Source organism: Aedes albopictus, unplaced genomic scaffold, assembly GCF_035046485.1.
Source record: "Aedes albopictus strain Foshan unplaced genomic scaffold, AalbF5 HiC_scaffold_107, whole genome shotgun sequence".
NCBI lineage: Eukaryota > Metazoa > Arthropoda > Insecta > Diptera > Culicidae > Aedes > Aedes albopictus.
In genome coordinates, this window is record NW_026916449.1 from 1,975 (window position 1) to 72,948 (window position 70,974).

General features: G+C 37.9%; 7 protein-coding genes and 1 long non-coding RNA gene across 8 annotated transcripts in view; 5 read left to right on the forward strand and 3 right to left on the reverse strand.

The window, feature by feature from the left end:
- Positions 1–3,227: 3,227 nt before the first annotated feature.
- LOC109413231 (tubulin alpha-2 chain) lies at positions 3,228–5,300 on the forward strand (the record flags this gene model as incomplete). The annotated part of the gene is given in 4 exon segments (XM_062843204.1): positions 3,228–3,450; positions 3,516–3,817; positions 4,168–4,845; positions 4,905–5,300. Coding segments are annotated over 4 exon segments (1,347 nt in total), but the record flags the coding sequence as incomplete, so codon positions are not given.
- Positions 5,301–11,564: 6,264 nt separating this feature from the next.
- Positions 11,565–28,065, forward strand: LOC109413232 (uncharacterized). Its single transcript, XM_062843206.1, has 3 exons — positions 11,565–13,358; positions 25,679–26,585; positions 26,651–28,065. The coding sequence occupies exons 1-3, from the start codon at positions 11,807–11,809 to the stop codon at positions 28,014–28,016; spliced, it is 3,825 nt and encodes a 1,274-aa protein (XP_062699190.1). The 5' UTR covers positions 11,565–11,806; the 3' UTR covers positions 28,017–28,065.
- Positions 17,363–28,655, reverse strand: LOC109402165 (aminopeptidase N). The gene is made up of 8 exons (XM_062843207.1): positions 28,072–28,655; positions 22,902–22,989; positions 21,445–22,379; positions 19,441–19,519; positions 18,622–19,385; positions 18,172–18,555; positions 17,795–18,109; positions 17,363–17,727 (listed from the first exon to the last, which is right to left on the reverse strand). The coding sequence occupies exons 2-8, from the start codon at positions 22,971–22,973 to the stop codon at positions 17,463–17,465; spliced, it is 2,814 nt and encodes a 937-aa protein (XP_062699191.1). The 5' UTR covers positions 22,974–22,989; positions 28,072–28,655; the 3' UTR covers positions 17,363–17,462.
- Positions 28,656–33,083: 4,428 nt separating this feature from the next.
- Positions 33,084–37,885, forward strand: LOC115267159 (aminopeptidase N-like). Its single transcript, XM_029873999.2, has 10 exons — positions 33,084–33,678; positions 33,746–33,974; positions 34,043–34,695; positions 34,757–34,831; positions 34,886–34,966; positions 35,027–35,335; positions 35,400–35,580; positions 35,634–36,225; positions 36,281–36,558; positions 36,613–37,885. Exons 1-10 carry the CDS (start codon positions 33,659–33,661, stop codon positions 37,315–37,317), a joined length of 3,123 nt encoding a protein of 1,040 aa, XP_029729859.2. The 5' UTR covers positions 33,084–33,658; the 3' UTR covers positions 37,318–37,885.
- A 1,975-nt stretch (positions 37,886–39,860) lies between these two features.
- LOC115267168 (uncharacterized) lies at positions 39,861–41,232 on the reverse strand. The gene is made up of 2 exons (XR_003897644.2): positions 40,668–41,232; positions 39,861–40,610 (listed from the first exon to the last, which is right to left on the reverse strand). It is a non-coding gene; the product is annotated as an uncharacterized LOC115267168 (long non-coding RNA).
- Positions 41,233–41,541: 309 nt separating this feature from the next.
- On the forward strand, positions 41,542–46,037 carry LOC109413236 (tetratricopeptide repeat protein 21B-like). The gene is made up of 4 exons (XM_019686962.3): positions 41,542–44,244; positions 44,309–44,506; positions 44,571–44,811; positions 44,871–46,037. Exons 1-4 carry the CDS (start codon positions 41,768–41,770, stop codon positions 45,927–45,929), a joined length of 3,975 nt encoding a protein of 1,324 aa, XP_019542507.3. The 5' UTR covers positions 41,542–41,767; the 3' UTR covers positions 45,930–46,037.
- Positions 45,961–54,732, reverse strand: LOC109413237 (proton-associated sugar transporter A). Its single transcript, XM_062843208.1, has 4 exons — positions 54,051–54,732; positions 46,765–47,962; positions 46,379–46,684; positions 45,961–46,315 (listed from the first exon to the last, which is right to left on the reverse strand). Exons 1-4 carry the CDS (start codon positions 54,260–54,262, stop codon positions 46,085–46,087), a joined length of 1,947 nt encoding a protein of 648 aa, XP_062699192.1. The 5' UTR covers positions 54,263–54,732; the 3' UTR covers positions 45,961–46,084.
- A 9,538-nt stretch (positions 54,733–64,270) lies between these two features.
- LOC109402176 (synaptic vesicle glycoprotein 2C) overlaps positions 64,271–70,974 on the forward strand; it is a gene marked incomplete at its 3' end in the record, with an annotated part of 8,756 nt that continues 2,052 nt past the window's right edge. Inside the window, 3 exon segments of the mRNA XM_062843205.1 lie at positions 64,271–65,026; positions 65,321–65,414; positions 65,493–65,711. Coding sequence (XP_062699189.1) covers positions 65,411–65,414; positions 65,493–65,711 — 223 coding nt within the window.

Consider the following 70,974-nt stretch of genomic DNA (forward strand, 5'->3'; position numbering starts at 1 on the left):
GGACAGCGCATGCTGAAAGTTGAAAACTTAAAATAGTTTTTATGTGTAATGTTGGGAAATATCAACATTTATACAGCGGGTTGTACTAGGCTTTCCAAAGATCAAATTAAGAACTAATTCTGAAATCATATCACGATGAGATATTGAGCAGATATTTGGCAACTTTTTGAATATCTCATCAATATCATATTAAGATATGACATCAAAATTTGATTGTTTTAAGATATGATTATGATATTCACGTCTACCCGGGTTCCTGGCCAGCCAATCAATTCTCGCCGTTTTTAGTAGTAAAATAACCTCATTCAAAAGCTGTCGCTGTAAATCTTTGTCGTAAATGCCACAAATAAACTGGTTTCGAATTGCAGAATCGCGAAACTCTCCAAAATCACACCATTCGACATCGAAACTCATATCGCAACACTACTTCCAATTCAACCCTGTCGAAGTGCCCTGTCGTTATATCCACGTAGCTCAAGGTTTTTCAAATCGGTTGCAGGACAGAGTCATTTCAATTCGTTAGAACCATCATACCGCACAAACTCATGAAGAAATCCTTCTTCTTATTCTCTGCCAAAGTGTAAAATTAGCATTTAAGTTAAAATACACGTTAATAAAAACTAAAAAAAAAATTCTCTGCCAAGTTGTTAGCCGAAAAAAAGTACTCGAAATGCTCCAAATAATTTGAGGAGTAATGTGTATTTTTTTTGTCGATACTTCTTTTATTCGTAATTCTTCATGGGTTTTAAGGAGTGTGTTCTAAATAAATTTTTCTTAAAATTATATTTTCCTTCTTACTGAAAAAAAAAACACTCCGAGTAGAACGGAGCCTGCATCTTAACAAAGAAATCCCAAAAAAATCCCCTGAGGAATCACGGGAGGATACACATAAGATGCGACGCGAGACAGGACACAACACTTATAGTTCTTACAACAAATTAAAAGGATTTAAATTTACCTTTTAAGTCGACCGGTTTCGGGCTCGACGTTGCCCATCGACAGGACGATGTCCGACTGATTACATGGAGCACTAACCTTTTAATTTGTTGTAAGAACTATAAGTGTTGTGTCCTGTCTCGCGTCGCATCTTATGTGTATTGTCGAGGTTCTTACGTTAGCACAAACCTCAAGAGATCACGGGAGGAATCGCGGGAGGAATCATGGGAGGATCTTTTTAAAGAAATTCCTGGATAGAACTTAAATTTCCTGCCGAAACTATTGTAGAAAAACTTATGCAATTACAGCTGAGATCCCTACAAAAAATCCTGCTGTGATTTCTCCACATAGGTATTGGAATTTATCCAAGAATTCTTCTGGGATTACCTCTAGAAATTATTGCTGGGATTCGTCCAATCATTTTTGATGGGATTTATCCAGCAATCCCTGTTGTACCTTCTCCGTAGATTCCTCCAGAAATACACCCAGAGTTTTTTTTTGTAGTGAGAGTCCTCCAAGAAGTCTTACTGGGATTCCTCAAGCAATTCCTGCTGGAAATATTCCAGGATTCTTGGACAACTCCTAAGAGCAATAACTGCAGGAATAGGGTATGAGAATCCTTTTTATAAGCCTATGCCCCTATGTTCATCCTATTTAAAAAAATAGATGATTTCATCACCGATTGTTTCCATTCTTTTTGTTATCATGCATGCCTACTCATAACAAAAATAAATAAAAATAAACAAATAGCCATCTGTAAGTGCTTGAGAAATCCCTACAATAATGCTTGGAGAAATCCTGGTGGAAGATGTTGGCATTCCTAGAGACGATTTCTCAAAAGATTTCTCCAGTAGCTCCTGTTACGATTCCTCTAGGGATTTGCTCCTAGAATTCCTTCGTAGATTTCTGCACTGATTTATCCAAGAATTCGCCTTCCAATACATTTAGAAGTCCATTAATATATTGAAGCAGGAAATGCTGGAGGTATCCCGGCAAGAATCTCTAGTGGTGATGTCAATGGATTCTTGGACGAATCCTAGCAGAAATTCCTAGAGGAATCCTGGAAATTCCTGGTGGAATCCTAAAAAATCAAGGTCGCCACGAGAAAAAAAAACTTTTAAAATAATCGATGGAGAAATCCCTTGAGGTGTCTCAAAAAGAATTCCTGGAGGAATCACAATAGGCATTGCTGCAGAATTTCTGAAAATATCCTTGGATCTGCAGGTATGCTTGGAGAAATCATTAGACGAATTTTGTGTTGTAAAGTGTCGTTTTCGGAAAAATCCCTCTAGGAATTCATGAACAAATTCTTAGGGAAATCCCTGCAAGAATCACATTAGGAATTCATCAAGGATATTGAAGATTCCCTGTAGGAATTCCAGGAGAAATTCCTGGAGAAATTCTTGCAGGTATTTCAACTGCAATCTCAGCAGGAATTTCTAGGGAATCCCATCAGGCATTTCTGAAGAATCCTTTGGAGAAACTCTCTTTGAATTTTTTTCAAACACCTGATATGATTCCTCTAAAAAATCTTGTTGGGGTTGCTTCAGAGGTCTTCTCTTTCATCCCGCTCTTTCTTTTAGCGGGTGCAATTGCATTAGTTATTCCTTTCAAAACGTTGGAACCCTATAGGTTCCATCCAGGAGTTTCTCCAACATTCCTGTGGTTCCATCAGGTATTTCTCATCCCTGGATTTTTATTGGGGTTTGAAGAAAAGACAAACATAGATTTTATACAAGAATGTGGTGGATTTGACTTTGATTTTGTTGTGCCATCACCAAACCAACCAGACGGCTATCCGTGAAGACCTTTGTGTAATAATGTAACTTGAAAGAGAAATGTTTCTTTTAAAAAGTCAGTCGAATGCTCGTACACCGTTGGACCTAACTTTAATTTGACCAGACTTAGCCATATAACAATTAGAAAATAACCTTTTCGGTTTTCTATCAAGCCATATATACGCTAACGCAATAATCTTTGTCATCCATAATATATCTTTATAGGTCAGTTCTGTTAAGTAATGAAATTATAATGTATATTATGATCCTCCACATGTGCCATTCGAAACTCTTCTTTCCGCGATTTCAGTAGGTACTTGGCAGTTGCTGTGGCACGAAATAATTATTGATAGGAACGATTATCTTAATAACACCATATCCAGAAAAGGCAATCACCCACTTTCCATTGTTTTGTCGGACCGATTGAGAAGAACAGTATTTTTTATTTTCCCATATAAATGCTTGAACACACACCCACGCTCAATCAAACGTTTCGGTTTCGTTGTCTTACAGAGAGAGTGCATTTCGGTTCACATCGGACAGGCCGGCGTCCAGATCGGAAATGCGTGCTGGGAGCTGTACTGCTTGGAGCACGGCATTCAACCCGATGGCCAGATGCCGTCGGATAAAACTATTGGAGGTGGCGATGATTCCTTCAACACCTTCTTCAGCGAAACTGGGTCTGGAAAGCATGTGCCTCGCGCGGTGTTTGTAGATTTGGAACCGACTGTTGTGGGTATGTGGTTCAATGAGTTGGATATTGATTACTAAGTGTTAATTATTTTTACTCAAATTGTTTAGATGAGGTTCGCACGGGTACCTATCGGCAGCTATTTCATCCAGAACAATTAATCACGGGCAAGGAAGACGCAGCAAATAATTATGCCCGAGGACACTACACCATTGGTAAGGAGATCGTCGATATAGTTCTGGATCGCATACGAAAGCTTGCCGACCAATGCACCGGCCTGCAAGGGTTCCTTGTTTTCCACTCTTTTGGTGGAGGTACCGGAAGTGGTTTCACTTCATTGCTTATGGAAAGGCTGTCGGTTGATTATGGAAAGAAGTCCAAGCTTGAATTTTCTATATACCCGGCACCTCAGGTGAGTAATACCCACTTTTGTGATATGGTATAATGGTCGCGCTTTATGTACGTTTTACATATGCTAATGCGAGGTGAAAGGACATTACCTTGTGCTACTTTTTCATACAAGTGTTGCATTTAAGAATCGTTATATACCTTTAAGATAATTACCCTCTGTAGTAGTCCGGCGATTTCGTAACCAAGTTCTTTGGAAATGTGATTCGTATGACGAAAGACTACGGAAAAGTTTTCTCCTTCTATGGAAAAGTGGCACAGTCATGAAAGAATATAAACATCAATCTTTGATAAAAATCAGATTCACGAAGTTGGTTTACATTGCGGCGGTCTATTGATTTTCCTTTTTTCTAGGTCTCAACGGCAGTGGTGGAGCCATATAATTCTATCCTAACCACCCACACCACTCTGGAGCACTCTGACTGTGCGTTCATGGTCGATAACGAGGCCATCTACGATATTTGCCGCCGAAACTTGGATATTGAGCGACCTACTTATACAAATCTTAACCGCCTGATCGGCCAAATAGTTTCTTCAATAACTGCATCGCTTCGCTTCGATGGTGCCTTAAATGTCGATTTGACCGAATTCCAAACTAATTTGGTACCGTACCCTCGAATTCACTTCCCCCTTGCCACGTACGCTCCGGTAATTTCAGCTGAGAAAGCCTACCATGAACAGCTCACTGTCGCTGAAATTACAAATGCTTGCTTTGAGCCGGCCAATCAGATGGTCAAATGTGATCCTCGTCATGGTAAATACATGGCATGTTGTATGCTGTACCGTGGAGACGTTGTTCCAAAGGATGTCAATGCTGCAATCGCAACCATTAAAACCAAGCGTTCGATTCAATTTGTTGACTGGTGCCCCACAGGATTCAAGGTCGGAATCAACTATCAACCTCCAACGGTCGTTCCTGGTGGTGACTTGGCCAAAGTACAGAGAGCGGTGTGCATGCTGTCGAACACCACTGCCATTGCTGAGGCCTGGGCCCGTCTGGATCATAAATTTGACTTGATGTATGCAAAACGAGTAAGTAGTTCGGTGGTTTTGTTTCTGTGCTATATTCACTACTGTTGAATGTGTTTCAGGCTTTTGTACATTGGTATGTTGGAGAAGGAATGGAGGAAGGAGAATTTTCCGAGGCTCGTGAGGATTTGGCTGCGTTGGAAAAGGATTACGAGGAAGTTGGAGTTGATTCAACGGAAGAGGTTGGAGAAGGCGACGAATATTAATTCAATCGATGACAGCGGATCAGGATTCGACTTTTTTGGGTTCTGAATATTAGTGTCAAATCAAAACGATTTAACACGTAAATGTTCATTAATTCATTAATCAGACAAACCAAAAATAATCATCATGTGAACCTTAACACTGCCCACACAACCATATCTACTGATCACTTATGCTGGAAAAAAGATTATCTTTATTAACAGGTTTTAATACATGTACTAATTTATTTATCGAAGCACAAATTTTTCTCGAGACTTCGGTGTGTTTGTTTGATTTATTGTTCGAAAGTTCTTCTTAATTTTCATAAGTTCTTTTCCATAAACTTCGTTGGTGTCTGACCAAAGTCTACTGCCCATAAAAATTTTGTATAAAAAAGAGGTTTGAGATGACCCATAATGAGTCTACGTTGTTAAGGAGCTGCGCCTTATCAACTTTTTAGTTTTACCAGAAACGAAACACTAGGCGTCGTTATTGACTGGATAAGGTTTGGAGGTCAGAAAACTATTCCAAAACTCCATTCAATGGTTCCATTCCTTGAGCAGTTTTGATAATTCTAGTCAATCACATAGTAGAAATTCATGCTCATAATTTTGCAAACAATTTATCAAGAGCTTGAATAGGAAATTTTGTCAATCATATAAAATTCTTCATGCGCTCTTCAAGATGCACAAGAAATTCCTCTATGAAAGCAAATTTGAACTGTAGTTTTTCCTGTTTTTCGGAACTGCACAGCACACACCTTTAAGTTTTTTTCCAAGTATGCAAGTATTTCAAAGAATTGCTTTACATTATCTATTTAAAAATTACAAGTAACTTTATCGGCAACATCTAAAAGAACTTTAATTGATGTTGGTCCAGAAATTCCCTAAGCAATATTTGAAGATTTCTCAAAGAATTTTCCTATGATTATTTTCTATTTTCCAATTTTTGTCACAACAACATCATGGGAATTCTTAAATAATGTTGCTTCCACTTCTATACATCATCAAAAAAAAAATAAATAAAATAAAAAAAGAAACATCGATCTAACATATGTTTTACATAATTTCTTTAGAATTCATGGGTGCTTCAAATTTCTGAAGAAGTTCTTAATTGGATACCTGAAAGGTTTTCCAGCAGAAGTAGCGTCACGATAAGGCGAAGTCCTTTCAGAAATATGGTGTTACTCGTGGAGGCATTTCTTGTGTCATCTGCATTCAAATGTCTTGTTAACGTATGTATAGAGAAAATTTCTGGAAATTTGCTCGTCAGTGTTGACCGCAACATGTTTAAGGATCGGCTCTCATGGTCAGAGTCTATACTGTAGTGACATCTTCAAATCAATTTCCAATTGGCAGGTAATACTCGTGTTTAGCGAAGGTTCCAACCAGCTTAAAGCTTCCGATAGGCTAGATAGGACAACGTCAGGCTCCACCACCCTTAAGGCGAAACTGGAAGCATTTTCTCATTTTTTCTGTTTTTGATTTTTTATTAAATAACGAAGCAATATTTTCAAAATCGGTTTTCGTGCACATGTAGTGTATGGATCAAGATATCTTCTGATTTTTTTTGAGGTTTAAAGTGTTTTCCATTTTTGCAGAAACCATTTTTTCGTGAAATTTTGTTCAAAAATGATTTCTGCAAAAATGAAAAACATTTTTCACTACATAAAAAAATCAGAAGATACCTAGATCCATACTCTACATGTGCACGAAAACCGATTTTGAAAATATTGCTTTGTTATTTAATAAAAAATCAAAAACCAAAAAGTGAGGAAATGCTTCCAGTTTCGCCTTAAGAGCAACTATCATACTACACCCTGTAGTTGAAAACCCCATCACCAGAGGGACTGGTTACCACCCATTGAGCGGCCATGAGGGGTGGCGTAACGGGGCCATTGAGAAATGGGATGGCTGGAGAGGGCAATGACCGAGGAGTATCATTTGGCCGAATGCTGTTTGCCCGACCGCCGTTTTTTTTTATTCTTCAATCACTTAACCTAATTTACAGCTCTATTGTCCACTAGGCAGTGCGAGCGATTCCAATTGGAAGCTGTACATAGACTTTGTACAGCGCCTACATTTGTATTCTATTCTAATTGTACTGCATCGAACTGGTAGCCGTTGCGCTGCTTTCACTTTCTACACTATCATGGTAGAATGATGAGCACGAGGATGTTGATGTGTGGCTGTTGGATGTTCCTGTTTCCAGCCCGATTGGGGGTCCATTATAGGTTGCCGTTCGCCGATGTCTAAGTATCCGGGTTCATTTGAGCCATGGGCTCAGAAGAGGATCAGTGTCAGCTGCTCTCAGGGGGAAAGAGCAACTGACGAAAGTGCCGGGGCTGGGATCGAACCCATGACCATCTGCTTATGAAGCAAACGTGTAGCCACTACGCCACGGGCCCCGGTAACCGAACGCCGTTTGGCCGAAAATTAATTATGAACTAATTATAATGCCACATGCCCACATTGCAATAACTCAAAAGAACAGCATACCTATGTTTCAAAGAAGGATTAATAGGGTAAGAAATCAAACTTTGAACTAGTCAAATTGTAATCTTAATTTGAACCATTTCAAAATTCATTAAAACGACGTACTTTTCAGGCAAATATTGTCCCGAAAAGGATGGTCAACAGCTTTCCGTAATATAACCTGATAACATGGACTTTAAAAGCATTGAAAAATGCGTTTTTGTCATGGAAAACAGGCAATTGAAAAATCACTGAGATTCCACCCATTTCCCCCCAGAGAAAGCACATTTTCGGTGCACTCGTACAGCTCATGCATTGTATCACACGCAATAAGTGAACACGTCAAATGAAAGCTTATTTATCGTAGAATCGACCAACCGAATAATATTCCGCATTATTTGTCATAAAATTATCAAATTTAAGTAATTCTTACTTGGAGAATCTTATCTTGAATTGAACCATTTGAAATCTAGATTTGAACTAGTGAATGGGGGCGAGCTTCCAGTGTTGGCCTGCAGACTGCGCTAGTGGTTGCTTTGTTTACTCTTGAGCGATGGAAAATTCCAAATTTAATTTTCGAATTCCTGAAGGATTCCGAACATTCTGAGCTGAAATTCCATTGGCTAATGAAAAAGAGTTATGAGAATTAGCAGATCCATGTGATTTTTAGTTGTTTAGCATGAAATTGGCTGTTGCGGGAATTGCTCGAGCTGCTGCCGCCACTAGTTCAAATCTAGATTAAGGTGAAACATCAAGAAATCCCATTGCAATTTTGCATACAAACTTTAGAGGCACAAATCTGACGAACGAAGCATCGAATCATGCCGCACTTGATTATCCTGGCTTTGCTCACTTGTAAAAGGAGGCAGCTTTTCCAAATCGAGCGCATTTGTTTACGATTTTTTAAGATTTGTGCTCTTGAAAACGTGAGTAGGGGTCCAAGTCGGCCATTGTGGCAGCCATATTGGTATTCGTTAAAGTTTCTCCTTAAAATTGGTTCAAATTATGATTACGATGGTTCAAATTAAGATTAAAATCACTATTGACAAATAATTGAATTTCTCAATGAAATTTGGTGCAAATGTTAACTTTTTGTCACTTTACGGAAAGCTTATACCCGTGGCTTTCATATACGTGAGACCTTACCGTAGTAAATTATTTCCATGTGGACGAAAAAATCGATCAAAAGTGCCGCTGCTTCAGAAAGCCGCAATTTGGTTCAATTCATGATTACCTACCCTATCTGATAAAATAATGTCAGCTTCAATGCCAGCTAATCTCTGAATGATAGAGTAATGTGGGGCAAAAGTTCACACGGGGCTACAGTTCGCAGTGGGTATTTCTCTGAGTACGAGTTAAGAACTCAAGCAAACCTGTATGAGTTCGACTCATTACACAGCGAAACAAAAATTAGCTTTTGGTCTGTCTCAAGAGCAAACTTATGTGTCTCTGACAGATTTTGGGCCGCTGAATTCGAATCCGGGCTCAGATTTGCTCCAACACTTTACAATTTTGAGCTATACCTCAATTTATAGGGCAAAATATGCGATTTTGGGCTTTTTTGACTGTAAGTTATTAAGCATGGAAATATTTTTTTAAGCAACCAAAAGGTTAAATGGTCAATTAACCAAAAGTTGCATGCATTTTTTCATACTAACATAAAATGCTTAAATCTATCAAATTTGATTAGGTAAAACGAAATATTTTGCATGAGTCGTTAATTTAGATGTTAATTGACCAATTAACCTTTTGATTGCTTAAAAAAATATTTACATACTTAATGGCTTGCAGTCAAAAAAGCTCAAAACCGCATATGTTGCCATATAAAATGAGGTATAGCTCAAAATTGTGACGTGTTGGAGCAAATCTGAGCCCGGATTCGGATTCAGCGGCCCAAAATCCTTCGGAGACACATAGGTTTGCTCTTGAGACAAAAAAATGTTGCGCTGTGTTATCAGGCCAGATACTCGTCAATAAAAATTGTAAAGATTCCGTTATGCAGTAGTAGAGTTATGCGAAAAAATGTGTTTCTAACTGCTTCGATGTAATTTTTGGACCTTTTGAAATAATAATTTGTAATTGCTGAAAGAAGAAGAGTCACATAACCTCCTGATGTCGGAGAATCGTCATTCCAGAGTAGTTGCACTCGAATAAACAAAAAACTTCTAGTGCTTCTTGTAGAAAGGAACAGTGGGGCAAAAGTTCGCACTACATTTTTGAATCTAGAGCATCAATATAGTTACAGAATATTTGAAACAATGATGATTTCGTATGGAAACTACTATATTATGTATAATATGTGTAGTACGCATCCTCAAATCATTCCGACAGAGGGTTTGAACTTATTATTGGAAGAAGATCGATTCTAAGGCAATTAGGCTAGAACAAATCTCATTTTCTTCTTTTGTCACTTTGCTCGTTGACTCGTCAAGGGGGTAGATAATAAATAATAAATGAATTTGTTGAAAAATTACCCAAACAATTAGGCAAAATTGTAAAACTAATCGGATTTGTTAAGAATTTTTTTCGACAACTCTAATTTCAGTGCAATATTTTTAATTTTTTGTATAATTTATTTGTGTCCCCCCCTCAAAATGTCGAATTCCGACCAAAATTTTCCGAGGGGGGGGTGACATTAGAGAAATTCGAAATTTGTGTCAGCCTTATTGTGTTCGCCTATTTAAAATAAAAAAATAAATCGTGACGAGAGTTTCGACTGGAAATTAGTTGAATATTTTAACTGGCTTTCTCAGTCTGGGGAAATTCAAAACGACTAGTTTTGTATTGCCCGACGTTTCGGAACATTTTTTGGCCATTCTCGTGTCATCCTTTGAAAGTTTTTGGGGGTATTATGTTGTTCAATCTTTTGGGGGTCTTTCATAGCATAGTTTGTAAAATCAAACTTATAATTCATCACCATACTGACGGAGGTTAGATAAAAATTACGGTGAATGGTAGTTTTGTAGCATATTTGTTTTTATTTCCAAGTATTTTGTGTAACACTTGCCACCATAATTATCCTACAATGTGTTTTGACAAGTTCAGTAACGCTGGAAAGTAAAGCTCTTAGTTAACAGTTGTGGAAGTGTTCATAAAATACACTATATACGGAAGCTGAGAACCAGACCGTGTTCCAGTTGGTATGTAATGCCATGAATAGAAAAAAACAAATCTCGTGACTAAAGTGAAAGGGTGAACATGAACTAACATAAAATAAATGAACTTCACACCAATAAACTATTCTTCACAACTTTTGCTCCGCACAATGCGAAGTTTTGCCTCCAGTATGGGGCAAAAGTTCGCATTTGAGTACTTGTATTAAAAATTGTGTTACTAGAGCTACAAATGGAACGTGAAAAAATCTAGTACTACGTTTCAAAGGTAACATGACAGGGACTCGATTGACGAGAGAAAAAACGATATTATTTTCTTTTTGTTTAATAGTTATTGTTCGGTGCGAACTTTTGCCCCGCATTACTCTAAAACTAAAAATGTCTGCAATCGCGCATTGTGAGCTTTCCATTCTTTTTCTCACAAATTATTGCTGAAAAAAAATATGTGATATAGAGCTGTAGCTGTTTTACATTTTCGTTTTGTCTCATAACAGAATTGTCTATGTAATTTTGAAAAAAATGTTTTAGACCACATTACCATATAAAGTTCATCAGAATTGATTGAAAAAGTCAATAGTTTAGTTTGATTCATTGAAATTTTGGATCAATTACTAGGGCACATCGTAATCATTTTATTGAATAACTTCAGGAAGATGTCCTAAGAGAACAGCTGAGGAAACTGGGATATATATGTAATTTCAAAAATATGTGAGGAGATCTTATTTGAAATTATTTGAGAAATTCATGAATAGATCTTCCTGCAAACTGAATTCATACGTTTCGGTAGCTTTCCAGTCAATATATTATGTGTCTGGTGTTAATTGAATGATTAGTGTTAGTCCAATGAATCCTAAGTAACATTATCATTGGGTTTGCATCCGGCCTGCGCTAGTGTAAACAATACCCTATGAAAATTAATCTCCTTAATATGGATCCAATGGATACAGGTGATTGTGACGGATTTTCTGTTACATGCACTGTGGGCAAATAAGTAGCGTTAGTCACTCGGGACGGGATGTACAATCAGACAACGGAGTTTTTGTTGATAACCGCTTCGTGTTTTTTCTATATATTACACAGCTCGGTAGGAACGTGAGAGAGCCTTACCTTTGCACAGTATTGCTAAATGTCCGTTGTTTCATTCTCATATAAGAGTTTCAGCAAGAAGGTTTAGTTTTCGCGAGTCTCCGTACTATGAGACAAGTAGTGTGCGCAGCAGTTGTACTTTTTCTTACACTTGAATGCATTAGCTTGGCTACAAGTGATAATGCTTTTATCACTAATGGGGAGTGTCAACAAACGGAGATATTCATATGGCAGAGGAATGTATCTATTTCGGTGGACTGTGATTGTCCTCCCAATTTTGTTGCCCTGATCAGTGATCATAAAAAGCCAACTTTTTGCATAATGCTGACTCAACCGCAGAAGTGGAGTAACATATGCATTTCAACGGGAACAACGGATGATTATTATGAAGTTACTGTCAGAGAAAGAGCTGCAATAAATTCATTCCTGAGAAAAGCAAACGTTACTGAGTTCTGGATATCAGTGCAAAGAGACGGTGAATATGATCCTCCTCTTAAAAGGTTGCCAGGAAGAAAGTGGGGTTTGCCGCTGGATTTTGAAGAAGACTACGACCTAGAAATATCAACAGATTCATCGGGAAATTGTCTTAGGGCCAACATTGATCATAACTACTCCGCCGCCAGCTTCGTAAACTGCAGTGATATCTATCCTCATTTGTGTGTGTACAAGAGATCCACAATGCTTAGGTTGCATTGTCCGCATGGTGCATATACTACTCGATATTCAAAATTCCAGGAACATTGTTTTAGCATTGTAGAGGCACAAAATAACATTTGGAAAGCGGACGGTTTGTTCGATGTCGATAGCCACAGAAAATATCAACTGTATCAAAATCTTGCCCGTGAAGCTGACGTGAAGTGCGAGAGCACAAAAATTCAATCGAATTTGACTTATAAGATTCAGCAAGCCTTTTTGATTAAAAACGAAGGAAATGAGAATATGCTAAAACATGCTGTCATGCGCTCAGATGGAACAATGGCTATAGCAGAAGAATTCGATTGTATTGCATACGAGAACAAGACGGAAGCCAACTATTATAATGCTCCTGAACTTAAACTAAACTTCGATCGCATTCATAAAAAGCTATTGCTGATAATTCATAATGGACGATATCTGTGGCGTGAAAATGGCAAAGATGTTGGCGTTGTGTGCTATACTGATGGTGACACGGAATTGCTGAAAGTAGTTGGTGTAAAACGTAAGGTTTGGCCCCCACAACGCAGCATAGATAATGAAGAAGATGAAGGACAAGAAATCTACGAAATGAAGCTATATGGTGATTTTCCAGGATATTACTGGTGTGAGGGTCATTCCGTCATGAATTTCACTCTCATAAAGTCTGAGCGAGTGATTGCCCAAAAGAAGGAATCTGATGTACACATCTACTCCGTCTCTTTGGAAGTGTATGATTTGGAACACGAAAACTTATGGCAGAAAAATAATCTCAAACGAATGATGAAGGAGTATTCGCAGTATCTCAAAGCATATGATAACGATCGAATAAATCGTCTAGCTGGTATGATCAAGGGAATGCAAGTTATGAAAATTGAGAGCATCAGACAATCATTGCAAAGAACTGGACTTATTGTTCACGTTGCTGCCAGGTACAATGCTGACACGGTTAACATGTATTCGGATGTACAAGAAGCATTATGTGCAGGTAAGTTTATTTTTTCTCAAAACATAAAATGCACAATTTTTTTCCACACTTATTTGCAAAATTTAGCGAATAGTTTTCAATATGTTTCCCGTTATAATTTCGTATCTTTTTGAATGCTATTTTTTTCGTCTACGTGAGTAATCCGATTCGGTCTATGCAATGGTTGATGGGAAAGTTATGAGACTGACTGAGGCTTACCGATTGCTCAACAGACCCAACGGCTGAACCAAGACTCCCGGATCAACTAGCTCAGTATGAGACCCCTCGAACTGTGTCTCAGGGCCGGCATGCTACTGGGTAATTCGGAGTGGTACGCGGATCAAGGTGTGCGGAAACTATGGTCTTTCTTTGGCTATGGAAGAGTGTATGTGTTTGGGTAGAAAAAAGGCAAATTTATTAAAAAGCTACTGTGTGGTCTATGATGTTTATTGGGCTATGGCGGTTTGTGGTAGATCAGGATCGTTGGGTACGTACCGGTGATGTGCTGGCGAGCGCTCGCTGATGGCTGCTAACGGCAATAATGGCGGCTGGCGTTGTCGGTCCCTATTGTCTCGTGCCGACTGGAATGGCGGGTCTGGCGGTCTGGTTGGCAAGTGGGATGGCGTTCCACTGCCGTAGGGCCACTTTAGTGACCTGGGCTTGGCTACGGCGTCTTCCTTCGTTGGCAAGATCGACGGACCACGGACGAGACCGTATTGGCCACGCCGAGAAGGGTCCTCCTTGACGTTTAGGACTAACAGTCCGAGGAACTCTCACAAGGCCGGTTGCGGTGACCAGAGAGTCAGGTCTTTTACGTTTAGGCGTAGACCGGTAAACCGATCTAGGCCGAATCGTGTGGATAGTGAGGTGGCGGTACCAAAAGGTACGTCAAAAAGGTCCTGATAGGTAAGGTAACCAGGAATTAGGAACTAGTGTTACCAAGGCCAGTAATTAGGGCATACCTGAATGAACGTAGGCTGCTTTTTTCAATTATGCAGATTCACAGAACGAAAAACTATTCAAAGCCACTTTTAAAAGAAACTCACTTCTATCACACACGAACGCCGTTTTCAAAGTGATCATGGCGATCGCCTCAAGCCTTAAAATGCCCTCCATTCCATCCTTTCCATATGTTCCTTCGTCCTTACTCCATGTTGCCTATCCTTGGTAGCAAACAACCACCCATTATGCTACCAGGTTGCCTACATTTGTACTCACAGCTCAAGTTTTCGCCCGCCGCCCATTTTGACCACAGTTGATTTAAAATACAATTAACATTCAGATTTCAACATTCGAACAAACTAATACAAAATTATATTTTTTTCATTTAACTAACAAAACCTATTATTAAAACCAAACACTAATCAAACAAACACTACAGTTTCCTTGACAAAATGCACAAAATTAAAATAAATCTGGGGATCTTGTAACTGAACGGTAACAGTTACTTGAACTCAAATTTCGCATGTGATAATGGGTGAAGATCAGCGACACAGTGGTATGAAAATCAGTGTTATGATCCATTTGATGATGCATTTCTGCTGCATCAAATTGAAATATGGGAATCTTGTTCGTCGAACAAGGTGGCATTTGTGTCGGATGCTACATCTTTTTCGGGGAAAATTTGCCATGAATAGGCTGCATAAAGTTTTTGGACAGTACTCATATGTGATATAGTCATGAGGATGGCGTTTCAATAACAATGAAGAATTTAGTTTTTCGATGATTTGGCGAGGTTGTTTGAGGCTTGGGGACTGTTCATAATAATACATCTATCCTCATCCCTATTTCCCAAGATTTGGTATTAAAATTAGTAAAAAAATCAATCTCTTTTGTTAATTGAATCACCGAAACAACAATGGTACATACAAAAGCACAATAGAATTGTTGTGCTCTTTATATTTTGCTATAAAAATTCAATATTTTAATTGCTACCTGTGTGGCTGACACATATAGTTTGCCAGCACTGTTGGGCTGCGTACTTTAATCCCACTCTACACACACCCGCACGGCTACGTCTCGCTCTACACAGTGCGGCGTTATGGGAGACGTCAGTCAGCCCGCGCAACGGCCAGCAGGCAGCAGCAGCACAAAGTCATTCACAGATTGGGGATCTGCGCGCTGTGGTCGGTTCCTCGGCATGCAAGACGGCACAATATGCAGAAACTTTTAAAATATTTCATTGGGGAAATTTTGATTTTTTCATCTTTTTAGCTGTTTTTATACAAATTTGCATGAAATTCTCATTTTCGATCAATTTCTCTCCCATACAAAATGTATGGAAAAATTTACACCGATAGAATATTTTGAAGCCTTCTGCAAATGAAAATATAGCTTGAATACTGATGTTTGGTAGAAAGAAACCCGATGTACATTCAATTTTTATAATCTGCTGGTTCAGACATGGCGTGGCATCTCCGACCCACTACACCGTTTTTATTGCCTCCAAATGCTATACCTCTCACCTAGGAAGCATATTGCTTCCGAGAAGGCCTTGCTACAGCGAGCAATGAGCAATTCGGCCTAATGACTATTGCCACTTCAACAACACACCCAAGTAACCAGAAGTTCGGATAAGAGAGTACGTTATAAGCTAAGCAGCTTGTTGGAGGATGCTCTTTAGCCTTCTAAGCAGCTTTATTTTTAAGTAATTTCGAACTTGAGAGTTCACACAAGGAAGCTTGTTAGCCTCCTAAGCAGCTTCTGATGAAACTTTCTCAAAATGGATCTAGAAACTAAATTGTACTTTCCACATTCACCACAGGCAGTGTTAATTGCTTATATTGCGTGAATAATGACCAACCTTAATGTAACTCCTGGAGAAGATTCGATTCGAACCGGATCTTTCGGCGTGAAAACCTGCTGCCGTACCGCTGCGCTGTTGTAGATACTTGTTATGATCAGGTTAACTATGCTACTGCAGAAGTTTACAAATCTAAGTGTCGACAAAGCATTGGTTCAAGTCAGATTTCACCCGCCTTGTGCTTCATCGTAATTGTGGTGTTGGGGTAGAGTGTAGGGCTCTCACGCACCGGCGTCCGGTTCGAATCCAGGCTAACAATGAGCCTTGTCCGAACTTGTGTGCGAAGTACCATTACTTAGCTTACCGATCAGGCTAAAGCCGGGGTGGCCTCTGCTGTACATAGTAACCGTCTGTCTCCATTCCACTCGGTCCATGGCTGTTTGTCTCCAGTTTCGCACTCTGCGTAGGGTCCGCAGATCGTTCTCCACTTGGTCGACCCACCCAGCTCGCTGCGCACCACGTCTTCTTGTACCGGTCGGATGACTCCCGAGAACCATTTTTGTCGGGTTGCTATCTGACATCCTGATGACGTGACCCGCCCACCGTAACCTCCCGATTTTCGCGGTATGGACGATGGTTGGTTCTCCCAGCAGCTGATGCAGCTCGTGGTTCATTCGCCTTCTCCAAGTCCCGTCATCCATCTGCACTCCGGTGTAGATGGTACGCAACACCTTCCGTTCGAAAACTCCAAGAGCGCGTTGGTCCTCTGCACGTAGGGTCCATATTTCGTGCCCATAGAGGACGACCGGTCTAATCAGCGTTTCGTAGATAGTAAACTTCGTGTTACGGCAAACTATATGTGTCAGCCACACACTACCCAACTCAGTTGACATTCTCAAGCAATTTTCAAACAAGCTGAACAGTTGGCTTGACCACATGAAGGCTTTTCTCTTCACGCGTGCAGAAGAACAAGTTTGTGTTGAAATTCACGAAAATAAAAGGGGCATGTGATGACAAGTCGATTCCATCACGAGAAGGAGATTAGATCAAACCGGAATAGGGAACGCCATAAATTACGTCACGCTCTAAGGGAAGTGTGCTACCCCCATTCGCACAACAGTCCCATGTGAATAGGAAATCCAGCAAACTTCCAGCAAAATCGGAGGTCTCATACAAAAACTCCCCTAGACAAAAATACGAGTCGTCTATGAAACGGTTAAACCACGTGCCTATTACATTTTAGACCAAATAATCACATGAACACGAAAAAAACTGTTTCAAATTATTATAGAAATAAATATGTACATAACATTTTTATTTAATGTTTTCTTTTTGTGGAATACTATCTGAATCTAGAAACTATATTGGGACACATAAATTTTTCATCTTATGAATCGGTCATCACTACTCTTATGCTGGCTCAGGAAGTTATCCAACCACTTCTCAATGATCGGAAGATTCTCTTGGCTCCATTTCGTTTCCTCTTTGATGTTCTTCAACGATTTTTCGATAATATGCTGAGCGGTACCAAATTCACCCTGGCGCTGTACATATAGTTTAGAAACCATATCGTAACCCTCTTGGGTGGTGAAAAGACCAGTTGCAGAGTTTATCAAATTGTTCCACAACAATTCTCGATCCTTGAATCTAGATGGGGAATAAAATAATGGTGTGCAATCATTTGGACTAATTTAAAGAAGAATCGAAGTATTACCGCAGTTTGATGGCATCCCAGTTCTTTTGTAGAAAGTCAAATAGAGCCATGTATCCGCTGGATCCTCCAGATAACATTTTGAAGATCAGGTTTATATCGTTATCTGTGAAATTACCGTTATCTTCCAGAACAGTGATATTCAACAGCCGATTAATTTTGGAAGCTTGTACGGGACATCCAGCAAGGGTTTTCAGCAAATAAGTGCGTTCACTCTTTACTCGTGATTCCGGGAAATTGATTACTCGCTGCAATCCGAAATCCCATTCCTCTTGCGTGCCAGATTTGAAGACAGGGCAAATGTATTGATTTGCTACACTGTAATGATAAAGAAACAAGTTCAAATTGTGTCTTCAATTCATGGAATCATTTTAACAAACGGATTTCCGAGATCAGGATCGGGACTGTCCATCCATTTTTTGAACACTTTTTGGGCCTCTTCGATGCACGGTTTGTACCCTGCACGACATAAAAATGTTTTCGCCAAGGATCGTAGGTTAGTTCTCCACTTCTCTTCACCATCGTGCTGATTTTGAGCGAGTTCTTCATACAACGGAGTTAGAAGGGTTCGCACATAGATCTCAAACTTTTTGTGCACGGCTGACATGTCGATATGCCTGCCAATATGGTCGATTAGTGTGAATACCGGATTCCAAACCAGATGATTTCGCTCATATTGCATGAAGAGGGTCATGTTGAAGGCTGTAGCGAAACTGAGATGTCCTGCGTATGCCAAGTTCCAAGCATCGTGTAACAGTTTAGCTCTAGGAAAATTAATATGCAAAGATTAAAATAGAGTAACATCATAACTATACGAAATGTACACCTACCTTGTATAAACAGGAATTTTTGCTCGACCAGCTTCGTTCAATAAATAGCTGGCCAGTAGATTCCAGTTCCGTTCATCGTAGTTTACCGGAAAAGGGCCTATCTCTTCAGGATTAACGATAATGAATTCGTCTGAGTTCGTCAGATTGTCCAACGTTACTTGCTTAACTTTTTTCATCCATTTTGTAGCACTGGTGTTGGTAAAATTGAGATTATTTTGTTGGACAACCACTAACGGAACCCACCAAAGCATCTTGTCTTGTTCGGGAACATCATGGGGTCTTTCACGGAGATACACTCTTTGCGTTATGGTTGCTGTCCTCTTCTGGTAATCTCTACTAACCGTAACCATAGGAATGCGATCTTTTGTTACCCATGAATCTGCTATCTCGTTGATGGTAGCCGTTTCACAGAGCTTTCCATCTAAATGGGCCTGTTTGGTGAGTGCTTCCCAAATATCATTGCTGACAAAGGTCTTGTATTCACGGTGTTCGATGAACTTTTGCAAACCCTTTTGGAATGTTTCAGCCCCTAGAGTAAGGTTGAGCATGCGAAGTACCAGCTCAGTTTTGCTGCATGTGGTTTCTTGTTTGATAGCCGTTATTCGTGAATGAGGATAACGTTTGCTGAACTCATAGTAAATAGAGTAGAGTATCGTCATTGGCCATTTACCCTCGAATTCAACGCCGTTGTCGATATCGATGGTCGTTGCTGCCGCCAGGAATCCTGCAACAGCTTTGTTAACATGAGCATCACTCCACCAATGCTAGTAACAAAAGATAATAAGTAATGATTATTTAGTAAGTACTTTATGAACATACCGGACTAATCCATGTTCCCAACCATTGGTACACTAGTTCTTGTGCAATGCTGTAGTATCCGTTTTGCAAATCACTCTCCCTGGAATCAAGTTAAATAAGAGATAACATAATAATATTTAAGTTTATGATACGATGTATTCACTAAGGCTGGTTTCGGAAAAAAATAGCAAAATGGATTCAGTCAGGGACACTTTTTAAGGGAAGTTTAACCCCCTGATAAGTAAAACTTTTATCATAATCAGTGAATCACTGTTTTAGAAATAGTAACTTCCCGAGCAGAGTCTAACAACAAAATGATAGCAAATCGAGTATTCAGCAGCCAATTGATATCACATTTTTATATCAGTCTTCCTTGACTAAATGTGATTTCAAATTTAGATTTTGTTTTTCTGTCACTTCAAACTATTAAAAAATTAGTATTTAAATTATTTCAAAACTTCTAGTTAACCTTGTATAATACCTCTAAGAGTAAATCATTAGTGTAATTATCTTATGGCATTCAGGATCTCATATCAATCGAAAAATCCCTGTATTTAACTATTTCCCCATTTTTTCGTACTGATAGCCAAATAGCTATTAATTTGCTATCACTGATACCAGGAATTGTTTTCAACTTGCTGTTACGGGAACATTTTTCTGCTTTCATTTTTGATGTTTTAACCGTTAAAACGACCAAAACAACAACAACCTGAGTTATCATAGTTTGCAATATCACAACATCAAAATTTGTTTTCAATTTGCTGTCAGACTTTGCTCGGGTAGTGTTTCACTAGATGGCAAAAAAGTACTAAATTGTGACTTTAAACACTAACAAAACTAATTGGCAATGTTGATATTCGTATTCCTACATGTAATGCCAGCAGTTTTTGCTAATATTACAAAAAAATCTCAAAACTATTGCAGGAAATGCAACCCTAAATGCTAAGCTAAAAACGCAATACATAGTGCGCTACCCGAGCAAAGTCTAACAACAAAATGATAGCAAATCGAACACTCAATTTGTATTCAGCAGCAAATAGGAGGCAATCAGTGAAGTACTAGATTGAAAGTAGTGAGCTGGATTTTTGTATGGTGAGATGATCAATTCTCCATTTCTGCAATGAAATGGAGCAAATAGCGTGGGTTATATGATTTCTTGAATAATTTGATGCTATTTGAGCAAAAGTTTGGGTAACTGTGATGTTGTATTATTTATTTCTTGCAAATTCAACAACACAGTTACCTGAACTTTTGCTCAAACAGCATAAAATAGGACATGAAATCATATAACCCACGCTGTTTGCACTATTTCATTGCAGAAATGGAGAATTGATCATCTCACCATACAAAAATCCAGCTCACTACTTTCAATCTAGTACTTCACTGATTGCCTCCTATTGATATCACATTTTGATATCAGTTTGTCTTGACTAAGTTTGATTTCAAATTTTGATTTCGTTTTGCTGTCACTTCAAACTATTATAGATATTAAGTTTTTATGTTTTTTTCGAAACTTCTAAGCAACCCTGTTTAATAACTCTAAGAATATACCATTATTGCAATTATCTTATTGCATTGAGGTTTTTATATCAATCGAAAAACCACAATATTCAACAATTCTTTCATTTTTCGTACTGATAGCAAAATCAGTTATCAATTTGATATCACTGATAGTTTTCAACTTGCTGTTACGGGAACATTTTGCTGCTCTCATTTTTGATGTTTTAACTGTTAAAACGACCAAAACGACAACAACCCGAGTTATCGTATTTTGCAATATCACAACATCAAAATTTGTTTTCAATTTGCTGTCAGACTTTGCTCGGGTGAAGACTGCAACGACATAGTGCACTGAAAACCAACTCGATCGCTCACTTTTATACAATCGCGCAATCCAGTGGCGAACGAAATGATTAATAATGGACGTTCTAATAAATACTGGATTATTACTAAGATAGCAACCTCGCTGGTCGCACACTAAACCAAAGATGCTTTATTTTACCAAAAAGCGTGGTAAGTTCTTACCTGAATACAACTAACCCCCAATTATCAGCTGGTTTCACAGAGGAAAAATTCGGCAACGCGACAATGTCTAGCTTATCCAACGGGAAGCTGGCGTTCCAGACCTTGACGAGACGGTCCAGCACTGTTTGAATTTTAAGCTTGACATCCTTAATTTGCTCGTGGAAGTCCTTTCGCGCCCAAATTTTTATGACAGGATTACCACTTTCAACCGTTCCTTCGTGATCACTTACGATTTCCACCAAATCGGACATCACAAATCCTAAAGCAAATGTTGAAATGGGGCCCGTTGTTTGGAAGTGATCGGCCACTTTATCCTGGGGCAAGTTTTCGCTGGACATCACATCAGTGTTGAATAGCGTTTTCAAATGTTTGGGTCGCACAATCGTCACTTGGAATGGCACTTTGAACGAGGGCTCATCGAAACAAGGAAAGACGCGACGAGCGTGGTTCGGTCGAAAGTACGATGCAAAATAGGAGTGATCCTGCTGCTGCTGATCTCCATCTTGAGATTTATATTTGCCTTGGAATAGTCCTTCAGTGTTCTCCCAAATCATGCCTTTGAAACTGATGCGTGCCTCGTACGTAGCTCCAACAGTGAGGTCGTCATGGAAATATATAACCAGAAGTGGCTTTTTCGGCACTCTATCGACACGACGAATTTTCAACGTGTTCACTTTTCCGTTATCAGCCTCGGTATATTCTAAAATCTCGATATTCTCTTCGTCAACGTGCAGGTCATGGTGAGCATGTAGATTTATTTGATTCGTTCGCTTTGTGCATGCCATTGTTATATTAACGTTGCCGTGAAACGCTAACTGGTCAGCATCAATCTCCAACTGTAACGCGTATTTGACCGGAACTAGATCCGTTGGTAGTTTATTGTCTGGTATCAGCGGGTTGGTAGCGGAGAGATCAATGCTTCGGCGTATACGATGCTGTGACGGAGAATAAATAAAATGTATGTATTGAATTTCAGAGTCTATATAGTAATGAAAACCTTGAGTTATGAAGGTTGAAAAGCTTTTCTCACTGAAAACTTACTTATAATAACCGTATGTTGAAAAGGAATTAGAATGACTCTTATGAAACGGTTGATTATTTATGTTGAAAAAATCAGAAGTACCCAAGTAACCACGGTACTGAAACCTTATTGCAAGCAGATATACGGTGTATTTAGAGCAATCATTACTTTGCATGAACACTTAAGGTTGATTTAAAGTGGAAGTGGCAATTATGCGACTGTTTTAAGATTATACCAGTATCGTAATCGTTATTTGATTCTATAATTGCCCATTTCCACTTTAAATCAACCTTAAGTTTGCATGTAGAGTAATGATTGCTCTAAATACACCCTATATCAGCATGAAATAAGGCTTCAACACCGTGGTTACTTCGGTAGTCTTAATTTCGACCACACTGTATGATAAAAGTATTTTTTAGAATAAAATTTTCCTTACCTGTCGCCACGAGAGAGCTGGTGCTACAGCGAACAGCATCACTGCCATGAATGGGATGCCATACCACCCCATTTTGATGGAAATTGTTCTGCAAATATGTCGAATGGATTTTTTCAGCTATGGTTGGCATTGATGTAGGGTAGTATATCTAATTGCAATTGGTATGTAAGTTTTAGCCGAGCAAAGAATGTTGACCATGTTGACTTATTTTTTGCTTATTAGTTTTTTTTAATAAAGAGCATTTCGAGCTCAACGCACGAATCGTGTAACCGCGACCTAGTTCAAATCAAATGAACCTTTGCCCAAAAACTGTTTTTAGGGAATTTTAAAAACTTCATTCTGTAAAAAACCAAGGTGTGTTTTTTTCGTTCAGGAGTATTTTGTGGAAATGGTCCAGATGTGGCATGTGAACCGATTTCTTTCAATATTTACAATATTGTTTAGAGGAAGGATGAAAGTATCTTCTGATATTTTCCCTAGTGAAAAACGTTTATCAGTTTTATAGAAACCATTTATAAACGAAGTTTTGAAAAAATGGCTTCTGGAAAACTGATAAATGTTTTCCTCCAGCAAAAAAAAAACAGAACCAAAAAATAGGAAATGCTCGGATCACTTTGCGGTCTTCGACATAGTTGTTTGGCATACAGTTAACTACAAATATACTGAAAAATGGTAATAATTGAACGCTTATTGCGCCACCTAGCATCGACACTTTTCGTTTCTCTATTCAGTTGTCCAAGTTTTCCAATACAAACTTCAAGATGGATGAGCGTCCCATTATACTTAATCAATTTCGCTCAAATTTGGACCAGAGCTTCAAAACAAACTGATTCAGGGAGAGCATTTTTAGAGTTTTACGTTTATCATATATGTAAGTGTTGGGCACCCAAATGCATGTATGTTAAATTTAAGTAAGATTATTCCCAAGTAACCAAAAGTTTCGCTTCCCTTGACAAAATGCACTTTCAAGTTCCGCGAAGTTCAGATAAAGTTCCAAATGGAACTTTCTAGCTGCTTAAGAGGCTAACGATGAGCCTTGCTGGAACTTCGGACGCAAGTTCCGGCAAGGCTCATTGTTAGCCTCTTAAGCAGCCAGAAAGTTCCGATCGGAACTTTATCTGAACTTCGCGGAACTTTAAAGCTGCTTAAGTTGCTACTCGGGACTTTGTCGGAACATTCAAGTTCATAGAAGTTCAGATTAGTAGCATTGTGTTTCAATGTAAATTACATTTATTTCTTTTACAGAAAACAACTGTTAAACAGCATAAACGAAAAAACAAATATGAGTTTATCAAATCAATGAATACTAGGCTTGAGCAAAAAAAAAAAATGCTGCCCACCGGATTCGAACTGATAGTCGCTGCGTGAGAACCCTACGCTCTACCACAGTACTACAGTTGAGATTGAGTGAGCAGCAGGTAAAGTCTAACTTGAATCGATTTCCTGTCGGCAGCTAGTTTTGCACATTTGTACAGTAGTGAAGTTAGCTTGACTTTGTCAAGTGTCTTCAGCAGCGCAGTGGTAAGTCTGCAGGCTATCACGCAGGAGGATCCAGTTCCAATCTACATAGCAGCGACATGTGTGAAAATATAATCATCAGAAGCAAATTCCAGATATGAATCACAAACCATCAACAGGGGGTGGGGTTGTGAATCTGAAAAACATATATTTTTGATTCTACTTGAATTTTGTCAAAGTTCTGTCAGAAGCTGCTTAGAAGGCTATCCAGTGTGCTTATGTGAACTTTCAAGTTCCAAAATTACTTAAAAATGAAGCTGCTTAGAAAGCTAATGAGCAACCTCGAACATGCTGCTTAGCTTAAAGTACCCTTTTATCTGAACTTTTGGTTACTTGGGTTGGCTCATTTCTTGCAAGATCCCTAACAGATATATTCTCAGATTTTTGGAGAAATTACAACGAAGTTCCTAAAAGTACAGCGTAGTTTGTGACATCTTTAATAGATTCCTGAGCAGTGGTTTTACATTCTCGAAGATATCCTAGTCGAATTCTTCACTACACACAACGCAAATCAAAGAGTGAGCGCCTTTTTAGTTTTATCGTTTATTCCATACCACTTCACACCACACTCCATCTATGTACCATGGAAATGAGCAATCCTTCAAATATTTGGTTATAGGTTGGCATCGTTTAAATTTTTAAAGACTTTCCTAGCGCAGTGTATGCCACCATTTCGTGATATTTAGGGACAATGGAATTTCGCGATTTCGCGGAAGCCGCGAAATCCGCGAAATCGGACAATGGACGCGAAATTTAAGAAATCCCGCGAAATGGCGCGAAAACTGAGAAAATTTGGAAAATAAGCTCAAGATTCTGGCAATATTAAATATTTTAACATAAATTTGCTGAGAACTTTTAACAGTGTGATGTAATTTACGGTTCAGAATCTGGCAAAATAAAAGTTTTACATCTACTTCATTTTTTTTATTTTTCATGAAATTTGTTACTTTTTCTGTAAATTTATGATTACGCCTCACAAAGTTCAAGTGAATTATTCATTTAGCATTCAAAATTGGGAGTTTCTTTAACGATAAGGTCAAATATATGGTGCCGCGAAATCACCGCGAAATTCGCAATGTGGGCCCGCGAAATTTGAGAAATTTTGCCGCGAATTTCCATTGTCCCTAGTGATATTCATTTTAATATTTCACGATAGCTCCAGACTGGAGTGAAGAATTATTTTATGTTGAAATTCACACTTTTCGTCCATTCTTGGTCAATTCTTGATAGATGATTTTTTCTACATCCATGTTTTATAGGCTGTGATGATTCGGTGGAAGAGCATTACCGTCTGAAGCATGCTCTGAAATTTTTATTTGAAGCAACAGAAAGCGAAAAATACCATTTTAAGGGTATAAACAGCACGGAATTGTGTTTGCCACAAGACGCACATGATGATCGCAAATGGCCACCAGCTAGAATTGGACAAACAACGGCTCCGCTGGAACTGTGTCTCATTGAAACTAGTGGACTTCCACTGACGAGGAAATGTACCGGTGACCGAACTTATGGAGGCGTTTGGCAAAAGTTGCCGGAATTCTATGCATGCAGCCAAACTGTGCAGAAACACACCTTGCAGCTATTCAACTATACCGAAATATCAGTGAACGTCGCAGAAATGGGCCAAGTCATGGGTGAAATAGAGCATGTGATGGACTCGACAAACGATTTGATTCCCGCTGATTTATTTTACATTTCTAAGACAATGGACAACATGAGATCTGCGTTATTGAATAATGGAAGTAACAATGTGGCCCTAATTGATAAAAATCACGAAAGATATTACTGCGACATAGCCGGCATCCTGAATCGTGTAATGTACATGAATAAGTCTGTTGTGCTCCGATCGCAAATAGCTCTCAACACAACCAACATACTGCTAGATTCTACTGACGACATCATAAATCGGATATCAGTCGCGAATAGCACCGTGGATTTCCTTCGTGGTAACAGTCTAAATTGTTTTAACGAGGAAGGACAACAATTGAACACGAACAACATATTGGAGAACCAACCTGGAACCATTTTGTTCAAAACACCAAGGCTGATTTTGCTGGTGGTTGATCCTTTTGTTAGTGGCATATCGGGGCTGGCTATTATTAAAGCAAACGGAACTTATGAAGAGACAAATTCTACAGATCATAGCTTCGATTTATACGAAACAAGGTTAGTATGCTTAGAATGGTATTCTTCTGAAATGGAAACTATAATTTGCGTTTTTTTTTTTGCAGATTGATAGCGGTTGATGAACCTGAATCTAAGATAATGATGGAAGACAATTTGGAAATAGCTGCTTATGTCCCTATACAGTTGTTGGAAAGGATTAGTTTGCTCAACGAACATATTGGAGAAGAAAATGATACAAGTCAGCATATTTTACGAATAGTAATTTCAGTCTACTTCAACGATAATATTTTCAAAGAAACGACGAACGGTACGATTTTGCGAGCTAACGGTAAAATTATAAGTGTAACAATTCCAAGCCATAGCTCAGATTTGCCCGGAGAAATTCCAATATTTATAAGAGATCAGGATAGGGATCAAACCAGCAGCTGCGGATACTGGAATTTCGAACCAGACGATAATGAGGCAATGCCGAAGTGGTCATTTGGGGGTTGCAAGCTTGCTGATCAGTACGATGGAATAACGCTGTGCAAATGTTCCCATTTGACTCCGTTTTCACGCCTTTGTATGGATATTCAGCACATTGAAAGTGATCATGTATTGCAGAAATTTATTGGTCAATCGAATATTTTCACTTTAGATGTTATAACATCTATTGGAAGTGCACTGTCTTTGTTGGGAGTGTTAGGGATTTTTGTCACAGCTTTCTTGTTTCCCACTTGGAGGCAAACTGCACATTCTAAAATATTGTTACAGTTGTCGTTAGCAATCACATTTGAAATGATCATAATATTCTTGGATGGTCCTGATATAAACTATAATGAACAGAGCGGTAAAATTCAGTGCACTTTACTAGGAGGATCTTTTCATTACATTATCCTGGTAACATTTATGTGGATGTTGGTGATTGCATATCTGCAATTTTTGCGATATGTCAAAGTTTTGGGTCGTCTGCGTCCATCACGATTCATACTGAAAGCATCACTATTGAGCTGGGGGTTGCCGCTGGTACCGGTAATTATATTTGCCGCAGTCGATTACACGTTGTATCACAAACAAGATAACATTTCTGATATTTGCTATCCTCATGGTGTTGCCTTGTACTATGGATTGCTTTTACCCATTGCTGTCATTATTTTAGTAAACATGGCAAGTTTTCTTTTGATAATTTACTATGTATTCAGAGTTCCAAGTAATTTGACACGTTCGTCTGAAAATGATCTCACTTTGTCACAAATTAGGCTTTCTGTGTTTTTGTTCTTCCTTCTCGGTTTACCATGGATATTCGGAATGATGATCACCGTCGGAGCGGGAAAAATCTTTTCTTACTTGTTCTGTATTACTGCCCCACTGCAAGGTTTCATTTTATTTGTGTATTTCATAATAATGAACCCAATTGCTAGAAAATTTTGGTGTTCGAAATGCAGTAAAAGTGAATCTGACAAAAACACCATAGACATTCCACTCAAATAAAACTTTGTAGAACATCCGAGGAAAGTAAAAGAAAATCACTATTTGAAAAACTCACTTTTCTAAAACAAGTATTGATTTGGATTCACTTCTTGCACAAATTTCAACGCCTGGTTGACTCCGAATCTCGCGACAAACTAACCGCGAGGAAAGATTCGTCTTAGCCTAGAGGATCTCTAAATTCAAGTACGCTGAAATATGATAAAGTGACACATTATTCAATTAAGAAAAAGGTGATGTTGCAAAGCGAAGTGGTCTCCCTTTTCTCGCCAGAGTAGCTGCGAGAATCAAGAACTGATGTTTTGTAGTCCAATTTGCGTATATCCTCAATTGAATACAACCGTTTTAAATGAATGATTGCATTCGCTGATGGATTACGTACTACGATGTTCCTATGTATTAAGCTTTTCATGTAAAAAAAATGTACTAACTGTATTACTTTCTTACTCTTCATTGATGTGCTTGCCAAAAACTAAGAAAAAACAGCAATATTTTAAACTGTTCCGGTTATACAGCTTGTCTGAGTCCCAAAAGAACTAAACTCAACTGAGTTTTCTTGTAAATCCATGTTTTACTCTCATGATGAATCGTTCTTTATACATAAACGAAAAAAACTAGGAATAACCCGTAAAACCTGTGTAATCAATGGTATATATTGTACAACGAAGTTAAATCATTTTGTAATCGTCTGGAATAGCTTCAACCTTATCCATAGATATTTATTTAAATAATTTTAGGTTTAATACTTTCGTGTATTTAGGGTTTTATTATTTTATGGAGAAATCACTAAATAGTTTTACAAGGATAAGATAGGATAGCAACATTTGAAATATAAATTTCATCTGATCATTAATGATCATTGGGTATCTGATGTGGAAAGGTTTGGTCAAAAAATGCAAATCCATCTATTTTGAACCAAACTACAAATGTCATTATAAAACATATACATTACCCTTCATAAATATTGAATCGCATATTGCAAGTTGCAACACTCATACTGAATAGTGCAGCGCCCGGAAAGTTTAGTTTAGACGGGTAGTGTATATAAGCAAATCAAAACCTTGACTCAAAATGGGTGGCGTCTTAGTTTTATAATTTGTGAGCGTCCATCAATGACGTAGCTTCCAGGGGGAGGGGGAGAATCTGGAGTTGTGTGAGTGTGACGAGCCATGTATTAGGGATGGGAAGATATGCTACGAGGAGGAGGGGGAGTAAAAAAATCGGCCAAATAATGCTACATCATATATAGAAGCTCCCTTTGGATATATGCATAAAAATAAAAAAAAAATACTAAAATGGTAAATAGTATAGGATCAGACACAACTCCACTATGCTTTGACATCGAACGCATTTTCTGGGACTATATTTCAGGTAAAAGCGGAAATAATCGGAGTTCATGACTGATGCGAATCAAATGTCCAAAACTAAACAAATCTAAATTGGTCAATGATGATTTTTACAACACGAGTCGTACATTTGTCAATTGAGGCTTGTCGAGTTGAATAAATATGACGAGTGCTCCTAAAAATCGAGTTTTACAACGAGTGTCATACTAGTTATTTCATGCTATTCATGTTGCTAGTGATTAGATCTAGTACTCTATTGAATAAAACTGGTCACAATTATGCACATTTGATAGATATTAGCTTGTGTATGCTGACATTGTCAATAGTGGTTACGTCGACTATGCGATCATGGGCAGATCAGTAGCATCATGTTTCGCAGTAGGTCAATGGGAACGACCGACGTGCTCCAACATACTAAACCCGAAGTTTGGATCAAGCCATCTGTGCTATTACCGTCATAGTTTTGCAAGCTCTTACCGTGGAAACGGTGACAACCATGGTGGAAACTCAGATTGTTCTTCAAATAATTGCATTGGGGTTCATAATGCAACCGAAATGATTTGCATTATGAATCATAATGCAACTGTTTAATATGGTGCGAAAAAGTAGGCCGTTTCATTGCCAAAACGGCAAGTGCAAAATAAGGATTTATAGTGCCTGGTTGAAAGAAACATTTTTTTGTAATGACAACAATATTCGCTAGTATATTTTTATTTCCATCAGGATAGAGGCGAATGACCTAAGTTAAAACCTCTTCAATAAATAATAATAATAATTTCCATCAGGATCATCGTGCTTTGTGGTGCTTAAGTGAAACGGTCACGTGCTTCATCATGCTAGACACGAAATTTAGATCAAGCAAACCGTAGTTTACTTGCCACTGTCTGCAGGCTCTTACCGTGCCAACTCGGTTGTTGTTCAAACAATTGCATTATGATTCATAATGCAACCGAAATGAGTTGAATTATGAACCACAATTCAACATTTTCATAATTGAATTTTATTGGCTTTTCTCGGTGAACTTAATACTACTCAAAGAAGGAGGGAGTAACGAAAGTAATGAAAGAAACGGTGGATAGAATCGCAAGTGTGCGACGAGAGAAATTGAATAGAAGTTGAAAATTAACAGAGGGCCATAATTGAACAACACAATCACAACTTTCATTACTTTCGTTACTCCCTCCTTCTTTGAGTAGTATTAAGTTCACCGAGAAAAGCCAATAAAATTCAATTATGATAAAGTCATGCGGTGATTAAACCTAGAAAAGTAAAAAAAAAAAAAAAAAAAAAAAAAAAAAATTCAACATTTATTGTAGTGTGGAAAAATAGGCCGTTTTGATACTGAGACGGCCAGTATAATGAAGAAATTATAGTACCGAATTGAAAAATAAACAGGTTTTGTAACTTTGTCGTAATCTGCATATACTAGTTATTCCTGTAAATAAAAAAGTGTCATCCATCATGTATAACATGCCAGGGGCCAATGTGTGGCAAATAATGTGCAAAGAAAAAAAAATCACGGAAAGGAAGTTTGAAAATTTATTTTTTTCACATGCATTATTTAGTTTATGAACCACCCCAATTTGCATGCCGATTATTCAAGGACATATTTTTAGGAACAAACTTTCCTGGTATATCTGGTTTCTAGACTTTTCCGGAATGACTCTGACCAACATGCAGCAAAAATATTTACAGCGGATCCATTAGTTGTAGCTGTAATGATGTATTCAAAAAAGCTTTCTCATATACAGGTATTCTTCGATATAACGTACCCTCGATATAGCGTACCCTCGATATAGCGAATTCGATATAACGTTCATTTTGCTTCGATATAACGTACAACATTGAAAATTTTTATTTTTTTCCACGAATAACCCTTAGATAAACTACGAATTCACTCAAATCAATGTTTTGTTGCAGCATTGGCCTTGTTACCCAGAATTAGCGCAATTTGGGGAAAAATGTAGTGTACGTTATATCGAAGCAAAATGTACGTTATATCGAAGCACAAAAAACTAAATGACTCTTTCGTCAAAACTCAAGTTTTTCATTAGTGGTTTTGCGAATTTCGCCGAAATCATTATTTGGGATTAATTTCACGTCGAATACATCAATACTAGCATAAAAATATTATTTTTTTTCTCTGCTTCGATATAACGTAGAAAACTTTTTTGTACGTTATATCGAAGAGTACCTGTAATAGTTTTCAATATTACAACACAGTTTTCAATATTATTGTGGAGGAACCATTCAGGAGCTCAAAACTTCGCAACATGAGACGAAACAGAACACTGTAGCTAAGATTCAAATTAAATTTGATTTTCCTATGTTCAAATTACATGTTTGCAGTTAATGTTTGGTTTAGTATATAGTACAACATTACCTTTACATACAGGAACAATGAAATGTACAATAAACGTATGTCAATGTTTGGTGAACAACATACATCTTCTTAACTCGTATCCGAACTCCTATATTTTTTTAAACAGCTTTTCTGTGGAATAAATTAAAGTTAAGGGAGTTAGAAGCAAGGGGGTGTACGTGACATAAACCCACTTTCAAGTAAATGAAGTTTAAGTTTTCCACCAATTTTCCACTCCATACAAAATGTATGGAGTTTCAAAAACGACCCAATTTTCTACGATTTATTGTATTTTTTTTTTCTAATTATCGTAAAATTAATCTTAAAAAAGTTCCTGAAAGCTTGAAATCTGAAGATTTTTTTGATATGCTCTGCTCAATATCGACAAAATGGTCCCTTACACCCCTTTGATTCTGGGTCCCTCAATTACAGTTAAGAATTGTAGGAATTTGTTATGAACACATCAGGGGTGGGAACACTCACTTGCAAAGAGTTACATTCACTTGCTGTTTTCTCGGCACAGAAGCGTGCAATCAAGAAACGATGTATGGACGACTTTTGCATTGTGGTTTTGTTTATAACTTTGCCGAATAGTATAGAGGTCGCACACGAATCCCAAAGTCGTGAGGGAGCTGTGAAAGCAACTCTCCACGAGGTGAGTGTAATTTACATTCACCTCGTGGAGAGTTGCCTTCGCAGCTCCTTCACGACTTCAGTATGCGTGTGCGACCCCTACTCTTTCCGGCAAACTTTTAGAGAAAACCACAAGGCAAAAGTCGTCCATACATCGTTTTTTGATTGTGCGCTTCTGAGCTGAGAAAACTGCAAGTGAGTGTAACTCTTTGCAAGTGAGTGTTCCCATCCTTGGAAAACATATATTCTGACTGACTATGTATTCTGTTTTTGTGTGGTGCGTTCATGTTAAATCAAAAACGTGTAAAAAAAACGCCTGACTTCGAGTAGTCATTTAACATAAACTAAAAAAAAATGCAGTAGTAACCAAAATCGCCGAGATAAAGGTAATGTGACCTCGAACAAATTGGGAAAAAATAACGCAACATGAAATCTTGTGACAAAAACCGCATACTAATAATTAGCGAGTTTCTATTATGTACTTCTTTGTTGGAATTAGAAAAAAAAAGAAATAAAAAACTCGGTGAGCCTAATAAATTATTGCATTTACCAGTTCTTTATTTATTTTTGCGACAGTATACACATGCGAAAATGCACATTTCGGGCAGTAGGTATGTCTACTTCCATTATATTTGTATAGCTTAACACGCAAGATTAAATTACTACGTTCATGTTTATCTTTCCACAGCAACACGAATTTCCCTTTTCAATTAAACAACTTTTTACAAACTGTTTGAAGACTACTAAATAAGTGTATTGATGTTAAGCCATAAACATATGCAGTGAAGAGCATCGTTAAATATACGGTATCCACGCGGTGATCATGGAACAAATTATATTCATTCAGATACATATTCGCTCATTCCATTCATCTCGATTGTACCGCAACAGCGAAGGTATTTGCACAAAGATAACCCGGGTACGTCACATTCTTGTTTAGATAGAGGTACGTGGGTTTGGTTGCACGTTTATAGTTGCTCTCCCATTTGCCGCTATTGTTGATGATGATATTGACGTGGAGTTGTGTTGGTAGATTGCTAGAAACAAGATGCTGGGTTTAACGACTTCAGTCTGGTTCCGAATAATTCGTTGTCGCCTTCTCGTTTGCATACAGAACGGCATCAGTTGTGAGATCGTGTGCGCAATTTTGTGGAGTCTTTGGCGATTCGAATGCTATTGTGAGAAAAGCATATTCATTGAATATTGTTCCGATTTTGCGATTGTACTATGTGCAGTGTTGTTGTGCACCCTGAATGTAGCTGCTTTATATCGTCGACAAAAGAGCAATCAGGCGAACGTTGCAGATGTCCGGGGAATTCGTTGGGTCAGTTACGATCGATTCTTTGGTGCGCGCGGTTCTATGTCGTTTATTGACAAATTTATTTTCACAGAATGAACTCAATAGACCGTGAACGGAGAATAATCTATCGATATGGAGAGAACTCAGATTATCGTTCAAACTTTGATATGGCCGCGCCGGATGAAAACAACATAGAATATTCCAGAAAAGGAGGATGCTTTGTATCAATCTGCCGTGGTATCAGCATTGCGGTACTGATATTCGTTTTTATTTTTTTCATGTCTTTCACGATTTTCTTCAGTACGAAGTATGCATATGAGGTATGTAAAGATAAGTTGTTTTGTCATCGTAAAAATGTTATCTAATTTTATACTTACCCTAATTACAGCATAAACCAAACATTACTTTGGAAGATTTTCTCAACCATCGCGCTTATTTGATTGACAAACGATCGAGAATACCGAAACATGTTATACCAAAACATTATCGACTATTCATTCATCCTATATTCAATGAAACTGAAAACTCCTTTACATATAGTGGAGTTGTGTGGATAACAGTTACATCCAAAAGGCATAACAATAAACGAATCGAACTGAACGTGAAAAATTTAAACATTAAACTGGAAGATGTTACTGTATTGAAAAGCATACGCCTTACAAATCTTGATTTTGACGAGGATCTGGACTGGGACTTGAGTGAAGAAGATTTGTTACCGCGGTTCAGGATGAAACGACAGGTTCCAGATGCAAACGAGACTCTCACTTTGGAAGACCCGATTGGAAACTCCGCAAACGAAACGATGACTGAAACGCCCAATATAGAATATTATCGGCATCCTGTTTTCCCTCCTGATGATTTTGTAACTATCAAAATTTTGGACCTTGAGTTTGACGAGTCTAATGAAAAAATGATCATCTATCTTGGAACGGAAATGAAAAAAGATATCTACTATATCGTGAAAGTAAATTTTACTGGAAATATGACAAATGATAAGGGATTGTATGTTACACACTACGATGATGGTGAATCTAATCACAGGTGAGATTTTTTTAGATTAAATGTTCGATAACAAATACTGTTTGACATTTTTTATTCTTAGATACATAGCAGCAACTATTCTGGAACCGAACAATGCAAGAAAATTGTATCCCTGCATGGATGACCACAACTTCAGGTTTGTTGGGTTGATCTCGATGAAAAATATATGCATCATAATGTTCTTTTGCAGATCGCCATTCGAAATAAATATTGCACGAAAAGTACACATGAACACGGCATCCAGTTTGAATCTAGAACTTCAGGAACCTATGTAATTTATAATCGGGTATATTAAAACTTCTGCCTGATTAATTTCTTTTGATCTTGTTAGGGAAGATGAGACATTCATTGTTGACACTTACAATACTACTGGAATGGTGAGAGCCTCGGAGATCGGCTTCATCATCACGGATATGACACCAGAACGTTACGAACTCACGGAGAAGGTTCATCTGATCGCCTACACAAGAAATAGATATGATCTTTACCTGAAAGATATAGTTTCCATATTTGCATCCGTTATGAAGGTATACGAAGAGTTCATGCGGATGAATTTCCCATACCAAGCAATCAAATATGTGACTATACCGAATGCTGACAGCACAGTGAGGGAAATCAAAGAAGGAATGATTTTATCAAGGTGAGTTATATTGTTGTTTTTGCAATGTAATGAGGCCAAAACATTACATTTCAATTTATTGTAGTGAAAAGCGGCTCATCAAAGATTTATCCTATTTCCCCACCACTGATGATTCGTTGCTTCGTGTTATTGCAAATGAGCTGGCCAAACTCTGGATTCACAACCTTGCTGATTACAAGAACAAGGAAGTTTATTGGCTCCATGAATCGATACCTTTATACATGGAATCAGTTGCACTGAAAATGGTAATAAGTCTTAGTCATTTCGTTCAAAACTAAAACCTTTTCTTTAATTACAGCTGGATAATAATACCTTTGAAGTGGATGATTTCCTGTTGGAGGGTAAAATGCGTGCAATGCAAGAAGAAGTAAACTCGAAGACTTCACCGTTGAATGTTCTTACCAATCCTTGGGAGGAAGATATCCATTTTGAACTAGTGCGATACAAAGGTCTTAGTCTTTTGCGTATGATGAATTACACATTGGGAGAGGAGACTTTCAACGCCTTCCTTAGAGAATATTTCGTTCAGAGAATGAATAACGATTCTGTGGATATCATAGAAATACTCAACAACAATAATCGCCACACCGATGGAACGTTCAATAGCTTTCTCCATAGTTGGTCAAACTTTGAAAAATATCCCATCATAGATATTCAAAGGAACAATTTCAGTGGGCATTTTGAGTTACGTCAAAGAATGATTCCCTTCGAAGAAGAAATCAGCGAGCAGATTTGGACGATACCAATAACTTTTATTAATGACACCAATCAGCAACTGTTTTTCGAGAAGGTTCGTTGGTTGATTGATTCGAACAATCTATTGACAATTGAAACTAGCTGTGAATTAATAACGAACAACACATGGGTTATTGTAAATCCTAGCGGTATAGGTAAGATCTAATTTTGATTTGTTCGATGAGTTACTATTTTCTTTGTCGTTTCTAGGATATTATCGAGTGAACTATGAGTTATCGCATTGGGTGAAATTAGCGCATGTGCTGAACGCAAACTTCAAAACCCTACCTTACAGTACGTTAGCAACGATTGTAGATGATGCTTTAAATTTAGCTCGGCTGGGACTTCTGGACTATTCAGTTGCATTCAATGTTGTGTCATTTTTGAAGAAAAATGACGATCTTTATCAGCCATGGAAAAGTGCCCTCGACAGTATAAAGTTCATTTACGAGGCATTGGAAGACCACCCAAATTTTATATACGTAGAGGTAAGCTCGATATGGCCAAAGTTGTGCTCATTCGTAATAATTTTGTGTTTTTAGGAATTTCTCTATTACTTGATAGCGGATAAATATGAGGACCATATCGTCAACGGAAATAAACGAAACTCGATGATCTCCTCTTTGTTGATAGAATGGGCTTGCAGACTTGGTGTTGCTGCATGTATAGAAAACCAAAAACGTATCTTCAGAGAAGTGTTCATAGAAGGATCATCATCAGCATTCCATCTATCAGAGAATGAACTTTTCTTATCTACTTGTACGGTGATCAAATATAGTGGTGCAAATGAATGGAAGTTGTTGAAAAACAAATTCTTAGATTCGGAAGACATCAATCTTCAAAAAATAATTGTGAAATCTTTAGGATGCACTCGCGAAATAAGTTTGATCAAAAAGACGCTGGCCTTGTTAAAAAATCCAGTATTCAATATGTACAATCTTCATATACTTTCGTCCATTAGCCAAAATAAGATTGCACTCAAGTATACTTTAGACTATCTCTATAACGAATGGGTCGATGCGAGAACATATCTGTCACTGTCAGACTTATCGATTTTGTTCAGAAAAATTTCAACCGAAAATGAATTCACCATGTACGAGCAGATATTTTTCCGATATTCTTATACATTCCACACCATGGACAAGGAAATATTGAAGCGTATGCGAGATATAATCATGAAACTAATTCGATGGAAAAAGGAGATTGGACCAAATATCACATATACCCAATTGGTGTTCGATGATTAGGAAATTGAGAACATTCTATGAATGACTTCACTTTCCCCGCTCCAGTTTCGCCATTGTTCATAAACTTGAAGTAGTTATAATATGTTCCTTTGTATTTCATCCGAAACTCCTGAATTTTCAAAATATTAAAGCTCTCGCACGTAACTGATTTAAACTTAGTTATTGAAAAATAGTTGAAATCTCGTAACTGCAAAATAAGGAATCACAGTAGAATATGTGTGCAAAAGGATACGTTTTCAAATTGTCTTTCACGTTTTTCTCGGTTTGTGAAAAAAGTTTTTCATTGAAAATTTATCAGTAAAGAAATGCAGTTAAAGTTGTAAAGGAATACACATAATGAAAAAAATGTCATTTTTTCACCGGAACTGACTTTACAGCATAGTCTGGATTTTTTATAGTTTCCTACAGAAATCATTTCATATTTTATTTTTAGAAGGGACAAAGCAACACTGGCGTTTTTTTTCATTGAGAAACTTTTCCCATAGTAAATCTCAAGTAAACTTTGAACCGTTTCTCTGTACGATATGAAATTTTGTGATTGATATCCCGAGCAGAGGAGAATAGCAAGTCAATAACTACGAAATCACATAACCTGTTTTTATATCTTGTTTTGTTATTATTAAATTATCAAGGCATAGCTTTTCCATAACAAATTTTGTTGGACAATCTCATATTTTTATAATCAAGCTATTGATATACATTAACTAAATTACATTAAAATAACATGTTTTGTTGAAGTACAAGTTTAGTTATTGTTGTACTATTGTGCCGATAAACAGCAAAACAGTAACAAGTTATGAAATCACAGCAACAATTCGACAATTATGACTTGCCCCTTCGTGTTGTTCCGGTTTTGTGTTCAGTTAAGAAGAAAATTTCTAAACGACTCCTTTTAAGAATTCCTTAAATAATTTTCGGATAAGCACTTGGAAGTTCTGGCGGAACCTTTCGATAAATCCCTGGAGAGTCTTCAAGAACTACTGGCGCAGTTTTCTCAGAAATTCCGAAAAATTTTTGGCAGAATCTTTTGAAAAACTCCTGGAGAATCCTGCGGAAAAACTTCTGGTAAAATCCTCAAAGAAATTTTCAGAGAAATCTTAAGATGAAGTTCAGGACTAATGATCACAGGAAATTCTGGAGAAACCCTTGCATGGATTCTATACAGGATTCTGGAGGAGTCTTTGAAAATCCATGAAAGATTCCGTCAAAGAACTTTCGGCGAAATTTCTGGAAGATTTTTGGAGTCATTTATGGAAAAGTTCATGACCAAATCTGTCGACAAATTTTTGAAAAAATTTTAGAGTTTTAGGTATAAAAAATATTGTAAAAAATTCTGGTGAAAATCCTGCAGGAATCATCAGAGGAAGTTCAGGAGAAATTATAGCAATTGTTTTGGAAGAATCCTTGTAGAATCCAGGAGGAATATTCGACATAATTCTTGAATCAAGGGAAAAATCGGAGAAATCTCCTTTCTAATATCCCAAAAATTGTATGCAGAACTGTTGATCATTCTAAAAAAATCAGTTTCTTTGCTGAAAAAAAAAAAAAAAACAAAACATAAGTCACAAATTGCTATCGACGATCAAACTTTTTCAAGTACACGTGCTGATTTCAAAACCTTGCTCCGAAAACAATTAAAGTACAACAGATTATAAATTACAAATGGAAATCGAAGCTCGTCGTATTTGAAAATAGAGAAATTACCGCATTTAGTTCACCACTGGACTGCGCACTGAGTCTTCATAAGTGCGAAAACGTAAATAAAACTGCGCGATTGCATCAAATCAAATTCATGTCTTCGGCGCACTATTTCTTCGATGTATGCTGAATAAGTGCTCTGAAGACACCAAGTTGATTGGATGCAATCGCGCACTTTTATTTGCGTTTTCGCACTCGTGAAAACTAGTGCGATAGTCCAGTGGTGAACTAAATGCGCTATACTAAAGTTCGATTATCTTGCGACTTCAAATCTTTTAGAATGAATTAAAAGCTATTTTTATTAATTTTATTATTAAAAAGTATTTTTTGATCATTTGAAAATATTTCTTACGTCAGAGTGATGAACCTCATGTTATTTTTGTGAGACAAAGCGAATAATTTTATATAATAAGTATTACATATAACTTATTTAATAACGAATTTGATATCATAGCAAATTCTGCTCTCCGATTATTATCAATAACATATTAATATCAAAATTTGTTATCGAAATATTTTCCGCATTCACAACAAAACAAGTTATTGAAATGGTTTTCCAGGAACATTTTTTTGTTATGGAATTTGTTATTTTGCCGCTTATGACAGACAAGTTTATAACACAATATGTTATGATAATAACTTTAAAATAATCGATTTTATTATTCAGTTATTTTGCCAAAATAACACAGCTTCTTATGCTGTTGTTATTCCCTTCTGCTCGGGATGAGACCAAAACGGATCCTTAAGGTGTACAGAAGTGAGAGTATATTTTTTTATACATACCAAAACAATTTGCGAAGCTTCCAGAAAGGCAATTTAGAGGCTTATTAGGATACCACTACATGTTGAAATTGATGAGTTCGTTTTATTAAAATGCATTGTTCCAGTCTTATTTATATACACGTCCAAATTACTACTATGATCAAAGTGTAAACGAATTCTAGAATGATCTTCTTTTTCTCCTCTTTGGCGTAACGTCCCAACTAGGATGAAGCAAGCTCCTCAGCATCTAATCGTCCTCAGCTTCGTCTAAACTAATCGTCTAGCAGGCACAGAGAGACGGACTAAGTAAAGTGACGAACCATTTGAGCAGTGGCTGTTATTTTGGGCACTTTTCCACCATAACTTAATCAAATTAAAACCAATAGATTTAAATTTGGACACGGCTTGATACTATATGTATCTCATGATGGCATGCAAAAACATAAGTCATTTGATTGAAAATCGACTGAGTTGTAGTGAACGGGAGCTTTGACGAGAAGATCCTACTTCCCTATGTGTAGTAACGTTATCAATGATCAATATTCTATAACGCAGATCTGAAAAAGTTATTTATTTTACATGATTTGAAAAACAAAAAAAAAAAAAAAAGACCAATATATGTTATTCAATTTGTCAAATGTTTAGCTGTTCATCTACAAAGCTGGAAAACAATTCATGTTTTTATTTAAAACAATGATTTGAACTAACATTAAAAATACCTATTTCTAAACAAAGTTATTAAAGCGATGTTTGTTATCATTATAGTACTTCTGAGCAAATTCACAAACAAATGTAACTTTGATGTTCTCTTTGATCGCGTGTTGAAGAGCAGCCTGAAAAAAAAACTTATTAGTAAATTTATTTTCATGCGGAATACAATTCAACCATACTTCTACCAGTTTCTTGCCGACGCCTTTTCCTTGGAAGACAGAAGGCACTTCGGTGTGATCGATGGATATTTTGTTGCTCTTCTGGTCGTATGTATAACTTACGAATGCCTTGCTGTCATGTAAATGCACCGAAAACTCGGAGTTTCGACGGTCATGTTGAACCGTCAAAGTATCCGAGCAAAAATTGGCTGTTGCCAAACGTGTTACGTATCTCGAACGGGATAAAATTTGCGATGGAAGCATCGTGGATTTGTCTTCGCTACTGCGGACGTTGTTTACGTTTGAAAAATCTAACTTTGCCGACAAGTCAGGTTTATTTATATTTTGCGTGAATACGTGTGTTTCATTTATGATGTGTACATAACACATATACATTTACACATGAAGACATGTATGCACTATAGATACTGTTGATTTCATAGACTTGCGAAAACGAAGACAATTAGGGGTTCATTCAAATGTAGCGTAACGCGAAATTTTCAAAAACCATCTTCCATGTGGGGAGAGCATTTAAAATTTTGTTCTAGGTCACTATTAATTGAGTAACTAATTAAGAGCCACTTCTTCATTATTTGTGAAAGTGCAATGATGATAAAACATACTCTGAACGTCTGAACACATCCCTTTAACATATCATCATCTCACCAATCCCTGGATTTTGCTTAAAATAAATCAACCTTTCAAACCAGTAGCCACCAATAAAAAATACATTTTAATGCATATAACGAAACTTAACGTCTCATTTAACCACCTGACGACAGTAGGCTAAATATTTTCCGGAGCCATAATTTATCTTGTCATTTCTTTCAAGCGTCGTTTTCGACAGATTATGGTCGACATTTTGAGTCAGTGTGGAACAAGTCTTCATAGACTGTAATGACGTCATTTTCTACAGTGGTATATGTTTAGAATATATCTTCAACACAAGTGCTCAAGTTAGTATATGTGTATATATGCTTCAACACAATTGACAGGTGAAATCTGCATTTAATAAAATGCTAACCTGTTGCCATGGTGATCAAGCGTACATAAACAAACAGTACTGAACTGAAAATTTAGTGAAAATATTCGATTGCTTCGATTAGATTAACTATTTGATTATGGATGAACAGGATTACAAAAGTGTGATTCTTTACTACGGTAGAGAAAAGTTGTATCGAACCATGCACCGAACGGTTTTGGATGCAATGGGAAAGTTTACCGCTGAAATCAGTTTTAGATTTTATAACGGAATCGCATTGATTCTCGAAGGAGTGCGGCTGCAGGAAGGCATTCGAGAATTGAATCAACTGCTTGGCGAAAAAGATTTGGGAATGGCTGTGGTGTTAAGTTTAATGTATGCCCATAAACGATGCAGTGTAATTGATAAAGAAGAACTTGTAAGTCTGGATAGCCGTCTTAAAGAAGAACGCAAACGCCTTACATCAATATCTGCATATTATTCAGCTCTATTCCTTTTTTTGACTGGAAAATTTGATAAGGCGAAAGAGTACGCAGATAAAGCTCAAAGACTTGGACCAAACAATCCAGAAATTTTGACGTTGAAAGGATGGTGTGAACTGGTTTCACATAAGCCTCGCTCTACATTTATTTTGAATCTATTCGATAAAGCCCTTGAGCATGGGAAGCACATCGATGCCAACATTGGACAGGTACGGTATCACCAACTGAACAACGACTTTGAAGCTGCAATTACTGTATTAAATCGACTGTCTGTACGATACCCTGAGTTGAACATTCCACTCATAGAGAAAATGAGGTGTCATCTTTCCAATTGGAATTGGGAAAGTGCTGTTGAGACATCGACTAGGATTCTCAATCTCGAGCCTACGAATCTAGAAGCATTACAAATAAAAATATTGATCCTTATTGCAAAGGAAGGAAACTACACCAGTAGTCTATCAGCGTTGCAGTACTTGTTCACCACGATGGAGAAAATTGAACCTGCTAATGGGGATCTCTTCATGCAGACTGGACAACTATTTTCCAGAATATGTGGAAGAAACGCATCAATTTTGTCTCATGCATATTCTTTTGTGGAAAAAGCCTACAAGCTGAATACAACTAATGCAAAGTATATCACTGAATTGGGATACCAACACATTTTGCAGAAAAAGTATAAAGAGGCAACAAAACTGTTCAAGTTGGCATCAAAACTAGATGATAGTTCAATGTACGCTCTATGTGGATTGACTCTGTGCCAGATGATGGATTCAGGAGTTAGTGAACAAGTTTCACAGCAGATTGAGTTTTTAACCGAGATTCAAGGAGAAGACAAAATTCCATTACTATTGTTGATGTCGTCGAAATTACACCACACAAATCACGAAAAGGCTGTTGGTATGCTGCTACAAGCAAGTGAAATTCAGTTCAAAAATTTGAACACCCTTTCGTATGGACTGGAGTATTTGAGACAATTTAATCCTGATTTTTTGATTGAATTGGTAAAGGAGCTCTTAAAACACTCTCCTGCTGAGCAAAGCATTGATATGATGTCAGTTGATTCATTACATCCCTCACTTAGACATAGTGCTAACATACTAGACTCAATAGTTAAAGCTTGTCCAGGTCTAGTCGAAGCTTCATATCTATTGGCACGTGTACAATATCTCAGTGGTGAAGTGGGAGCTGCCGCCGGTACTTTACAGAAAATTCTACAAGAAATGGATTCAACCTATTCGGATGCACACTTGCTCATCGCGCAAATTCATATTCAACAAAAATCATTTCAACGTGCTGCACAAAGCTTGGAAATCTGTCTCAGCCACAATTTTAAAGTCCGTGATGACCCCATGTATCATCTATTACTTGGTATAGTGTACAAAAATCAACAACGTTTTGAAGATGCTCTTAAGAGCTTTTTTGTCGCTATGAGTATTTGTGGAATAAATACCAATGGAAGCCACGTGAAATCACCGACAAGCAACAAGTCTGATGGGAAGCCACTCGGCGTGTCCGATTTGTTGACACTGTATTTGGAAGTTATAAACACCCATGTGCTGATGAATCAAAACTCAGAGGCTTTGAAACTAATGCAACTTGTTTCATCCGAGTTCGCATCTACAACCGAAGAAGGCAGACTCTCAGTTGCAACAGCAGATTTTTACATGCAGCAAGGAAATTTTGTCAAAGCAATTGAACTCCTAAAAACAATTCAACCCAACCAACAATACTACGTGCAGGCGAAAACTAAAATGGCTCACTTCTACTTAGTTCACAAGAAAGACCGCTTAGCATATGCGCAATGTTTTCGGGAATTGGTAGCTAACTGTCCGGGTCCGTCCAGCTACCTAATGTTGGGAGATGCATATATGTCCATACAAGAAGCGGATGAAGCAATAGAAGCCTATAAACAAGCTCAGAAGCAAAACCCACGGGATGCACTACTTGCTAGTAAACTGGGCCGGGCTTACGTAAAAACTCATCAATACAAAAAAGCGATATCATATTACCAAGAAGCAATCGCCTCTCCAGAGAACGGCCTTCTCAAACTAGATTTAGCTGAACTTTTTCTGAAACTTAAACAATATTCAAATGCCGAGCAAACCTTAGTTGATGAAATTGAACTATCGAAAAAGTGAGTATTTGTTCCACCGTTTTTTTTTTTAAAGTTTATTCGTACCTAAATAACGTTGTTTCAGTGAAATCGAGGATATTTGTACGCTGCAAACTAGAACCAAACAACTTTTACTACTGGCACGTGTTCGAGAGAAGGCAGGCTACTTGAGTTCATCTTTGAACACCTTGAAAGAAGCTCGAGATAATCAATTTAAAATATTGAAGCATTTAGCAATGGAGCAGAATGTAGCTCTGCACGAGCAAAATAAAATTCTGGTGAAGTGCGTTACATTTAGTTATTCTTATATTCAGTGTGATAATAATGTTTGAACTTATTTTATCTAGAATTTGCGTATTAATGGCAGAGCAATCGATTGCTATCCGAGACAACGAGCAAGCAATCCACCATTACCGTGAAGCACTCAGGATCAACTCCAACGATGTGGGCTTACTATCTGCGTTGGCCCGCACCTACATGCATGTGAACAATATGGATCAGTGTCAACTGACCTGCGCAACAATACTGCAACACGATCCAAACAATGAGGCAGCATCGGTTATGATGGCAGATTTATCATTTAGAAGGGTAAACATATATTTTCATCTGTTAGAGGTTGTAATTTTGAATGTTTCCAATATTTATAGATGGACTTTGAAAACGCAGCATTTCATTTCTCCCAGCTGCTCCTATCACAATCGACGTACTGGACAGCGCTAGCCAGATTAATAGAGGTTATGCGTCGATCGGGAACCCTACACGATGTAAAACAGTTTTTACTTCGAGCAGAGGATGATTGTTCTCGTCCGGACACTGAGGCTGGGTTGAATTACTGTAAAGGACTGAATGAGTGGTACGGTGGGAATCCGAACAGTGCGTTAAGATTCTTCAACAACTGTCGCAAAGATCCCGAATGGGGACAGCAAGCAATTTATAATATGATTGAAATTTGCCTAAATCCAGATGGGGATCTTCCCAATGAAGGCGTGATTGACATTGGGGCAGATGATTTGGAAATTAAAGATTCTAGGGCAATGGCTCTTAGAACGGCTGAACGATTACTCAAGGAGCTAAAGCCTCGTCCAGGTGTGATCGATAATGAAGCGCTGAATCATAGACTATTGGAAAATTTCCATTTAGTAGCTTCTAGACAGAAGCACAGCATAGATAGAGCGCTGCAGGATTTCACAGCAATTGCCACACAAGAAGAGTATAAAGAGCACGTTGGAGCCATTTATGGCATGGCATCTGCTTACGTTATATTGAAACAACCGCAAAGAGCTAAAAACCAATTGAAGCGAATCGTCAAAGTAAATTGGACTTTCGAAGAAGCTGATTATCTCGAAAAATCTTGGTTGTTGCTAGCTGATTTGTATCTGCAAGCAGGGAAATTTGAGATGTCTACTGATTTACTTCGACGCGTGCTAGAACATAACAAGTCCTGCACCAAGGCATATGAACTACTAGGACTTATATCCGAGAAAGAACAAAATTTTCGGAATGCTTCTATGTACTATGACTCAGCTTGGAAATGCAGTGCAAAATCGAAACCAAATATTGGGTATAAATTGGCATTTAATTATATGAAAATCAAAAGATATGCAGAAGCTATTGATATTTGTCAGCAAGTTTTGAAAATTCATCCAGATTATCCATCGATTAAAAAAGACATCCTTGACAAATGCAGAAATAATCTGAAAAATTAAAAAGTTTTAGCTATATTCAAACATTGATATTTCTGTTTAACTAAGTTTTATATTTTACATTCATATAATATAATATTGTACACCTAATAAATGTATTCGTCACAACTATTGAAATGGTATTACTAATTTCTCAGATATCCGAAATTTCTTTGGTATTACAAATCAAGGTACATTATTCTTGTTGCTGAAATGGCACCACAAAAACTTAAAAATGCTGCTACACTAACGACAGCTGTTGTTGTTCCGCTCCAGGAAACTATTGTTCCCATACATATGGATAATATGAACTGTGCCAAGAAGACCATACTGCTTACAATTGCCACATCGGTTCCCAAACCTCGAACATTGAGTTCCTGTTTTTCTTCGCCTTCAGCAACTATCTCAAACTAAAAAAGAAAACATCAAATGAAACAGTTTTGCGATTGAGGAACTCTAGCGGCTATACTTACTATACCCTCAGAGTGGTAATGGGCCACCAATAAATATGGCATCGTAAATAGTGTGGAGTACATTACACCAGCAGTCCAGCTGAATATTATTACACCGGCTCGATGTTTAGCCAAAGCCATAAGCGTCATTCCACAGCAGTAGAACAGCAACCCTCCAACGTACACCTTTCGAGCTTTGAATCGTTTTATCAGCTTCTCGATGATCAGCGAGTAACAAGCACACGAAAGAGAGTACATGGCCATTCCCCAGCAACCGAATCGCACTCCTTCCTCGTAGTTGTTAAACTCTTCAGTTCCATCCAGGGCCTAAAATCATTTATACTTAGTTTTTCTTCTATCCCTTAAGATTAAGGTAATTTCCAGGTCAGATGTCTAGTAATACTTACTTTAGGATTTCCTCCGAAAACGGCTTCACCAACGAAATCAGTGAAATACAGCGAATAACAAACATGCGCCATCCAGCAGAACAAGTTCGTTAGGCAAACCATCCGAAGTGAGTGTGGCATGAATATGATCGATTTCAAATATGTTCTGAGGGTAACTGCTTCACTTTTATCCATAATTCCATCATTTACGTTCTCCGTAGGGTTATTTTCAGTGAATGATGTTTCAGCACAGTTGCTCCCAGGAAGTTCATCATAATCACGATTGACACAGGGTGCCGGCATGGTGTATCTTCGCAAGTTGTTTTGAGGGTGGTGTATTTTGTCTTCCTCGACAGTTCCATACGATGCGACTTCGGCTTTCTCAACCACATCCTGTTCAGATAGTGCTTTGGTAATTTTACATGTTGAAGAAGGAATTTGCCTATGGAGTTCTTCATCTAATATCCACAGCGGTATCTCGTTGAAGCTCGTGATAGTAAAGAACACGCACAGTATGAATATAATTGTAATAAGTGAAAATACTGCTCTTACGTGACCACCAAATGCTTGGCCAATAACTGTATTGTCCCAGTCGATGCCACCTAAGGAGTATCCCATAAATCCTCCGAGTCCTGCCATGATTGTAAATGTTGATAAACCTCTTGCGTGATCTTCGGGAATCGTTACATCTAGTAGGTATGCTCTGGAAGGACTTTGGCACGCATCCGCGTCGAAATCAAGCAGTACGGTTCCGAGTATAGTAAACAGTATGCCCCAAGGATGAGGCGTTCTAGTAGATGCTGCTAATGTATCAGCGTCACCATCTCTAGATTCTTGAGCCGTTGCTCTATGTGGGAGTATGTTTTGGATTGGAACGTTGGTATTATTAGTAATACTTGGATATTCATCGCCAAATGCATAGCCTAGAGTCTCTCCATTAGGTACTAGTAGTAATCCTAGAAGAACTCCTATAGATAATAGTAATATGAATGGTCTACGTCTGCCAAAGTTGCTTTTACAACGATCGCTCATTGAGCCCAGTACAGGAGTGAGGAAGAATCCGACCAAAGGTGATAGACACCAAACAAGGGTCATATGTTGATGTTGAACGCCGATCTTCAGAAGGGTAGGTGATACAAAAGCCGTCTCTGCTGCATATGAAAATTCGATCCCCATGACGGCGGCAGATACGCGAACCAGTTCCAGTCTTGATTTTTTGCTGCAATGAAACATATTGATACAATATTTAGAATATATGCCGTTTATTTTCTGTTTAATCTGTTCAAAATGCTTTTTGCTAGAATGGTCTTACTTCTTCTTCTTCTTACATTGACGTCTAAGTACCAGCATAAACCAGCATTGGGATCGTTAGATAAAGCTGGTATAAATTGCTCATTTTATATGCTTGTGTCACCTAGCGGCGCGGCACATTGGTACATGTTTTACATGCATCCCATTACTTTTTTTCAATTTTTTGCTGTATATTTGATTACTGCCTTTCAAAACATATTAATATTCAACTCAATTAGACGGAACTTTAATTATATCTTGAATTTTGAAGTGACGTTGAAATTTTGGCCGAGTTAATTATTTTAAGTTTAGTCAAACGTGTTTCCAAGTTCATAAGTCATGAATGCTTTAAACTTCATTACACTCGGTCCATCCGGAGATAGGGTCTGGGACCATTTGGGCAAGAGCACCTATTTTGGGCACTTGCTGCTATAACTCAGTCAATTTTGAACCGATTGACTTGATTTTTGAAACACGATCAGATACGCACAGTATCTAGATATGTTCAAAAGTTCAAGTCAATCGGTTTGAAATTGACTGAGTTATAGCAGCAAGTGCCCAAAATAGGTGCTCCTGCCCAAATGATCCCAGACCCTATAACATTTGTGAGTTTGTCGGGAGTGAGATTCGATCCCAGCCCAACTAACATTTATTGTGAACTAGCTGTCCCGGCAAACGTTGTGTTGCCATTTGTAGTGGTTTGACAACTGTTGGGTTCATTGCAGCATGGCACTCTAGATCGGTTTTATTTCGATCGTGTTGATTTCCCGCCCAGCTCATGCAAATTTCGTTAGTTTTACATTTTTCTTCATTTTCAATTAATTTTCATAACTTTTTGTACATATAAACACAGCCACCACGAATACGAATCGTACCATGCAAGAGTCATGCTGATCGGTCCACCCGTTCTTGAGTTTTGTTGCCTCAAAGGAACTTCAAACTCATTTTTATATATATAGATGTAAACGTCAACAAATCGTCCTCAATACGGCTTGATGCTGAGTTACTGTGTTGTACATATGGACGGAAGCTTCTATGCAAGCCCTATACCAATGAGCGACACGAATGCACAATTGTGTAAAGTGTCCTTAATAAATAAACAAACAAACAAACCTATACCAATGAATCTGGCGAACTTAATCCACAAGTATATGCTGTGCGAGAAGCTTCTATGCCACGAAGTCATAGCTCTTTTCTCGGCTCCTATGCAACAACTAACTGCATAACATTTTGAGAAGGCACTTTTTCAACCTTTTCGCAGGTGTTAAATAATAGTTATACGACATCCCCAAATCAATCGATTAAATATAATTAGGTTATGGATACCGTGACGCAATACATGTGGAACTGGAATTATCACTTTTAAAATTGAATAATTAAAGTACTTGCCGCTACTTGGAATCGAACTTTTGATCTCCGTATCCACTGGTCCCGATGATGTCCTCGTTGCCACACGTTTTGTTTTACCCCAGACAAGGCTTCATAATTGTGCCACAAGAAACCTTACCCAACTTCATCTTAATGTTTACATTGAACAAGCTGTGTGGTTGCGCCAACAGATTCTTCTTCACAGCTTCTAGCTGAAAAAGTGTTCTTTAAACGACTACGAAGCGCTGCTGTTTTGTGTTTTGGCAATACTACAAAACGTACGTACGTACGTAAAAGCAGCTGTTGTAGTAGCTGGGACTCTTACTCGATTTGCACACTTTCGGGCAAATCTTCAAAGAATCAAAGAATTTGTGTGGTAGCTATATATTCCGCTCAAAGTTTGTTTTGACAATAATGTTTACATCCGACAAGCCATGTTGGTAAAGCAAAAGTTTCTTTATTACAGCTTCTAGCTGTAATGAAATCGCATAACGGCCTTTAAAGCGCTGCTGGTCTGGGGATTTGTCAGTATAACGAATTGTACTGTATAGTAGCAGCTATTTTGTTAGTGGAGACTCCTATTCGATTTGTTCAAGTTTTCACATCTTCCGGGAAATCTCCCGGAGTTGGAATAGAGTGGAGTAAAGGCAACCCTAGTGACAAGCAATGGATTTTTGAAAACCGAGTTTGGTAGCTGTATGGTGCTTGTTTTGCAGTCGTGTATCAGCTTATGATTTATATTTGACTAGCTTCCCTTTTTTCAGTGTTGACTGCTTTTATTCGACGGTTACACAACAAAAAGCAAATGACTGAAGCTTATAGCGCTGAAAATGTTAGGAGGTCCTCGGCGTAATAGTCACGTTGTTTCAACCATCACACCAGGTCCCCTCAACAAGTGTATGCCATTTTGCGTACGACTTTTTGACCTAGAACGATTTTCGGCTTGTCGCAATTGCAATCAAACGATTAAATTTTCTCCTTCACCCAACTGACTAATTCATTGAATTTCTAAACATTCTAAATTTTCCACTAACTTTAGTGGAATCACATTTCCTATCTAGCGGAAACAGAGTTCAGATTTCTAACGGAATCACAGTGGAAATTAAATTAAGTAATTGTAAAGAAAATGACTAATAGAATTTTTGAATGATTTTTGCGGAATTATCTTAAGGTAGTTTTGAGAACAAAAAAAAACAACTCACTCAAAGTGCAATTTTTCGGTTATACCAATCCGTGTGGTCAATTATGAATTTCAAATAACTCAACGTACATATGTACAGATGGGTAAATTATTGGTTAAATTGGGAAAAAATCCACAGCTCAGGTGAGATTTATACTCACGACCCTTATTCGCTAGACAAGTGCTTTACCACCTAAGCTACCGAGCCAATTTATGACCCGGCAACTTGATTGTCATAAGGTTCAATTCTAATCTCATCGATCTATATCATCTTCCCCTAAACCGCAAATATAATCATCTCTGTTGTACATATGTACGAAGAGCGAAAGCGATTTGTTTATTGTTTGAAACTGTTTGCCTATCTAAAACATATTCGTCAAAATGTCTTACAGAGCTTGAGATGGAAGGGGATAGACCAAATGATTGGGACAGGCAATATTTTCATTTCTCAATAAATGGTCCACTAGCTGTAAACTTTCGAATAGTACATCAAATATTCCCAAATTTCTACTGTACGTTGATCAACTAGTTGTGTATCAATGGTCGAAATTTGGGAAAGATCGGACTTATTACATGCCCAAGAAACAGAGCAAGTTGAACAACAGTTTTTTAAGCTAAAGTTTGTGTGTTCCACTCTTGTACAGCAAAATGTTTGTTGGGTGAAGTTAGAAAGATTCTAGAAAACGGCATAATTATCTGATAGCTAACTTTGAACTATTATATCTCCGGAATCAATTAACAGAATGCAATGAAATTTTGACTAATATAACGAGTTTTGAAAAACTCGTTTGACTTATTTTAATATTATTAACGAGAAAAAAAAAAGTTACAGCGATTTCAATTATTTTATGATTTTTTAGTAAATTGGTCTATTTTTAATATGCATCCCATTACTTTTTTCAATTTTTGCTGGTTATTTTGTCACTTTCATTCAAAGCATATGTATGTTCAAGTCATTCAGAACTAATTTGTTGTTATGTGAAGAAAATAATCTAATCGTTATAATTTTCTTCTGTGTTAAGAATTTTAAATTGAGTCAAAAGTTTTTCATTGCTCATTATATTAGTGTTAAATGCTCAGAATTTCATTGCATTCGGTTCATTGAATCTGGAAATGTAACAGCTCGAAGTTGTCATTCGGATAATTATATCTTTTTCTAGAATCTTTCTTAACTTCCTGTAAAACAACCCGACCTTTTCCAAATTTTGGCCACTATTTTCACTGATTAACATCGATAAAAACAAAAAAAAATCACTGAAAAGTGAAAATTTTGCCTGTCCCAATAATTTTGTCTATCCCCTGTATCTATTTCAAAAACCTAAGGACCCAACAAAGATGCACCCTGAAATAATGCTGTTGGGCCTTTGAGCTACTTTCCTTTTAGGGTAAACTCACTACATATTACTGTAATACTTTTCTTACTTATAAATATACATAAATAATCCGATTCGTGTAAAAAAGTAGAATTTTCTATTATTTTGCTGGATTTGCTAGATAATCTGCATTTTCAGAGTACTTATGATGGATATAGGGGATTATGGATGAGTAATAAAGGCATGATGAAATTACAAAAAATGTGAAATTATCGGATCAATTTTTGATTTGTGATTTCGATATACTTTAGGGGGCATCCATTTAGTACGTCACGCAAAATTTGGGAATTTTAGCCCCCCCCCCTTTTCGTTCGGGTTTCTCGTATACCTAAGGGTTCATTCGCATATTACGTAACGCAAAATTTCACAATTTTAGACCCCCTTCCCCCCCACGTAACACTTTTTGTATGGAGAATTTTGAATCTTTGTATGGAGCGTTACACAGTGCTAGACCCCTCCCTCTCCTCTTTGCGTTACGTAACATGCGAACGAACCCTACACACTTAAAACTGATTCTCGAGCTCGGCAGAAAAAATTGCCGATTCCAAACGGCAAGTCAAGATTTTGCTGATTTATCAGCAAACAAATCGTTTTTGCCGAGATTGTTCGAAAGAGTTTGCCGAAACATCAGCAAATTGATTGAAAGCTTCGAAAACTGACAGCATTTTTTGCTGAACCCATCGGTGTTCAAAGATTTTACCGAAATCAGTTAATCAGATTACCGAGATATCAGCAATTATGTCATCCATTGCCGAATTTCGGCAATACAACTGTCACTTTTGCAGCCGCCATGCCTCAGTAAAAAAGCAAAACAAATCAATCTTACATTTTGCTGAAGGTGCTTGAAGTGTTTTCTCAAAGGTAAATAACTATTGTATGCGAAAATATAATACTTCTGTAAGTAAATGATTGCTTATTACAGCTTATAACGCATCCCATTCCATTTTCTAGCAACCACGCTAATTTGATGCTGTTTCCCGAGGAGCTAATTTGATGCTGTTCCCGTTACAGGAGCTTTTGTTTTGGGTGGTCTTGAAGTGAAAAAAGAAAAGAACACCGCCGGCAACAAACTAAATATTTTTATTAATTAATTGTAAAAACAAACAATATACAAGTTACGAGTTATGACTTCTTTATTGTGTTACCATGCGTGCGCAAAGTTCTTGATTTTATTTCAAATATTTTTCTCATCCCAAAACCAAAATAAAACAAATTGCCGAGATTCAGCAAATTCATTTTCGCTGGAAAATTATTTTGCTGAGCGTTCAGCAAATATTTTTGCTGAGAATCTCGGCAAAATATCGTTAGCTGTCATTTCTGTGATTGCCGAGGTCTCGGCAAATCTCATTTTTGCTGAGGTGATTGCCGAGCACTCGGCGGTGCCAATCTCGGCAATCGGATTGCCGAGATTCGGCGAAAAAAACTTAGTGTGTAATGCATTGCTTGTCACACTTTCCGGAATCACCCTCCCCCTTCTAAGCGTGACGTATTTAATGGATGTCCCCTAAAGGAATATAGTGGATCTCAAAAAAGTATGTATTTTGATGACATTTCTTATGCAAGTCTAAAAGTAAGTTTAGCTCCAGATCATTTCGCTGATGGTATGACGGAGTTTTTGCCTACAAAAATGCTTTAAACTTTAGCTCTGTTTTAGCTATTTAACCCTTATGTGGCCAATAGAGTACCCGGGTACCCAGCGCCAATTTAAAAATCACGGCGTAGAAAAAAGCAAAAAGTTTGTCGGACACATAACGGTTCCTTATAAATATTGTTTTATATATTGGAATTGAATACAATCTTTATTTCAGAACTAAATCAAGCTAGGTCCTTTGTTTCCAGAGACATTTTTGATGCTCAATTAAATTCAAATCATGCTAGTAAAATTTTCATACGACAATGCAATTGGTAATTTGATTGCATTATTTGTCACTCTGTAGCATATCATATATGCAGTCAGTTTGCATACGCAGTTGCTGGACTTGAAAAGAAAAAGTCACAACATCTCTAAATTGCCATTTGTTTCAGCATAATAAAATAAAATCCTATACTAGCAAATCCTCCAATATCTGTCCTCATTTGCATTCAATCGCACTTACCGATATATATGAGAAAAATCCACACTTTCTCCCCAAGGCGCATTCGAGTCAATGTTATCCTGCCGCTGGTTCGATGGTTTTATGCTGTCTCGGAGACATTGGACAAATCCACCCGATCTTTGCTCGCGCCATGCATCACGCTTCGCGCGTAATCCTTCCTTGAACTCATGAAATCGTCCTGTCCATCCTTGGTAGTCATGCAACTTATCCATGGTTTATCTATATATCGACGATGCAGTCGCCTTACCGTCGACCGTAGCTTTAAATCCGCTTGATGTAATTGGAGTAATGCAAAGAATTACCAACTTCACAATGAATGCATGTCACACTAGTATAATGGTGGTAATTGATTCGGACGGTTCTTAATGTTCAACAGATTTTTGAGTGAAGTGAAAATTTCCCATCATCGCACTAATTGAATTAACGAATAGAAATTTATTGAAAACTTCCTCGGTACTATTAGCACTTGATGTTTTTGCTCGTAACGTACACATGATTTAATCGAAAATAATCACACAAAATATAAAGCCCGAATAGGGAAGATGTACATATTTCTGATAAGATTTTCAACAGCGCCGAACACTGATTCGATGGGACACTGAGCCGCAAAAGTTTACATCCTGTTGAATCGTGGGTAGGATTTCGAATGAAGCTCTCAACACGGCTGGTGCTGTTCGTAGCTATAGTCCCAAGGCAACTGTTTGTCGGACAAGAGAATTATTGTCTTACTCATTTCTCTCTTTCCCAGTACTAGGGATGCCGTTGTTTTGTACGTTGCAGTTCGCAGGCATGACTTTTTTTTAAAGAAGAGCAATCGTTGAGCACGTTATTGTTATATTTAGAAAATTTTATTACGCGTGTATCTAAACCTTCATCACACAATTTCAAAAGCATTAAGCATAACGTTTGGAATAGATGGCTCTTTATAAGAGCAGACTCGTTCATCACTATAATTGTGATAAATAAGAGGAAGCTTACGAGTAAACTCAGTACTAGTTGGGATGTCCTGCAAAGAAACAATGACGTGAAAACATGAAAACATGACGGAAATAGAAATAAAAAATAGAAACAGATGAAAAGGAAGAATAGATGTTAAAAAAACCAATTGTGTAGTCAAATTTATGAACAACAAACAAAACCTTAAATTTTGTTACATAGTAACACTCCAAAGCATAGTAATTATTTAACCAATAATGCCGCAAAACATAAACAATAGTACGAAAATTAATACACAGTAACGTAATGCCACTTAAAATAATAATTTGAGTACCAACAAAACACATATTTTGGAATCTTTCAAGATATTAGCAGAAAAACATACAATTGCGAGTGACAGATTGAAGCCCAATACTTTTTCGTGGCGTAGTAAAAGGATTCTCCCAAACGAGTGAACACTGCCTTTCAATGATCTTATACTGTTCAGGTAGCTCACAATAGCTTGTATAATGAACATCTATGTATTGCAACGTTTTGTTTACTTGCATGCAGTGTTGACAATTATTTGTAGATCAATAATAATTGGTTTAAAGTTAGTTTCTGTTGCGAATCTACAGTATTTTTTGTGAGAAATCAACAAAATGTAGATTAAAGCCATTTCGCACGTGTACAAGTCCAACAAGAGCTCTCACAGCTCCCGCAGCATTACTTCTAATGCATCCCAACTGGTAACTATGTTGATGTCTATTGTGTCGTCATCTTATCATCGTTCGTTGGATGTCCTTCTGTCCCATGGGTATTAATTAACTTGAGTTAGCTAAAGCAAGGGCTTGATTTCTTGCTTGGTTTTGCCGGGCTGGACAATAATGAATACGACACTGTTTATAGTCAGTCTTTAAGGAGAGAAAATTAGATCATTTATAGATGAGTTAACGTTTTTGTATGTATTTTTGTGCATTAATATGCGGTTTCAAGCTAAAACCAAAACAATTTTCTTCTAAATGCAACATTCTTGCATGCTCAAGTATCAAAACAATGCTGTATCATATTCTAAAATGTGTTTGTTAAGGATTGCATAAACATTTTCTATGTTGAGCCGAACATTTCTTGCACCTTTGGGTACAGTCGAGAATGTACAGCTTTAAAGTAAAACCATTTTGAGCGTGGATGAATTCGCATCCCATTTTGATTAGTTAGCAAAGAATATACTATCAGTTTATAACTTTGATAATTTTTTAGGTGGAATTATTACGTACCCTATAGGCATTGTATTGGAATGTTTGGATAAGTTTCTTTATAAATTTCCCAATTGAATTCGGATGAACCATTTCTGAAACATTTGTTAACTACATATGATGAAATCTGAAATCAATTATTTTAGTTTCTACCAAAGTTTTTATTTACTATGTTTTTTGGGCTTAGAATCACATTACTATTCATCAAAACTCATGAGGGGCCATGTGTATACCAACTTGGTGGAGAGGGGGTTTGGGAAAAGTCTATGATTATCCAAGGAGAGGAGGTGGGGGTCTGTAAAACGTCCGCGTAACAATGAAAAAACAAACACTCATCAATAAATCCAATCATGATGTATCATTGATGTGACTCTGCTTCATGAAAGATATTTTGTAGATTTATTTGATAATGTCAATTGTACACTGATATATGTTGCCCTTTACTTACATTTACCAGATTTTTCTGAATGTCAATTGTGTTTAGTAGAGGGGAATGGGGGAGAGTGTGTAGTAGGGGTAGGCGGGGCAATATGGATACCCGGGGCAGAATGGACACCCTCAATATTTTGAAATATGCGAACTTTTTTGAACTTTTAATGAATGGAAAATATAGTCCATTTGTCTAAAACGTAGTTTCAGGAAAGAAACATTAGAAATTAAAATTATACTTGATTTCACACGAAAAAGTTGCGTCTACCGTTTTTTGTGCATGGAAATTATAATTTTCACACCATCTAAAATAAGATTTAGTGATTAATTTATTGCAGGTCGATTAAAACCTGATTTTTCTAGAACACATGCAAGTAGTTTTGCTGTATCTACATGCTTAACATGTTTATATTTTCTCTTTATTATATCAAAAATCAAGTTTGGAAATATCTTCTGCTGTCGGGGCAAAATGGACACTCACCTTATTGAAAGAAGTGGCATGGGAAAAATATAACCTAAATCACAAACCAACCAAATTCTTCGATTTCAGTATATTTTCGGTTAAATGTTCACTGTAGGGTGAAACAAATTGGGCAAAAAACGACAGCAATGGAAAATAGTTGTTCTAGGCACAGCTGTACATGTCGGCAAAAACGAAGCTTTATCCAAAACAGCCTGAATTTAAATTAACTGAACAAAAATGAACTACTTCGGCGTATTACTCATCCATAATAGTTGTTTTGTAATGAAATGACTTTATAGGTGTAAATAATGTACGAAATACGTAATAGTCTCATGGTGTCCATTCTGCCCCGTATGCTTGAAGATGGTCCCGATTTTACCGAGCAATCACAAGATAAAAAAACACGATTTATTATCACAATACTCATTCCCATAGCAATGCACCCGCGACGCGACACAGAGTCCTTTTAAACCATCCGTGCAAACGTCTCACTTGACCCGCGCAGAACAACGCGGTTTGGGCAAAATAAACTTTCAAAACTAACCCTACATACTGTTACAAGTTTTATTTTTGTGTTAAATGTGCTATTTTAACTTGTAAATATTCCCCTAGAATTAATGCGCATTTATAGGGCTCTGGCAGAATAGAAGCCCGCAATCCTATTTCGATTGCCAACATTCAGGCCATTTCGGGCCACGGCCCACGATCAAGTACTAGAGATGTAAACCTTTCCCTGGCACAGACTTCAAGTTATAGAACTCTAGTGATGAAACCCGAATCGGGATGCCCCCTTAGGATTAGAAATTCCTAGACCAAAACTCGAGCTATGAAAGCATCTAATGCTGCGAACGAAGGGCAACCTGCCAGAAAAAATACGATTACAGGATTGACTGATGGACCAACAACATATATGAAACCTCGTCATCCTGTCATCGGAAATTGTTATCCAGTAGGGTAACAGGGCAAATTATATGTTTTGTGTTGTGTTTGTCCAAGTGTGATGTCCTAATTTATTACGCATTTGTAATGTTCCACTCCAATGTTATATTTTAATATGCATTTGTAGTGCTTCAATATTTTTTCGTAATAATACTTGGCCTGAAAGTTGTCTGAAGATGCTTGAAAACAACGTTAAAACTTACGTACACTGTAATACCAAAACGATCTTAAGATAACACGCCAGATAACACGAAGTCATATAAGATTTTAGATGTGATGCTAATGTGGAAGCCATATATTTACGTACATGCTTCCGTTTGACCTCGTGTAAAGTGTACGCATATCGCCACCACTTAAGCATCTTATTCAACATCATATGCGAATGTGTGCTGATTGGGGTGTTTTTTGCGTCGATTTCAAACTATTGGGAAGATATAAGCACCCAATTTTTAATTAAGCATTCATATCACTTAAAGCAAAACTTAACAAACTTGATATGCGTCGCTGTGAGTTCTATACATTCAAATTTGAGCATTTCAGGCTTAGATCGCTATTCGTGTATTATGTATTTGAACGAAAGTAGTCTAGTGTGGTGCTTGTGATCAGGCGTTGAGGTAATTTGACCAATTCTGTATTATTTTTCTAAATTATTGTGCGCTTGAATAATTTTCTTTCAACATTTTTATTTCTTCAATATAAAGTCAATATAAGAGCTGCAGGATAAATTTGTAGATGTTACGGCACTTTTTGTGGTTTTAAAGGAGTTTCATGAAACCACATTGGCAAAATTACCACGACTCCATCTGTTTGGTGGCGTTAGTGTTGTCATCGTGTATTGGTTTGCAACCTTACTCAAGTACAGATTCAAATCCTTACACAACTTTCCGAATGAAATTTGTTCTAGCCTGGATGTCTGTTCTCTGTGTAACTATGGAAATACTTATAGAACATGCTAAAAGGCAGACTTTGACTCAATTGAAACGTAATACTAAGCAAAGAAGGAGAAAAATATGACTTCCTATCGTTTTTTCTATAACTTCAGACTGATTATTGTATACTCAATACTTACCGAGTACCGACTTCAAAAATACTGTGTAATCAATCGACATTCATACTATGTGGGTATCGGAATTCATGATTCATGCATGGTATGGCATCTGAAAGCATAATATGCACGAAATACTATAAAGTTTCAGCCGCTGAATATACCTAAGCCTACTTTTGAAGCTCTCAACACGGAAAATATTTGAATATCAGTATCTCTGGTGCTCACCTTTACCTAATTGAACACCCTCCGAGATCCCTCGAACCTGTTCCGCATAGTCCTGGCCGGACCAGAATTCTTCTTAACTGGACCATGACAAACGATGCATATTTCAGAGAAAACGCAAAAAAGGGAAATATCTGTGAGTTTTCAAACACATAAGGATGGAATGAATAATGTTATTACCTACTCAACGTTTCGGCACTGCCTCCTGTTCTCGAGGATCACATCTTTTGCTTCGTATGCGGATGAACATGGGTGCGGGCTCAACCATTTCCCAGCCGCGTCACCTGTTCATCAAATCCGGCACAAACTGTCGATTGACACTGGTGGTCCTCCTTTGAGAATTTGCTCCAATCAAATCCGATAATTCGATGATGACCGTGGCAATACCAAATGGACTCCGAATGGACTGACAAGGAATAACAGCAACAAGATTACGTGCTTTTAGTTCTACCGCCGGCGAAGTAAAAAAAAACAGCATTTCCAAGCTATCTGTTCTGGATGATGAGGATACACTTCATCGGTTTCGAGACAGATGGAATTACCTAGTACGGCAGAGACAACATTTTCGTTCCTGGTCCTTATGGTGGTTGGATTTCGCAAAACCTAAAGTGGCTTCCTTTCTGCGATGGCGTACTTCTCTCCAGCTTCGAGACTTCCAGAATACAATGAACCTTCTGCATGGCGAACTTACAAGAGCGTATGACTTGTATGGTAACGACCCAACGCAACTCACACGAATCAACCGGATTAAAAGCATTATGCTCCTGAAACAACGTGAGTCTTCCAGCAATTGGCGGCAACTGAAGGAAACATACCTGGCAGGAGAACCAACTTCTCTGTTTCACCTCTATGACAAGAATCAAAACCGTTCCAAGACCTTAATATCCGAAATAGATAATGGAGGGAATATCATCGACGATAGCAATCAGATAGAGCAATGCGTGGTCACATACTTCGAAGATATGTTTCAAGAAAACATGCAGCATCAGGCGACGACATGCACCTTCCTCCCTTCATCGTGCATACCTGATAATAATGCAGCAAACGAAAATCTGATGGATCCACTTGAAGCCGATGAAATTCACCGTTGCATCAAATCCAGCTATTCTAGGAAATCGCCAGGAGAGGATGGACTCCCAAAGGAATTCTACATGAAATATTGGGACATTATTGGTCGTGAGTTCACGCTTGTCTTGAACGAAATGATTCGCGGTCCTAATATTGATTCCAGAATGATGAATGGAATCGTCGTTCTGGTCAAGAAGAAAGGTACTTCTAAAACAATCAGTGCTTATCGTCCAATCACGCTCCTAAACTTCGACTACAAGATTCTGACTAGAGTTTTAAAACATAGAATGGCCCCGCTTTTGCAATTTGTTCTATCCAAACACCAAAAATGTTCAAACGGGAAGCGAAATATCTTCGAAGCTACTAGCAAAATATTAGACACAATCTCCTCTCTCAAGCATTCAAAGAAATCCTCGCTGTTAGTGTCTTTCGACCTCGATCATGCATTTGACAGGGTGAAGCACAGTTTTCTTCTACAAACAATGCATCGTATGAAGTTCAATGAACAATTCATAGAACTACTCCGAAGAATTATGAGCAACTCTTCCTCAAGAGTGTTTATCAACGGTAAACTGTCAAGGGCATTCAAAATCAACTGTTCGGTAAGACAAGGAGATCCACTTAGTATGTTCCTCTTCGTATTATACATGCAACCTCTGATAGACAAAATTGTGGACTCTGGATGTGCTGGCGATGGGTTGAACGTGTACGCAGACGACATCAGCATCTTCGTTCCTGATATGGAAACATTACAACGTGTTGTGCAGATAATAATGGATTTCCATGGCGTCTCGGGTGCGGTTCTAAATCAGCAGAAAACACTGGCACTGAAAATAGGAAACTTTCAATCTGGAGACCAGCTACCTTGGCTTAACGTCACTAATTGTGTGAAAATATTGGGCATCAGTTTTTCATGCAGCGTCAAGGAGACTATGGACTTAACCTGGACTAACGTAGTCAAAAATATGAAGTGGCGGTTGTGGATGAGTAGAGCACGCTCGTTGAATCTAATTCAAAAGACAGTCTTGATTAAGGCCGCACGGGACGACGTGTAATTTTTCCTATCTTCCCTCTCTTTCTAACAATTTGCCTCGCGATTTTGAAGAAGCAAATATCAATTTCCACTGCACTGACGTAGCTGAAAGTTTAGTCGATTGTGCACCACAAGTGAGCCAATGAACGATCAAATTTCTAGTCAATAATATAAAGTAGAAGTTGAGATTTGCATCTTACTAGCAACAGAACAATGGCGAACGATTCAACCACCGTCCCGTCCGGCCTTAATACGTTCGTTTCATCCAAGATATGGTATACAGCTTCAACGCTTCCCTTACCTAAAAAATTTGAGCATCAAATTCTTAAGGAATACAGAAATTTCTTTTGGATTGGCGGAAAAAATCATATACGTCTAGAAACTCTATTTCTGACAAAAAATCGAGGAGGCTTAAATCTTCACAGTCCAGGGTTGAAATCTGTTTCGTTATTAACGAGCAGAATTATAGAGAATTTGTACGATCTACCGTTTTTACGAGGGCTTTTAAATACGGACCAGATCCTTCAGATTCCAGCTGCTTACCCACAAATCAAGGTCTTTACATTAGAAGTAGCAACGCTTAGTAATGAGGCTCTGCAACACCACTGTTCTTCGAGAATATACTCTGAACTTCTATTAGCGGAAAACGATCCTGCTGTACTGAGTGTAAATCGCCGATGGAAGCTTATCTTCAAGAACATAGCAGATCACCGAATTGATTCGCATCTTCGTTCTGTTTGGTACACGGCGATCCACGGGAAGATAAACCATAACGAATTGTTCTTCAAACAAAGACGTCGCAACTCCCCTCTTTGTGAACATTGTCCAGGAGTTGTCGAAACAATTGAACACAAACTCTTTTCGTGTTCTTTATCCAAACCAGTTTGGATTTTTCTAAAGTCAATGATTGCAACGTTAAAACCATCTCTTCGAAATAAAATCATAACTACTTTCTTTTCCCTGAATTAAGAGGCATACCATCCAGAGACACACTCAAAATCAAAAAACTATTTGCTAAATTTGTTTATTTCATATGTCATACTTCAATAGAGAATATTAATGTTAATAATTTTAAGCTGGAATTGTAATTTTTACAAACTTGTACTTTAATAAACCTAAAACTAGTTAAAAAAAATCAGTGCCAACAATATTACGATATGCTGGCTCCCCTAGACTTTTGTTAAGAAATCCTACCTACGTTAATCCTTGAGCAGTCGCGTCTTCGACCACCTTCAGTGATACCACGATCACGTTGTGTACCACAGGCGTGCATATTTTTTTATGGTACTTAGTGAACGACGCGACGGCTCCCGGATTAATAGATAACTTTATTAAGAAGGGATTCCGTCTCAGAGTGGATTAAAAGCTAGTTCAACAACAAAATTGAGAAAATCGGTCGCTTTATGGTGCAACAAAACGTCCGTTGGCATTTTCCATTTTGGACTTGGATGATATACCTTGGGGCTTCATATCAGAAGTCGTGGAAGTCGGCGTTGGAATAATTGGGAGGAGATGGAGACGCATGGTCATTAGTAGTTACATACCATACAATCAACCAGAGCGCGATTGCTCAAATTCAATGCATTTAGGTATTCACTACCCGCCAATAATATGGAATCGTTGCAATACTCAGTATTGCAGCACCCAAAAAGTTTGGCATCACCCAAAATAAGGAGGAAAAATAGAGTAAACCTAGAACCAATTAGGTTGTGGGTACGAGTTACATTTTGAAAGAGAATTAGGGGGGTCATAAATGCCTCAAAGACCTGAAATAATCACATTTTAGGGTGATGCCAAACTTTTTTGGGTGCTGCAATATTCAGTATGAGTGTTGCAATATGCGATTCCATATTTATGGCGGGTAGTGTATGATCTCTCTAAATGTGGAAAATTTTCGTTTTACAAGATTTTCTTTTGAACGCACTACATATTCGGTTTCGGACTTGAATTTAACAAGTTTAGATCTATTTTGTTCACGTCAAAAGTAACAATATCGTTGATCGATGTGGTGGACATTTGCTCTGTTATCGACACAAATTTAAATTATTAGTAATGTGATAACCATATCAAAGCCCACCTCAGAATCTGACAACCTGCAAACATTTCTTTCTTTGGCATAGAAAATAGTCTAAGATATAATAATAAACTCATTTGATGTAAATACGTTAAAACCACTCAACACAAAATTGAGTGAAATCTGTGCACAATTTCCTGATCACACACATTATATTTACAAAATCAACTTGTGTGTCCACATAAGCCTAGGGCTTACAATAGCATTGGCATGGCATTCTGCCTTGAACTGCCAGTGACCTTAGTGAACCAAAAAAAGACATTTTATATCCATAAGAGCGTGAAAGTTATTCCCAATTATGTGTAACTGTTATGCATTTTGTTATGAAATGATGCATCAATTAATAAAACTCAATCAGTTTCAGTTTAGTGTTAAGGGGTTTCGGCGTGATATAACGTTCAGCTAGCTCATTCTTTAATCGAATAGACATTTTTTTAAAACGAAAACTAATCAAGCGCACTGAAACGGAATGCAAAGTCTAGGAAGGATAGAACAGTTTTGTAAACAACACACCCAAAAATGTCTAGCTATAGCAACACTAGATAACGCCCACGTCATCAACAACGAAAGATGCACATCGCAATCGCTGCCAGTGTAGTTGGCTAGTGAAGTGACTCAAATCAAGTGCAAGTTTAAGGATTCACGGGCTTCAAGACGCGCGGCAATCGTGACACAATTTTCCTATCACGTCTGCATCTGATCGTGATGCCAAACAAACAAGTCTAGTGCTAGTGGGGTCGAAGAACACAAAGAAAACAAAAGTGATGCACTTAGATCACTTTTCGTTTTCGGTTAGATAATTTAGTTTAGTATGATAAGGAAGCATTAATCCTGGCATATTTCAAACCAAAGATTCATCAATTCAACTGATTTTAAGCAAAGAACCATAGGAAAATTACCTACAAAGATCGTCATGAGCAGCGAAGTGATGTAGTGTGTAGAACACGTTCTAATTTTAAACAATGTTCTACAAGTTTCGTCAGTTGGGAAAGTGTGATCGGGGAAAGCGGATGTACACTAGTTGTAATCTGGTGCTCGTTCGTTAAATAGAGAAAGCTCAGTTGAATTGTTTCCTACGTCTGGGATATCCATCGCGATTCTAACGGATTTTATTTTTACATGTCGTGAAAGTCAAGTGCGCAGTTTGAATTCATCATACTACGAGTGACCTCGTACAATATTGAAGATATGATTTTGTACTGATTTATTATCTAGTCTGAGTGATAATGCTGTGATGCTACATGGAGTGAAAATCAATTAGAAAATTAGAGTGTATTACAGAAGTGCTATAGTCAAAAGCGTTAGTTAAGATAGTTGGACAAGTACATGTATCCCTTATATAATCGACCAGCGAAAATCGAAAAAATTGTTTGCTCGAGTTTTGTGTATTGTGCAAAAATGTTCAAGAAAAAATAGATTTGGAGAAATTAAAAGTAATTGATTTAATTTGTGGAGAGCTGCAGTGAAGATAACTATACCACAAATAATTATAAGGAAGAAGAATAAGATATCGTAGATTTAAAACCAAGGTACGTTATGCAAAAATATTCATATCATTGTTCAAATATACCATCGTTTAAGATATTCTGGATAACGATATTCCAAAAAACGCTACATCGTATTGATACAAATCTTTCAAACAAGAAAAAATAAAACATTCACGTTGCAAACAGACATACACATATAAATAGCTAAAAACGTTTCTCGGATGAGCGTCACCAACTATGCGAAAAACAATATAATGTGGACGCTGTTAAACAATAACAAATACCATAGAAAAACATTTTAGATAACGATGCATATTTCGTCGTTTCGAATTGCAGGCCAACGGAACTGTTTTCCTACTGAAGCGACTTGTAAAGGCAGATACTAGAGAAGAACGGAAGCGCGCAATTGTCTATCTACGGCTAGTTATGGGTAACTCAAACTCGCTTGTGCACACACACATGATGTAGGTATTCTGTAAGACACAAAATGTTATTTTTCTTTTCGCAGGATTGGACTTTATTCAGGGAGGCAGTGCCGACTACGAGAATGCTCTTATTTTAGCCGGATTTGGGAAGTTCCATTTCCTGTTGCTAACAATATGTGGTCTAATCTACGCAAATACAGCGGTCGGCATAACAATTATTTCTTTCGTCCTACCGTCGGCGACGTGTGATTTCCAGATGAAATCGGAGGATAAAGGATGGCTGACTGCTGCGCCGATGCTGGGTAAGTGGTGCTGGCCTTGGGGCCTGTCCATAAACTACGTAGACTGTGAGGTGGGGAGGGGACGGGGAGGGGCCGTGTGGTCTGAGATGGCCAAAAATGTGTCTACGCAGTTTATGGAAGGCGCGTTATCAACATATTCCTATTTTCTGAAATCAAAATTACATAGGTACGAATTATTGCAAAAAATATATAAGCAAATTTAGTTTGAAAGCAGCAGATGTTTACAATGATCGATTTCTCTTCATCGAATTTCTTTTTCTTGAAGGGTTTACATATCTTGAGGATGAGCTCTTTTATTGCGTTATAATGCGTTAATGGTGTACCTGCTAGACAATTCATAAAATTCATAAATACAGTAATGTTCCGATTTTATCACGCCCTCCGCGCGTCAATCCTTAATTGTTCATTAATTTGCTGTTACATTTGAGGGGAAGTATTTTCCCTCTTCTTCAAAATGAATGTTGAAGGCACATTTTGCGACGTTAAAAATATTGAAAATGCGTATAGATTTTGTAGAATATTCAAAAGCATTTTTGAAAAGGGGCGTGATAAAATCGGAACAATACTGTATTGGAACACTAGAAAGAAAGTTACAGCGCATTGTAATACGCACTCTTCATAGGGGCTTCGGACGTGCGGTTAGCGGTTAGTGGCGTCAGTCGTATAGGCGTTTCGTAAGCCTCGGAATGCGGGTTCGATTCCCGCTCCAGTCGGGGAAAACTTTTCGTCAAACGGAAAATTCTCCATTGGGCCACTGGGTGTTATGTGTGTTGTCCGTGGTCTAATGTTAGTGCTTGTTCAGTCTGTGCAGCCTCTGGCTGAAGACTTTCTTTTTTTTAGTTTTTATTAACGTGTATTTTAACTTAAATGCTAATTCTACACTCACTGGCTGAAGACGGTGTAGTGACGTGAAACATTAAACACCATAATTTTGAAATTGTTTTTGTTAAAAAGTACCGTTACGGTGACCACGATACCTAGTTGGTTGATTTGAAAACATATTTTTGAATGTTCGTATTTCAAAACTTGAGGTACATACTGAACGATTCACTTAACCTAATTTACAGCTCTTTTGTCCACTTGGGTACTGCGAGAACGATTCCACTTGGAAGCTGTACTTACACTTTGTACAGCGCCTAAATGTATTCTATTCTTATTCTACTTTATCGCACTGGTTCCGTTGCGCTGCTTTCACTTTCAACCCTATCATGGTAGAATGATGAGCACGAGGATGTTGATGTGTTGCTGTGGGTTGTTCCAGTTTCCAGTCCGGTTGGGGGTCCATTATGGGTTGCCGTTCGCCGATGTCCAAGTATCAGGGATTATTTGAGCCATGGGCTCATAAGAGGGTCAGTGTCAGCTACTCTCAGGGGGAAGAGCAACTGCCGAAAGTGCCGGGGCTGGGATCGAACCCATGACCATCTGCTTATGAAGCAAACGTGTGACCAACTGCGCCACGGTCGAGCGGCCGTCGACGAAGCCGGCTTGAAAACTTCCCACAAAATTCATTCATCTTATCTTGGGTGAAAGATGACGGAGACGGAGAATGATCTGAGGTAACACTTTGTAGGCGACATTCAAAATTGCTCTGAAGTTCTCACATGCCAACTTGTCACGTTTCTTGTAGACCCCTTCCTTCGACTCCCCTGGTAGTTGTTCGGTCTTCCAGATCCGGACTATTAGCTGAAGTAGGCAGCTGGTCAACTTTTCCGGGCTCATTTTGATGAGTTCAGCTCCGGTGCCATCTTTTCCAGTTGAATTATTGTTCTTGAGCTGCCAACGTGGGAGTTGGCTCGTTGGTTCTCCCTACTGTACTGACGTAGTCATTTTTCCCGCTGCTTTGGTCCTCTATGTCTGCGCTTCTCACGACATTCAGGTGCTCATCGAAAGTGCTGCTTCCACCTTTCAATCACCTTAAGTCTGTCCGTTAAGAGGCTTCCGTCATTTTCCCTGCAAATATCAGCTCGCGACACAAAGCCGCTGCAGGATGTATTGGGCTTCTGATAGAACTTCCGTGTTTCCTGAGATTGAGAACGGCACAGCAGTTCCGTTTCCTCGTGCTCAGCTTCTTCTAGGTTCTGATCCTGGATTGCAGTTCCGTTCGTCAATCAATACGTGGTCGATTTTTCGTCTGGTTTGGTGATCTCCAGGTTGTGTTGGAAAAAGATGCTATGTGTGCCCATGTTTTTGGAGGTGACGAAATCAATGAATCGCAGGCTGTTTTCGTTCGTTAGCTAGTGAGCGCTGAACTTTCCAATCGTATGTCTGAATTTTTCCTCCTGGCCTCACTGACCGTTTGGGTCTCATATGATGATCTTGACGTCGTGGCTTGGGCAGCAGTCGTAAACGCTTTTAACCTGCGCATAGTATGCGTCCTTAGCATCATCCGTGATACGACTCGTATGATATGCTATGCACGTTGATTATGCTGAAGTTGAAGAATCGTCCCTTCAACTTGCACATTCTTTTGTCGATCGGTCAACAACCGATTACGAACACATCTGTATATCGCTTACATCGCAAAGTAAACTGTTCCCAGCTACGTGTGTTTCCGCAGCTCTGGTAAGTGGTATGATTATCTCTAAACGTTCGCACCATTGATCCTGTCCAACACAACTCCTACAGCGCTACAATGCCGAACCTGCGGTCATTCTGTAGATCGGTGAGTATGCGAGTTAGGGTGGCCCACATTTATATGATAAAAAAAAATCGAAAAATACCTAGTCTTATCTCCTGAATCAGCTACGTTCAAAATTTGAGCAAAATCGGTGAAGCCTAAGAGGGAGCTTAGGCTTGAAGTTTGTATGGGAAAATTTGGCCAAATGTATGCAGAAATCTTGAGTTCATATTTTTGCCGCTAGGTGGCACTGCACAACGGTCCACGAAACAGATTTACGAGGAAAGATGCATTCAGCGCGTTCAAATGATATTTTAGATTAATATGGTCTTCTACGAAGTTGTTCCTGAAAATAAGGCCCTCTTTTCAATATACATGAACATTAGGGTGGTCCATATTTTCAAAGAAATTGGGAATCAAACTTTTTTATTTGCAAGAATTACTATATACATTCTTTAGGAAAGTTGTAGATCTATCAATTTTAAATGACAAGACAATTTCACCGTCTTCGACCTTGCGGCCTCTACAGACTGAACATTACAAACATTCGACAACGGGCAACACATATTACACCCAGTGGCCCAGTGGAGAATTTTCCGTTTGACGAAAAGTTTTCCCCGACTGGAGCGGAAATCGAACCCACACTCCGAGGCTTACGAGACACCTAAACGACTGACGCCGCTAACCGCTCGGCCACGAAGCCCACAATTTTGAGCAAGTTTGCTGAAGACACTTTTTATGTAGCTTTAAAGTTGGCCGATCTAGAGATATTTTTCTGAATTAGCTTAGGGTGGTTCAAGAAAAACCGGTTTTGTGGCGTAAACTTTTTCAGCTTCGATTTTTAATCAAAGTCGCCAAAGAAACACTTGTAGAGCATTTGAAGACGCGTCGTTTCGTGCGCTGAGATGGTCGTTATCTCTTTTGGTTCAAAAGTTACAGGCGTTTTTCTTAAAAAATCATAATTTTTTAAAAGGTGATATGACAGGTTGGGGCAAACATAAAAAATTTCTTTTGCCCGCATTCAAAAGAAGAAATGTTGTTATAAAACATATCAAAAAATTAGAGGGGTGTTATTTTTGTGGTAAAAAATAGTAAAAAATACTTGAAAAGTGCCTATTTTTTCTAGAAAATCAGCCATATCTTTTGAACGGAATGACGTAGCAACACTCTCAGCGCACGAAAATGCTCAAAATTGATAGATCTACAACTTTCCCGAAGAATGTATATAGTTATTCTTGCAAATAAAAAAGTTTTATTACCAATTTCTTTGAAAATATGGACCACCCTAATTTTCATGCACATTGGAAAGAGGGCCTTATTATTAGGGACAACTTTGTAGAAGACCATATTTGCCTAAAAACTCATTTGAAGGCGTTAAATGCATCTTTCCTCGTAAATCTGGTTCGTGGACCACTGTGCACTGTAAGCATTCAACATTTAAACTTTGTCGAAGACCGCAAACTGATTCGACGCCTAGTAATACAGTTATAACCCTAGGTAAAGTGAGGCATAATTTTATTCATATTTTTCCAGTACATATAAAGGAATAATATCAGTAATGAAATCTCAATCCTCCGCCTCACTTTACCTAGGGTATAACTTTTTTAACAGCCATCGGATTACTTTGCGGTCTTGGACAAAGTTGTTTATCATATAGTCATCTACAAGAATACCAAAGGTTTTAATTGTTAGCTCTAGCGTGCGCAGCTTTTCCTTTTTTCTCTCTCACTCTCGTAAATAAACACGAGAATGAGAAAGATAAAAAAGGGGAAATTTTCCTCTTTTATCTCACTTTTACTTGTGTTTATTGAAGAGAATGAGCGAGAAGAAAGAAAAAGCTGCTCTCGCTAGTGATTGTTAAACGTTTACAGCGCTACCTAGCTGCAAAAATCTTACGAATTCTGTATACATTTGGCCTTGTTTTCCCCTACAAACTTCAAGCCTGTTGAGCCTGTTCAAGCCTGTTAACTTGACCGATTTTGCTCAAATTTTGAACGTAGCTTCTGGGAGTGCAACAGATTTGGTATTTTTCGAAATTTTTGTTTTTCATATAAGCGTGGGTCACCCTTATGCGGGTGCTTCAAATGAAGTTGAGATGTCGGCAGTTCCATGTACTGAGTTTACTACTAAAACCTGACCATTATTGTGAACCTCCGGTAGCTGTTCGGTTTCTTAGATCCTTACTATCAAGCGGTGCAGGCCGGTGGCCAACTTTTCAGGTTCAATGCCATCCTTACAAGCTGCTTTCATGGTTTGAGCTGATGAGTGGCATCTTTTACTTCCTTCAGCGTGGGAGTTGTGTTATTTAGTTCCGTCCTCTGCTGCGCTGACGCAGTCGTTTCATCCTATCTTGCCCCTGACCTCCCGTGCTTACGTTCTCTTCGTACATGCATGATTTTTATTTTTATAAGTAACTGAAAATGCAGAAAATTCGAATGATAAGTGAGGGGCTGCCCATAAACTACGTAGAAGGGGGAGAGGGGGTTACGGCCAAAGTCTACGCTCCATACAATTTCGAAAATTTTGTATGAACAAAAGTTTACGAGGGGGATGGAGGGTCTGAGATGGCCAAAAAATGAGTATACGTAGTTTATGAACAGCGCCTGATCAGTAAGAATTTGCAGAATATTAAAGAAATTCACATAC

What these genes read in the sequence shown, in the direction of transcription:
- LOC115267159 (XM_029873999.2), top strand. Translation starts at nt 33,659, where the DNA reads ATGTCCGGGGAATTCGTTGG. An exon ending in ATGGATGACCACAACTTCAG is followed by an intron (nt 34,832 to 34,885) that starts GTTTGTTGGGTT and finishes GTTCTTTTGCAG; the next exon opens with ATCGCCATTCGAAATAAATA. An exon ending in CAAATTTTATATACGTAGAG is followed by an intron (nt 36,559 to 36,612) that starts GTAAGCTCGATA and finishes TTGTGTTTTTAG; the next exon opens with GAATTTCTCTATTACTTGAT.
- LOC109413237 (XM_062843208.1), bottom strand. Translation starts at nt 54,262, where the DNA reads ATGGATAAGTTGCATGACTACCAAGGATGGACAGGACGATTTCATGAG. An exon ending in TTTTCGGAGGAAATCCTAAA is followed by an intron (nt 46,685 to 46,764) that starts GTAAGTATTACT and finishes AAATGATTTTAG; the next exon opens with GCCCTGGATGGAACTGAAGA. An exon ending in ATTACCACTCTGAGGGTATA is followed by an intron (nt 46,316 to 46,378) that starts GTAAGTATAGCC and finishes TTTCTTTTTTAG; the next exon opens with TTTGAGATAGTTGCTGAAGG.
- LOC109413236 (XM_019686962.3), top strand. Translation starts at nt 41,768, where the DNA reads ATGGATGAACAGGATTACAAAAGTGTGATTCTTTACTACGGTAGAGAA. An exon ending in GAAATTGAACTATCGAAAAA is followed by an intron (nt 44,245 to 44,308) that starts GTGAGTATTTGT and finishes ACGTTGTTTCAG; the next exon opens with TGAAATCGAGGATATTTGTA. An exon ending in CAAAATAAAATTCTGGTGAA is followed by an intron (nt 44,507 to 44,570) that starts GTGCGTTACATT and finishes TATTTTATCTAG; the next exon opens with AATTTGCGTATTAATGGCAG.
- LOC109413232 (XM_062843206.1), top strand. Translation starts at nt 11,807, where the DNA reads ATGAGACAAGTAGTGTGCGCAGCAGTTGTACTTTTTCTTACACTTGAA. An exon ending in ACAAGAAGCATTATGTGCAG is followed by an intron (nt 13,359 to 25,678) that starts GTAAGTTTATTT and finishes CATGTTTTATAG; the next exon opens with GCTGTGATGATTCGGTGGAA. An exon ending in TTCGATTTATACGAAACAAG is followed by an intron (nt 26,586 to 26,650) that starts GTTAGTATGCTT and finishes TTTTTTTTGCAG; the next exon opens with ATTGATAGCGGTTGATGAAC.
- LOC109402165 (XM_062843207.1), bottom strand. Translation starts at nt 22,973, where the DNA reads ATGGGGTGGTATGGCATCCCATTCATGGCAGTGATGCTGTTCGCTGTA. An exon ending in TGGGGGTTAGTTGTATTCAG is followed by an intron (nt 19,520 to 21,444) that starts GTAAGAACTTAC and finishes ACTTGATTCCAG; the next exon opens with GGAGAGTGATTTGCAAAACG. An exon ending in TGGGATGCCATCAAACTGCG is followed by an intron (nt 17,728 to 17,794) that starts GTAATACTTCGA and finishes TTCCCCATCTAG; the next exon opens with ATTCAAGGATCGAGAATTGT.